Source organism: Dreissena polymorpha, chromosome 1 (genome assembly GCF_020536995.1).
Source record: "Dreissena polymorpha isolate Duluth1 chromosome 1, UMN_Dpol_1.0, whole genome shotgun sequence".
Classification (NCBI taxonomy): Eukaryota; Metazoa; Mollusca; class Bivalvia; order Myida; family Dreissenidae; genus Dreissena; species Dreissena polymorpha.
The window spans coordinates 40,781,364-40,853,452 of NC_068355.1; the positions used below are offsets into that span (position 1 = coordinate 40,781,364).

Genomic DNA, 72,089 nt, shown 5'->3' on the forward strand with positions numbered 1-72,089 from the left:
TTAATTGCTGATGTAAATGTTTTACGTTAAATGAGGTTAGTAGATTATTTACTACAGTTGTTATCACTACAAAAGTGATTAACTAAAAGCCTTTTATTTAAGACTTGTGACTTTATGGTAATAGGTAACTGGCCGTAAATAATAGACTACCGGTCTGCTACAAGATATTTTCTCTTGCTAATGTTTATAAAGATTTATGTTTTCGGCATAGCTGTTTAACGTCACTTTTGACCTTAGATGACCTTCGTTCATGATAGGTCCCAAATGAATAAATCCGAATTGTGCATTGGCTAATGATACGAAAATCACCGTAAACATTGGATGTATACCATTTGAACTGAAATATGAATATATTGTAAACTACATGTAAATTACACTAAATTAAACACTGTCTTGATACAAAACATCCTCTAAACATTGCATCGAAACGTTTCTCCTTAGTTAACGAAGCAGTGCAGCATTGATCACATGTCTCTACAATTAAAAGAAGCTATTGTTTACATGCCGTAGCGGTCACACTAAACACTACAAAAACAGGCTAGATTGCACTTAACTGGTATGCAGTTGTTTACCACTATCGACAAAGCAGGGGTTTGGGGGCGGTAGCCGCTGATACTACGGAAATATATAGGTGTTGGAAATATTGCTGTCTTTGATTTATTCTAATCCATATTTGCGTTTATTAGTGTAAATATGGTTCTTTGTTATTTGTTTTGTTCATTTTTTATATAAAGTTCTGTCTTTCTGCAAAACAATCATATCACTATGATGCTTGCAATATTGAGTCTTTTATGTTTACATTCTACTAACATCTTTACACATTATAACACATTATCTTTTATTTCATTCCAACATTCTGTTCATAGTATTTCAGTGGCGAATATGTTTTCTTTTCCTATTGAAACTAATGTATTACTCATTCAATTATGAAAACCTAGTCATTACAATACTTATTGACAATAAAACATACAATTTGACCACTTCTTGTTCTTTATTTCTTATTTGTTAATACAGTAAAATATTTTATCTTATTATCACTCACTACCTTCATTAAATACATGGTCGCTTCATTCCATCTCCTTTCACTGGTCGCAAACATTACAACATCAACGCCGTATATCTTTTTAAAGATATTTCTTGTCTATACTTACTACAATTACTGTAAGTTCTCAGTATGATTGGCCGTTTACAAATATCCTATATTAGCAGTAGTGTCACAGTTTGACTCTTGATTTTTTGACACTAAGGATTTGAGTAATGGTAAAAGTAATGAAGAATTGTAAACAAAACAAAACAATCATGTCAATGCTTTAAGTTATGCAACTGACCAGTTATTAATATATACGTGCAAATGATAAACCTAAACTAGTTCTGTCGGCAAGCCTCACCGTTATATAATTCTAAGCCTTGCCTGATAAATTACAAAAAGATCAGGCAGTTACCTGATATTCTCTATATTCAGAAAGCCAAGGAATTAGCCTATTTGATTGAATGTTCTGTTAGGCAAACGTTATATTTTACGTTCCTTTTTATCGAACACATACTGCCGACGTTAAAGGATTCTTTAATTTGTCATTTTCTATTTTTATATGTTCTGTCGAGGTTTTTGATGAGAGTGTTCGTGTTTTTAGTAATAACAGAAACCTTTTAACTTCGTGTTTATTTTGCTAATGCTCGAACAGTCTCCTTTGTTGGCTCATAAAAATGTTTTGTAGACAGGTTTCATGTAATAATAAAGTTCAAAGAAGCACTTAAACGTTGTGTGTTGCCTAAATCAATACAGCGGCAGTCTTAAAAGGGATTATACCATGTTACATCATGAGATCAACACAGCAAAATTAGTAAATAGTATACCATGCATCAGAGATCTGTCGTTGTTTCCCGTTGTTTGTTTGGTCTTAATATTTGACGTATTACTGGTTGGCGGTGCTAAGTATGTGCTGAGGGTACGGTAGACGATTGGTGCTTTTAAATTCAAAGAGAGGGCGGTGCTAAGTATGTGCTGAGGGTACGGTAGAAGATTGGTGCTTTTAAATTCAAAGAGAGGGCGGTGCTAAGTATGTGCTGAGGGTACGGTAGAAGATTGGTGCTTTTAAATTCAAAGAGAGGGCGGTGCTAAGTGTGTGCTGAGGGTACGGTAGAAGATTGGTGCTTTTAAATTCAAAGAGAGGGCGGTGCTAAGTATGTGCTGAGGGTACGGTAAAAGATTGGTGCTTTTAAATTCAAAGAGAGGACTGTTCATGACAACAATATATACAAAATAGAGACAGGCTTATCATCTGTATTAGGTTAGGTGTGTATCTTTTAATTGGCTTATTGCGTTTACTAGTTCGTTCATTAAAACATATTTGTTTGATAAACGTTAGCTTAGTGATGTTTTACGTTAAGGAAATATAAGTTATAATGTTGTATCGTTATAGCGTTGTTCTTCTGAAGTGCCATCGTACCTTTGAAATTCGATTGGTGAACCGACACACCTTGTCGGAAAATGCGCCATTTACACGATCACTACAGCATAGGTCACATTTCAGCTTGCTTATATGAAAAATATTTTCTCTGCTGGCATGTTTTTCAAGACATGACATTTGAACTATGGTCTATACAATCATTTGTCACCAATATAGGTCGACACAAATTCAATGAAATTGTTGGACGCATTGGACATTCGTTCCATTGTTACATACATCCTGTATATGACGGCTATGCTTTTCGAACCCATTTATGTGATGCATGTGCCGATTTCTTCTAGTTTTGCTTTACGCAGATGTATTGAATGATTATTTATCTTTTAACACTTTTATTATTATGCTTTATTTCCATCGTAGAAAAAAAATAATCTTAGTCTGCTTGTCCTACCCCCCTTCTTGTTTTTCAGTTTTTGTCAGATCGATAGCATATTCTGTAGGTTAACTGTCGTTTCAAATATCGCGGCGTCTTATAACATGTAATTACCTGTAATGCGAGGAATTATTCCAGCCCCGCTTATCAGACTACTTTGGCAGAAACATTATGAAGCGTTTGTTCTATCATTTGCAAAAACAAGGTTGGAGAATAATTGATTTCCATTTCTGTATGATAACGTTTCCAAAGAAAACTCATTTGTTTGCTTTCACATGTTTGTTTAGTATCGTTTGTTTGTAAACTTCATGTCGTAATATTTCGGAGTTGAAACTCAAAATACGCAGTAACGTTCCACCGTTTAAGCTCGTACACTTACCTTTTCGATCTTTTAACTTCAAAACATAGACTTTAAATGTGTAAAATTCACTACGTAATGTTGAAAGTTGTAATGCTATGATCCATGTTTAAAGCATATATGCGTTTTCATGTGTGCTTACTCAGTGTTCAGGGTCAACGGGGTTTACACATGGGCTGGACAGAATGAGAACACCGTTAAGAACTCTGTTTGCAAATATCTAAAGTTATTGCAATATGTTTGCGAATATTTTTAGTGCATAAAAGATTGTTCTTACAGTTTGAGCCGACATCTTAAGAGTTTAGAATTTATTATTGAATATGTACGCCTGTAATCGGTGCCGAATTTTCACGTTGCCTGCAGCATAACCGTGTATATGTATGGCTGCAAGCATAAAATCTTTGGCCAAGTGCACAGGCAAATTAAAGTAAGTAATTCTGATGTTTTTCACATTGCCGTAAGCCGCATAAAAAACTGTATTGTATGCACTAGTTGAAATTCTTAAGACGAATTGTTTTAAAAAGTTATTTGAAAAAAAGCACCACTTACCGATGTGTTTACATTTATTAACATCCATTTGTGAACCCCTTGATCCTGCACCCTTTTATTAAGGGATTTGTATTTTGAAATTTGCCCACTGCTGTTAAACATTTAATTGGAGGTTGAAACCATGCACTGTACAACTTTACTGAACAAGTATACTTCTCTCTATTGCTTAAAACGTTTACGATAACGATGGTTTGTTACCAAGGATTTACGAATCATAGCAATTCATGGATATTATCATATTTACAACTACTGTTTTTTCATAACAGTGTCAAGTGAGTGAGAAATAGAAACACTAAAGATTAAGATAAAAAACACATATGTCAAGAAAACGCTCTAAAATTTTTTTTAAAGACTAAAGTAAATTGTAGCATATGTGAGACTACATTTCAAACACAATTTAGCATTGGTTTGAAGTTAGAGCAATACTTGTAATATTCAATGGAAACATCCCGTATATCCATTTATACATTGTCAAATATTTAAGAAATATGTACTTTTGTTAAGTATTCATTCCTTAAAGAAGTTCGGCACTAATTATATTTTAATGAGATTTATTGCATGGTTTATTAAGCTGATATGAGCACAACGTAGTTCATCGACATGAAGCGTGCATCATTCGTTCTCCACATTTGCGTTCTTAACACGCTTGAGGCAACATTTATTTTACTACATCTTCATGGACCATGGTCAAAACATTTGTGCCAATGATATCTCGGCCGAGTTCGAAACTGGGTTCGGTGAGGTAAAAAGAACTAGCTCACGTGGTCAATTTTAAGGAAAGCTTGTTAGCAATCTCGAAGTCACATTTATAGTCTAATCATTATGAGATTTTGCCACATACATGTGTTCTTACGATAACTAGGGTGAGTTTGAAAATGGTGCAGTTTTCAATTTACGGCAATAATGAAGTCTTAACACAACAGAAGTCAAATTATTGTTCAATCTTCATGGAACTTGATCTGAACTTTTGTTTTCATGATATCTCGACCGCTTTCGAAACGGTTCCAGTCCGTTGATTCACAAGGCCGCCAGTGAGCGAGGCAGTTTTCTTTATATTGCTGTAAAAAAATATTTACACTCTATTGGCATCAGTTAATGTCAAATTTTCATTAAACTTCAGTTTTAGGTAAAACACATGTCAATCTGTCAATTTAAAAAAAAAGCTTTTTAGTGCAAACTTCTTGAAACTTGGTGACAACATTTTTACCAATGATATTACAGTTAAGTTTGAAAATGGTCCCTGATTGAAGCAGCTTTCTTAATATGTCTATGATCAAACTGTTAACACTTTCAAAGTGACATGTTTCGTCTAATATTTGTGAAACTTGGTAAGAACATTTACTTGATATTGGGGCCGCATTAAAAAATGCTTGAAAATGGCTATAAAAATATCGCGAAACCTTGTTAACACTATGCAAGTCACAGTTTGGTCCAATCTTCATATAACTTGCTCAGAACTTGTGTTAATATATCAGCCGAGTACAAAAATGTATGTTGAAAAACAATGACCGTCATATACGGATTTCTTAAAGAGCTCTATTTAACTTGGTCTAAACATTCCCCAAATGATATCTCGGTCGAATTCGAAACTGAGTCATGTGCGATTTAAGAGTCACTAGATGAAATGAAAGACAAAGCTTGAAAACCCCATAGAAATCTAATTAAAATCTGTGTGAAACTTTGTTAGAACATTTATTCTAGTGATATCTTTGCCGAGTTCGAAAATGGCGGAAAACTATTAAAGAAAATTACCACAAGGGGCGGAAAGTTGTCTTTATATGGTTGTAGTGAAAGCTTGGTAACACGTAAAAAATCACATTTAGTTCAGTATTCATCAAACTTGCTTTGAAGATTTGTTCAAAGATATAATGGCCGAGTTAAAAAAGGCTCCATTCTGTTGCCAAACCTAGCCGCAATACACGTTTCCTTATATAGCTTAATTGAAACCTTGTGAACTCTCATGAAGTCGCGTTTCTTGCCCAGTCTTAATGCATCCAACTCAAAAGGTTTGCTCTAATAACATTCAACGGAGTTCGAAAATAGTTCAGGTCTGTTGAAAAATATTGATGCCTTTGGCTGTTTTACTTTACCTTGTACATTTGGCTTCATTGCGCCTTTTTAACTTAGGTTGAAGTCACTTCTTTTTTAAAATGATTACGATAATAGTGTAATGTTGAAGCTGTTTTTGATAAACAACAAGAACCGTTTCATTTGAATATGATTTGACCTTTCATCCAATATACGTGGTCAGGTCAGAAGCTGTAATTGGAATCTATCCATTTGTTATATTAATACTCCACAAGTTACTTTTATATTTCTGAAATCCGCCTTCTTCGATTAGTTTTTTTTTAGGAATCGGGTGAACGCATTAGGATCCATGGTCCACTTGTGTCATATATGCGATTGCAATAAGTTACTATACATTATGGTATTTTTCAGGATCAGGGATTGGTCCAGACGGTTAAGCTACACCTTCAATCAGCTGAACAACAATCTGACATCGTTTGAAGAACTAAGAAAGGTATTCATTATGTTTGTTTCTGGAAATTAAATTTTCTTAATTTACATCCCTTGAAACATGCATGTGCCAGAAGACAAAATTGTACCTTGTCAGAGTAATATGCAAACTGTTTATATTCGATTGCGAGTGTAATTATAGTTTCCACTTTCAAATCGACAACACATTTAATATGTTTTACTTATATCATGAATGGCCAGCAACTACATTCACAGAATATACGTGAACATTTTATTCCATTTATTTGTAGAAACAGTCTTTTCAAAGCCATATTGCATATTAATAAAATTGGAATCAACAATTAGTTCATACAATTAATGCATAACAGGTAAAGTGTACTTGACCTTATATAGTTGCACGACAGTTTTCAAAATGTATTTGCACAGAATTAAATGAACAACAAAATGGACATTTTTCATGTCGGATAAAATTATGTGCTCATCATTAACTAGTCAACACGATAGAATTTTACAGTAAATATTTCTTTATATACTATTAGATATTTACAAGTAATACTCATACTTGATGTCGTTAGAAATCACAATCTTGCGATCATTTTCACTTTGGCATCCACTGAAGTGTACAGGCAGGCTGTTTGTAATTTTGCGTTAATTTGAGTATGTGCCCATCATAAGCATTGCATGTTATGTGAAATTTATAATGCTTTTAAACGATTAGTAATGGTAAAGTATATCGCTCTTTGAACCCTTATTCCTGTAACCGCACCTGAGTTTTAATACACTATTACAAGAGCGTGATACTTATATTATATACTACAATTTTACAATTTTTTGTTATAAACATTTTATGTATATAACACACAATATTATAATAGAAAAAATGTGTGAACAATTCTTTCTAAGGCGATGTCCCGTTATGTTAAATAATGTTGTGTATGAATCGTCCTGTATTTATAGTCTGATATCCATTAGATCAGTTGCAATTAAACATAAGTGGTAATACGAATCCTGATACGGTTTTAGGAGTTCCATTTTTCCTGTGCTTGTGTCCCTTGAAACGTGGTCTACAAAAACAACCTGTATCCGATCCGTCATATGACATCGTGCCAACAACCCTTTCTATTACACGCCACTTTGATATCAATATCCGCCATATGCCATCGTGCCAACAACCCCTCCTATTACACGCCACTTTGATATCAATCGTGCAAACAACCCCTCCTATTACACGCCACTTTGATATCAATCGTGCCAACAACTCCTCCAATTACACGCCACTTTGATCAACAAACCCTCCTATTGCACGCCACTTTGATCAACAACCCCTCCTATTACACGCCACTTTGATATCAATTGTGCCAACAACCCCTCCTATTACACGCCACTTTGATATCAATCGTGCTTTCTCCCAGACGTCCTTTCTAAGGCGACGCCTGGATTAAAATTAATTGCATCCAGAAACGGCAATAAATATCCCGTGTCACTATTCTATCATGGTTGACCACTTTGACAAGGGGCGCTTCCGGTAATAGATGGAAACGATCGCTCTTCCGCTGCCATCTCGTTATACGCCAATCACCATGACTTTAAAATTGCCACGTGCGCGTCACTATTAATTTGATGGCTTCCCATATCGGGTTGTCTTCTGATTGTATTTATAAATTAATTTGTCATAAACCGCGGTATCACATTTGATTGATGGAAATGGTGTGTGTTTGAGTGTAATAGATGTCGTAAGTATTTATTGTTTCTTGTTTTGATGGATATTTCGATGTTTTACATAGTTTATGTTTAAAAAAATCAGTCCTATCATAGCGGTCAATTTTTCAGACTCGCTCTTTTTTCTGTTATATAATAGCTGGTTAACCGGTTCTAAGAGCACACACTTATGTAGCTGACAGTTGCGATAATTAAATCTAATGTTGGAGGGAGAATGGCCTTTACCAAATACCCGCTCAAGTTATATGTTCCTTCCGGTGATCGAACCCCGGTTAGAAGCATCCGCTCACAAACGCATCCCTGCGCATTCACACGCACACAAACACACCGGTATTTTTTTCTTTTTTTAAATACCGATATATACTTACCACATTAAAAAACCGCGAGAGTTGTGTTTATTTCGAATTCTCAGAATTTGATAGAAGTATTCAAAAGCAACTCGCACGCGCGAGATTTGACATTTTCATTTAACATTTTGAAAAAATTTCATGTTAATATATCTTTTTTATATATGGTTTTAAGATACACACGGCAGTTTTCAATCTTACAGAGGACATAAATGTTAACATAAAACTCCGCTAGTCCTTTGAGCGGTTCGAGCCCAGTTGGCTTGGTCTGTACAGCGCAAAATTTCCTTACTGACAACAGTATCATGCAGCAGGATGCAATAAAGGAATGGGGAAACATTACTCAAGACGCCATTTGCATGAAAACTAAGTCAATTCGCAGCAGATATCTGGTACTTGTAAATGTTGGAATTGAAATCAGCTGTTTGTGTGTCGAAACCATATTTGTTAAATGCATACAAGTTTATGAATTGTGATGATCGTTTTGTCAATGAGTTGAATGAACAAGTTATAACTTGTGCAACAATTGCTTTTTTTTCCCATAATTATTTACAATTTCGGGAAATTAAATTGAAATAGCCAGTGCATTTTTTAGTGTGAAGTAAAATAGATCGATATAAAACACAGCTTGGGATGGAACACGAGTCTACGATTTCAAACTTCACTTAGATATATTATTGTTATTTGCCGAGCACTTGTTAGGATCAGTAAGTCTTAAAACCTCGGGCGAATCACGTTTTGATGACACGTTATTTCCGAAGACGTCTGCAGAGAGGACAATATTCTTCCTATTTAAGTGAGTAGAAGAAAATCATATTGTGGAAACGATGCTTCAACTTACGCAAACTTACCGCAATTTCGAAGAGATGAACGTTTGCTTATTTTTTTCACATAACTGTCATTGATTTATCCATTCGAGGAGAAATGCTTAAAATACTATAATCAGAATTTTCCTAAATGCATCCAGTAACGACCCTTATTGCTTCTGTAAGAATGTTGCATTGCCTGTGAATTTAACGGTGAAGTATTGATCATAAGACGACACACTTTCGTAACCCACGTCTCAACCGTTTGGTATTCGTTTCCTTATTATGATTGATAGCTTGTGGACTGGCGTCTTCCTGAAAACACCCACGCATTTAATTTTATCCTAAATAATTAACTTGAGACAAACTTATCTAAATTTCATACTGAATTAACCAAATCTTTCGAGTCATTACACGTGATTGCGCTGTAAAGACCTTACAGGAAAGAATCTCATCCGGACAGTATTTACTTACCGTAACCAGAACATCAGACGCAGATTGACACTTTGATTGAAATATAATGGGCAGAAAATGAAAGGCGACATCTGTGTTATTAGAGAAAACGGCATTTTTCGTATCCTTTGTATAGTTAAGTTATATGCCATATGTACATTTACCCGATGACTTAATTCTACTCAAAGTGAAGGCTCGTGTCTTTTCCTTCACATGTCGCCTACGACTGTTACATCTAACTGTCAGTCATCATGGCATCTAGTAATCGCTTCCTCTGCGATTACAACTGTTACTTGATCGTCTCTACATCTGTAGAAGTTCTGTTCATCACAAGTAATATTTCGTTGTTAATTCAGAATATCAGAATATCTTCAGCCTTTGCACGGTTTATATTAATTGAACCCGACGGCAGTGATATAACTGTTTATTTCAGAATACATGTATATAGTATATGGTGTGTTTTTTCATACATCCACATAACCACAAAGTCCATTATTTAGCTATTAATTTGATATAAGTCTCAAGCGTTAAAGGTTGCATTAAGGCGTCCGCTTGAGAAGTGGTTTTCATTATACACCAGCTTTTTTTTCAAGCATGTTTTATTGATACGTTGTCCTAGGTGGTAATGAAGAGGTCATAGACCGGACGGACTTCTATGTCGGGAAGGAAAGAGCAAACGGAATGTTGTTGATTAAAAAAGGCAGAGTCATCACAAAAGAGAATCTGTATTATGTGTATCTACTTCACGGTATTTTATAATCAATAGCCTTTTTCAAACAACAATATTGTGTATTTTTTCTTTTTTCGATGCCCTTTATTTACCTATGAGGACAATATATAATAATCATTTATGCACACATATATATATCATGTCATTGTACGCCTGCAAAATATTATTTTTTGTTATGATATTTTTTATTTAACCTTGAATGTTAACTATTGTGTTAACCCAAACATTATATGGTTATTTCCTAACATATTAAAGTAAAGTGTCACATGAGAACTTTTGTCCAATCACATTCGTTCTTTGCCATTTGTGTCGGTATTTTAATAAGGAGTTTCTGCATTATTCATCTATGATAATACAACAAACCTTGTCTTTATTATCCTAGTGTTCTAACCTATTTTCGTGAACGCACCGGACTTATTGAAATATTTATTCAACACATTAAGTTTTACTGTTTGATAGGTTAGCAGATGATTGTGTGAATTTTACAAACCAGCGTGTTTGCGAGTCATTGCCATAAACCAGTGGTTTTAAGATTTTCTGGGTAAATCTGGTCGTTTTTTAGCTATTCTAATTTTTATAAAAACTTAGAATAAGAAGTACATTAATCAATTGACCGTATTAACCTTCAGAGAACAAAAACACTCAAACGATTTTTGCCCGCTTGATGAACTGGTTTACTTTATATTACACTGATTATTATCCTTAGCAATGTCTGCAACTGAAGCCGCCCCATGACATTTAAAAATGAATAATACATGTTTGTGCATACGAAACAAAATTGCTGTTTTTTGTTAATTTAACTGAATGTTTGCATAATAAAAATACATTTTATCTCGATTAAAATACGAATATTGCTCATTAATGCCTGTTTTTCATTTACACATTGATTTAATGTTTTCTGATTTCTGGCATAATTGATGCAATTTAAATTACGAGAAGTGAATGGCATTGCTTTAAACGAGTACGTCGCTCAAAACTCGTAAACAGTTTGTTAAATGATTATTAAAAATATAAATTAATTTTATTCTAAGGATGTTTAGTATGTTTGTCGTATTGTAAATACAACGATGTATTCAAAGCCGCATGACATTAAGTGATGTTCACGTCGTCGTTTTCGTCATCATCGTTATGCATACTTCCATCGTCGTCATGATCACTTACTTAACCCATTTTTGCCTAGCGTCTAGAAAAAAGGCCTTGGCAAACAGCGTAGACCCAGATGAGACGCTGCATGATGCGGCGTCTCATCTGGGTCTGCGCTGTTTGCTTAAAGGAATTTCTGTAAAAATAGTATAAATATAGAAATAAATATACTAGACATCCCTAATTTTGGAAATAAATTGATCCAATTTAGAAGGATGGGAGAGTCCACTATGCATCAATGGGTTAATTACCAACATTAGATATGTTGCTCAGTAGAGCCATGTGTTTCTTGCAGAAGTACACGTCTTACTCCAGTGTGTATGACGAGAAGGGCAGTAAGATCATCGAAGACATTGCGCTTGAAATGGAGAAATTGCTTATAGCCAAGGTGGAGGCTGTCAACGTACGTATGAACATTGACGATGTCGGCTTTAGATGTTGAGTAAATTGGGCCTTGTTTGACGTTTATTCTTAAGACCATATTTTGACTCAACTTTTAGGGTTTCATCAATGACTGAGAAAAGTGTGAACATCATGCTCAAGTTAATGTTCACATATTTTTGAGTTTTCAGTGTCAACGCCGGATTTAAGGAAAAATATTTGCAATTTGTTATACCCGATTTAAACACGAAAACGTAATTATCTGAAAACTATGCCAAAGTATATATTCTATTATTAACATAAACGGTTTCAAGATGTATAAATATTTGTATTGCTCGTCATTACTTAGTGTGAAGATCTCTTATTCCAGATGTAAAGTCTGTATCTTCCTCCCAAACCCCTTAAATCAGGACATCTGCGGTCTCAAAGTGTTGTTACATCTAATTACATGGTTATTTTAAAGAGGCCTTTTCACGCTTTGGTAAATTGACAAAATTGAAAAACAAATTGTTTCAGATTCGCAAATTTTTCTTGAAGTTATGATATTTGTGAGGAAACAGTTATACTGAACATTTACCTTGCTTTAAAATATCCATTATGTGCATCTTTTGACGATTTAAAAACCTGAAAATTATCAAGCGTTGCAACGCGAAACGATTGATTAATTTGGAGAATTCTGTTGTTGTCTTTGTATTTTTTAATATTACGAGGATTGCATATATGAGGTAAACAATACACTGAAAATGTTATAAGAGCGGATGGTCTAGTGCATAGAGCGTTAGACTTTTGCTCCATGGCTCCAGCTGGGGTCAGTGGTTCGAGTCCCGTTGGGGGTTACTTTGTTTAAATTCTTTAATTGTATTCTTGTGTTTTTTTTACTGGAGATTTTTAAACCCAATGTTTACATTTATCCATATAAAACATTTAATGATAAACTTCAAAACATGCCAAAATCTGTGAAAATCACTGCAGTTACGTTAACTTATGTAAGCCAATATGAAAGAAACATTTTGAACTACAAAAAGCTTAATTGTACAAGGCAATTGTCTGTGCGATACAAATATAATTTAGTTTCTTATTCAAATACAGGACTATGCCCTTATCTATTAAAATAATGTTACTTTGCTCTAACAAATAGTAGTCATTACACATGGTACATATTTTTACATACCCCCTTTTTGAAGTTAAGGGGTATAATGAAATCACAACGTACATCACTTGCCTTCCAAAGTGCGCCTGTCTACGTACAAGATTGCTCGCAATATTTTTATGATCTCATGATAATTGGTCGTGTTTGGCAAAGTTTAAATTATCGTTCATTTAAATTGGTATTGGTAAACTCCTTTTTTAGCTTTAACCAATTTATGCCCAGCGTCTAGAAAAAAGGCCTTTGCAAACAGCGTAGACCCAGATGAGACGCAACATCATGCGGCCTCTCATCTGGGTCTGCGATGTTTGCTAAGAGAATTTCTGGAAGAAATATTCTAAATATAGAAATAAATATATTAGACATCCCCAATTTTGGAAACAAATTGATCCAATTTAGAATAAAGAGAGTCCACTAGGCATAAATGGGTTAAATTTATTTTACATGATAATTAGTATCCGCTACATTATACGTCACCATCGGGTATTCAAACTTGTGACGAGCGTTAGTATCCCGAAGCCCTAGTCTCCTATGCGTTTAGCTTTTCTTTGGTCCTTTTTTGTTTGCCAGATGAATAAGCATTAGCTTATCCATTAACAAATATTACAATTATATGTTTGAATCGTTTAATAATTATTAGTCGCTAATACTTTTTACATTTCATTCTCTTTATTTGCATCATTTTTGCCAATAACTTTCTTTGATCTTGTTTTTTTTTCAGGACCTTGTGAAAACGGCGGAAACAATCTACGAAAATTACACTTTTGATCGGAACATTGATGTGAGTATACTTTTGGGTGATTTATTTTATGTAATATAATGATATGACAGCGACAAAAGTTGTATTACTAGTATTTATTGTACATTTCATGCACAGTGATTTTTAATTGTAACGTACTATTTATAAAAACTAAAATGGACTTTTACCTAAAAAGTTCATAAGTAGAAACTAAGTTTCATACCATAGAAAGGGATTTCGAATGGCAAGGCGAAACAAATCTTAAATGTTCTCATTCGTTGAACGCCTGTACTACTTTGTATTCGATAACATGTCTTTCTTTAGATTGTCCGCACTTGTAACCTGACGTTAGTCACGTAATAGTGGTCAGTTACCTTGACGCTCTTCATATCACATCGGTGAATAACCTACACACTTTTCTAGGGCTAGCTTGATCGATATAAGCGGTTTGCTTTGGCGGTTGGCTTAGTACACTTACTAATGACATGAAGAGAGAAACGCTCTTCTAAATCAGCGATGGTGAAATGGACGTACAAATAGTTTCTTGGCCATTTTGCTATGGGATTCGAGTTCAATATCGACAGTACAGAACTGAATGGCGCGAAGTAGCAGAGCTCAGCTCTCTCGAAGATGTAATCCGAAACGTTATTGAGCATCACGACTATTATCGACCCCCGCCAATTGTCGGTATTGCTACATAACCTAAAATGATATAATATTCCTTCTAGACTGACACTTCAAATGCGAAGAACGTCAAATTGAATTGGCAAAGATCATGAAATCCGTAGACATAGCTAATTTTCTTGTTCTACATCTACTACGACTTGTAGTGTAACGCAAAATCAGATGCATAGCCACAGGTTATTTAAGAAATCAGTTTCAATGTAACTTTGTCTGTCAAACACAACGATTTGAAACCGTTTTCTAAAACAATACAAAATTATTTCAATTCTTACTTTATCATACTAATATTTTTACTATTGTAATTGTCTTTACCTATGCAGGGGTCTAGTTCTGGATTAAGCGTTCCGTTATTAATTAGCAAGTAAACAGCGATACTTGTATTCTTTATCTACTGGGAGATCAGCCCAATAAAATATAATAAAAGATTTTTGTACAATACAGATGAGCTTACTTTTTGCAGGTACATTAACCCTATCTTTTTTCAACACTTACCTTGAATTCCAATGAACAGATCCCATACCTAAATGCGAAGAACTTGCTAAGTAGCAACGACCTTGAAGTTATTGCGGAAAGCGGGAACCCGAACGTGGCGGAGATGGCGCGCGAGTCGAGGTCACTCACTTTAACCCCTGATCCCAGGTTGGCCAACACGCCCGTGAGCCATGAGTTCAGTACCGTTCAGGTTCCCACCAACGTGTACGACAGATGTAAGCTGTTGCTTAAATCTAGTTATGTGAAAAGAAACTCTCCTGGGGCCAAATATTTCACCTTTTCTAATTGTTCTGAAGATCTACATTCGTTTATAAAGTAAAATGCGTTGGATATCAAATATGCAGAGTCCCCATGTTAAAACTAAGTTCGTATTTTTGAAGCAGCATGTTCATTGTTTCGTTTCACTTTTTTTTTCAAACTAGTCCATAAACTCATTAAACTCAAACTAGTCCATAAACTCACTAGACAATTATCAATGAACATTGAATGTAATTGTCGTCAGTTATTTTCAGTACCCAAAATTTTGAACGGCGTTTACTGGACCCAGATTCTGGACGATATGTTCAAAGAGAACACGAAAAAGCACCCGACGATTAAGTGGCAATACTTTTGCAGCTCAGACGGCTTCTTTCGTGTTTTCCCAGGTATCGTTGAAGTATACAAATTTAATATGCAACCTTCTATTAAATGGCAAATTTGTTTTTTGTATTTTCTCATTTATAACAGTACAGTTACAGGATTATAATATTGCATTTGCGTTTTATTGAATAGTTTCGGGAATGTTTGTGTAGTTTTATATCGATTTTAGTGTATAATTGGTAATTTAGCATGTCCTTCTATGAAAGTTGGAGCCGTTCCCTTGCTTTCTGTCAAGGGTGATTTATGTGCTCGTTCTTCTTAGCCCGATTTTATTGAATATAAAGGACAATGTCATTTATTATTTCGACGACTTCATGTGCATGTTTTGTACAAAGGCCATGCTTTTATATATCCCAGTCACAGCAGTAGCGATTTAAAACTGTGTATTTCGTTGCGTCATATGGTGAGTATGGTCTGTGCACAGTTCTTTCTGAATCAATTCTACCAAAATCCTTTTCAAAAATTCATTCGTGTGTATGTACATATCACAAACAATAATTCTTTCTAGCATTCAGGTTTGTATGTGTATTCTAGCTCTTATCGTTTAAACATGGCAAAGACTCAGTACATGCTTTTTTGGTAAAATTATTTAAAAATACGAATTCGCATATTCTAATTTTCTAATTACTATTAATACAGAATTTTAAAATTAAAAGTTATGTATAAACGAATGCTTAACTATTTGTGTTTCCTGCTGGTATGATGACGGCACCAGCAAAGCTGTAAATTTATATTCATATGATGATGGCTTGCTTTGATGGTGCAGTGTTTAATTTACACATTAGTTCGTCGCAATTATGAACACGGTTTTATATCCCAGACATAAAAATGTTAAAGTGACCGTAAGGAATTTAGAATCAACACGTATAAGACCTCAAGCGATGTTTATTCAGGTAACACTTACACTGTTACAATAAGCAGTTAGAATTCACTAAGATCATACAAAGCAGCAATTCAGTTTGCATGTCTAAAACTATTTTTTGTAAATGTGTTCGCTGCCCTGAGACAAATTCTTTAAGACTTAAAGACTTAAAATGTCCAAATGACAACGATTAACTACTTCTCGATTACAAAGCAAGAGTATACATATTTAGATTCGTTTAACCATGTTGTATTGAAGTCTTCAGAATAAAAATGACTAAGCAAGAACAATGAATTTGGATCGATGTTGCCCATAACGAAACAGTTTTGTGTAAATTCGTTACAATATCCTTACTCTACCGTGATATATATGATTTCCGGGCCTTAAATAACGAAAAGACATCGGGGAATTAGTCAAAGATCTTATTGGCTGTCGAGTTCCAAGCTAGCATGTGTTTAAGAGTTAATCTCTTTGCATGTCTGTACACCACCCTGGTATCTGACATTACCATTCGTAAAATACATGGTAGTAAATATATATTCGGCGAGAGCGTAGCTCGATATTCAATTTACGGATCCTGTATCATACCGCATTAGAAAGAAAGGTTAGGAAGAAGCCATGTGACAAATAATACCACGAAAGCTTACATTTGTAGGCTTAAAATGGCCAACGAACAATGCGGAACTGGGTATCGACACGTTTGACTGTCGGGTTCGGAGCTGGTACCTCATGGCGGCCACTTGTCCTAAGAACGTCATCATATTGCTCGATGTCAGCGGCAGCATGCAAGGGCAGCTGATGCAAATCGCAAAGAGTACCGTGAAGCATATTCTAAACACACTCGATGACGACGATTACTTTAATTTGATCTTGGTAGGTGTTAAATCTAAGACAAAACACCCTATTCATAACAAAATTGTTCTTTTTTCATATGTAGTGCTTTTGATGAATAACAGTGCAGTAATGTGCATTGAAGAGAGTCTGGGTAAACATAAGTAGTGCGGGGTGTTTGATTGTCATTTGCCTTTAAGTTTTCCAACAAGATGTGATATATAGAGGTCATGGAGGCGCGATCTATAGACCGCAGTCTTTCCTTTCTACCTTAGTTTTCAAACACGGTGCGATACATTGACGGATGTTTCAATCAAACCATGATGCGGGCAAACATAATGAACAAGGAAGCAGTGCTCGACCTCGTCGAGGAGCACAAGGAGACGAAGGAGAAGGCAAACTTCGGCCTTGCGTTTGAAGAGGCGTTTCTACTACTGAAACATGTATTTGTTTGTTGTATTTAGCTTAACCTATGTTTGAATATGAGTTTCGTTTCGTTTTGAAAACAAGCGTTTGAAAACGGGGTCCTATATCCTTGTCTTGACAGTGTATAACCTTTGCAGAATCATCGAAAAATGCTTGCATGTTTGACAATTAAAATAGTTGCAGTAAAAACCATATTTTAAACATTCTGAATGTTATTTGAAACCATGTAAGTATTGGGACCGTGTATAGCGTTTATTCAAGTTTATGCAAGAGTATTTTTCAATGTTTGAATAATGATAGGCTTTAAAGAGTACTATTTAATGTGTGAGAATTCTCTAATGCTGTGTGTCTTCGTTATAGATGCAGCCTCTGCCACATGTCGAAATTCTATTTGCAATCATACTTTGAATGCTCAATGTTGTTTCCACTATGTTATTTCTTAATGTTATTTCTTACGCTTGAACATGAGTAGGACTAGAGTTAAAATTCACCAGAATTTTAGAATATTCTTTAGAATATTTAAATATAATGTAGCTCTAGATTGTCTTTCTTGATTTGTTTCACTAATTAAATATAATAGGTGTATCGTTGAATAATCTTGTTAATATTCATATGTGATGTATTTCGAATTTAAGGATTCAACTTGCTAAAATAATTATATTCCTGTATGATGTTTCGACTTCGGGGGATTAACGGTCAAATTAGGCCGCTATACAAGTAAAAATTTCTATATATATACTTGTGCATATTTTTACATCATGGAAAGCGTCATAAAATGCTAAAAATAAAACATGGCGTTCGAGTTAAATATTATCAAAACACGTTTGTATCACTTTCACAGATTTTACACGATATTCATTATTTAAATATCGTCTACATTCGTGAAAAACTTGAAAAATTGACCGAGATAATTCTACCGGCTAAAAACTTAACTCAAGAAAGAAAATCATCAATACTATAATTTGTATATTGTTGTGTTTTTTCTGTATCATTGATCCAAATGCAGCATATATACATCTTTTATGTTGACATGAAATGGCATTGTTTTTTTTATTGATTTAAGTTCTGTAGTTGATGTTATAATATTTCTAATTCACAGCTTTTATAGTTTCTTCTAACATTTGATTTAATTATTAATAAAATTATTATATGTAATCCGCATTATATTTACCTGTCAAAAGCATGTGCATATTGACAATAAAATCAAGTATTGATTTGTATGAATGTTCCACATTTAAATAGTATCACGTTGTTGTTGTTTTTAAACAGAGAGAGGAATCCGAACGGGCCTATCCAAATGACCTTTGCAATAAAGCTATCCTACTGATTACCGACGGTGTTCCGGAACATTACTCCAACGTGTTCGAGAAGTACAACTGGCCTTCCAAACCGGTATTTCTTCACTATTACTTTAGATTGACCCATTCCCGGATTGTTAAAGTTGTCGTTTTCATTTGTGTATGCTTTCGCTCATTTATAGTGTGTAGTGCTGGTTGTTGAAAATTGTTCACTTCCCATTAATAGAGGGCATTGTGGTGTAGTAAAATAGTCCTTCTGTTTAGCACAGTCATCGTTTCACTTTGATTATATTTGTCAGTACTTGCATATGACTACATAAACCGTTACTTTTCATTGGGTTTTATTTTTCGCAAATTGTGTGATATTTACTTTTCATTTGCGCGCAGCCATACGTGTTTCTGTGATGGGCACTTGCACAAAACATTTCTGGCAAATGAAAACAATTTATCATATGCCTTGCCAAAATTCATTCACGCAAATTGATAGTGCAATATGGTGTATGTTTCCTTCAGCAAAACACTTTTCCATGATAAACATGAGTGAACCAGTATTATTAATTTGTATCAGAACGGATGGGGAAACTATTGATATTTCTAAGCTATTCATTGAGAAGGATCACAGTTAAAATTGTGGTCATTCAATTAAACCAATGATAATGAAAATGAATAACTTATGTTATACACCCTTGAATGTACTAAGTGTATTTAGCTCACCTGAGCAAGAATAATTCTCAGAATGTTTATCTTGATGATGTTTGCATCTGGATCACTGGAATTAATTAACCTTAATAAATCAATAATTCACAAAAATGCAAATGTTATTTATACTAGTTGCTCTTCTTGCGAATTAATAATTGAACTTTCTGATTCACACCATTTTCAGACGCGTGTGTTTACGTTCCTTCTCGGGCATGAGGTAGGCGATACCAGGGAAGTCCGTTGGATGGCCTGTGCTAACAATGGTAAGAGTTGTAGACAGTTTTCTCTTCGAGTTCAATTGAAAACAAATACTGACATCTCTTTTACGTCATTGTTTCTTTTGGAAAGACGATGTCTTTAGTGTCTTAGTTTTTGTTGATTGATAAGTGCCCAACTTTGGTCCAATAGTTCCTAAATAAGTATTACCTAAATGGTCACAACCAAATATGGCTGTTTTTCTTATCAGCTTAAAGATGAAATATCTATAATTAAACTTAAATCTAGTGACAAAAAAGAAGGAAGTGGGATTTTCAAATTATAATACATATCACACGCCAACACTCGCTTTTCTGCAAATGCGCCTTCCACTTTTGCAAACAAAGAAATTTACCGGGTCTAATTTATTCGTTGATCGCATTTGTATATCCGTTTGCATTCGTGGTCAAGACGAAATTACTAGACATATGAAGCCGATATTTGAGAGCAACTAGGAATATTCATTTGAAGAATGCAGTAAGCTTGTAGTGCTGTGCTTACATAACTTGAATGTCGCAGATTTTATTGATATCTAATGTCATGGATCTTAAATGTCAGAGCGCGGTAATTATTGCAAAAGCAGGTAGCCCCTTTAAAGCAGTTAATCGTATCAAAATTACAAATGTGTGCCTGCTCTCATAGGAACGATACTTTTTTTTCCACAATTTACAATAACCGGTGAAAATGCTTATTAAAGGGGCCTTTTCACGTTTTGGAAAATTGACAAAATTGAAAAAAGTTGTTTCAGATTCGCAAATTTTCGTTTTAGTTATGATATTTGTTAGAAAACAGTAAAACTGAAAATGTAACATGCTCTAAAATAGCCATTACATGTATTTGTTTCCTTTGACGATTTAAAAACCTCAAAATTATACAGCGTTGCAACGCGAAACGATTGAATAATTTGGAGAGTTCTGTTGTTGTCATTATTTTTTAAAGACTACGAAGATTGCTTATATAAAGTATAAAATACATCCATTATTATATCAGCACGGATGGCCGAGTTGTCCACATGTTAGACTTTTACCCCAGCAAGGACTCGAGGGATTAGTGGTTCGAGCCCTGGTGAGGGTTACTTTGTTTAATTTTATTCTTGACTTTTTAGGTTCTATGTTTACATTTATAAGTATAAAGCATTTAATGACAAACTCCAATACATGCCAAAAGGTGTACTGGCAGTACTGGTGTGACGATGCTTTTGAAGAGGATGGATATAAAACATCAATTTAAGTTTATATATATCACCACAATTGTGTATGTTGATACGAACATTTGGGTACGATAAAAAATTTTGGGTACGAAAATTTTGGGTACGAAAAAAAATTTGGTACGGAAAAAAATTGCGTACGAAACATTTTTGGTACGAAACAAAGTTTAGGGGTACGGGGAAGTAGTACCCATGGGTAACTTGACCCATTGAGCGAAACTGGGAGGCGGGTCACATTCTTGTTCATTAAGTATGGCAATACATTCATGATGATTCTCGAAAGTAGGTATGTGCACATAGCCGGACCATGTGAGCTCAATCGTATGAGCACTTGACTATCCGAGTTTGCACACGAACATATGGATAAGTTAACTTATAGCAAAATGACCTTATACATGTATATGCTGAAATCTAACAATCGAACGAAATATCAAACACGGTATGTACACTTAGGTGTTTGTGTAATTTCTGTTAGAATATCGTATTCAAAATGTAAATTTTAAATGATTGTGCCCGCACTTGAGTTTGTTGCCTTGTTTGAATCTATACGCGCCTAGGCTGCACCCAGTGTGTGTTTTTCCAAGGTAATGAGTTACCTCCGCGCTGAGGCTGCATAATGTTGGGACCCGGAGTGTGTCCAGCACTCCTTCCTAATAAGATTATATTGACGACAGTTGGGACGAATTTTGAATGATAGCTGCAATTTCCAGCTATTTGTTTTGTACTGAAATACTTTTTTTATTTTATCTATGGTCAAATGCTGCGTGGGGGGGGATGAGATTATCCGGAAAAAAACACCGGTCCGAAATGGTGACCACAAAACATACAAAATATAACGTTGCGCCGGGAGCGGTAATCGAACCGGTGTCGTTAAGGTGAAAAAGCGAACGTCCTTACCACTGCGCTATCGGGACGGACATTTACGCAAAAAAATGTTGTTTTATCTATATATATCATAGCAGTTCAGCGTTTTCAATTTGCAGGTTCGAAATCGTTCGCATTCTTTAGTTTTGTGATCACGTAAAAAGTTAATTTTACATGTTTGTATTCGCAATTTATTTACTAAATCGAGAACAAATATCAAACAAAATAGAGAAAATATATAGTTGTTTCATTGGTCCATACAAATAAAATGGATGTAAAATTACTAATTTGAAATTAACGTTCTGATACACTTATTGAATCTGTTTCCCCAGGATATGCTGTTCTATGAATATTTACCTTTATCAACACGAACGACAACTCTACTAGGAGAATGTTATCAATAAAAATCAACGAGCAATCTCCTACGCAGTGGCGAATGCCAAGGGAAGTAACTGAAAAATCGAGTTATCTCAATCGGACTGGCTCGGTCTTTTACATAGGTCGCCATTGTGAAGATTTTTTTTACTGGTTATCAAACCTTGGACGCTGCTGTTCCAGCATCGTCAAAAAGGCCCCTTTAATGGAGCAACGGCCAAAGCGTACTGAATTTGATTGTATCGCTCAAGGTCCTGCCAATCTGTGTAGCCAGTCGTGCGAAAGAAATGAAAAGCCTCACTTAAGGTTTGCAGTGGCGATACTGATAAACAGTGCACGAGAAATAACACGAATATACAATGTGGTTGAACGGTCCAGGCTGTTCGAAAGACGCATAAATTTAGTTTACTGATGATCACCACTCGAGTCAGACTCAGTTGCCGATGATGTATTGAAAGTACAGAAGCCTTAAAAAAATCAACAATATTGGCGAATGGCCAATACACACAACACAACGTTACATCGCTTCAGTCTGAGTGTCAATGTTGAGTTAAACGTACTTTCAGCTTTCGTTGTAATTAAGTGTAACTGATTGCCATAAATATTTTTTTTTTACGTGCGTCCATCTCACTCTTTATTTTTTTAATGCATACAACGACATTATGTATTACATTTTTAATTAATCACACTTGCTTTTAGGTTATTACTCGCACATACATTCTCTGGCTGACGTACAAGAAAATGTACAGGTGAGTACTGGTGACCCATTCATGCCTAGTGGACTCTATCATCCTTCAAATTGGATCTATTTATTTTCAAAATTAGTGATGTCTAGAATATTTATTTCTATATTAAGATTTTTTTACAGAAATTCCTTTGAGCAAACAGCGAAGACCCTGATGAGACGCCTCATGCGGCGTCTCATCTGGGTCTACGCTGTTTGCCAATGCTTTTTTGTAGACGCTAGACAAACGTGGGTTAATTGTAATTGATGTGATATTGATTTTTGTCTTATTTATATGTATTTGAATTGAAATTGTGACATAACATACTGTATATGAAAATGATTATCGTTCAATATCTAAAGATTATGTCGACAGAATTTGGGGAAACACGCAAACCGGTCAGTATCGCAGTGCAACATTGAAATATATACGTCAACGTATTACAATATAATTGATCCATTTATGCTGAGTGGCTCTATTTACTATAACGCTACATTGCATTAAATGAATTGTATCATCCTTAGGCATAACCATATTTAAATTGCGACGTACACCGTATGTTTGATAAGCTTTTTTTGCATAACACTATATTTCATAGCTCACAGTATGTTTGTGTGTTATTTGTCTACCTTAGGATGAGCATATATTAAAACGAATATATTTATAGTTCATGTGAACAAGTTTGTAGGAAAACCGTTCTCCCGGTTGCAAAACTTACTTTTGGTACTTAGACGGACTACAGAGCTCTAATACACTTCAAATTCTTGCACTAAGCTCATTGGCTCCTTGGTTGTCTAGCTGCGATATGTTGAAAATTTTTATCGAAGTGGCAGATTGAGATTTAGATTCTCAGTTGCGATTTGTTATCGTGGACACTTTGACAGAGTCGCACAATATATATTCAATGTCTTAGTCGACGCATTTTTTATGAAATCGTTTCGACTTTGTATATAAGACGTCAAATATGTCGGAAGTTACTGATCAAACTGTTTAATGTTTCTAAACTATATTAAAACTCTCAGTCAGTTATAACGTAACGATACTGTTGCATGATATTACTAACCGTTTTACAACATAACGTCTATTGAAGTTCTGTCGGTCTGTAAGCATTTGTCCGCCTTGTTGCAGAACTACATTAAAGTGCTCAGTCGACCGATGGTGATCAACCGCTTCCACAATCTGGTCTTCTCCTCGCTCTACCAGGACCACATGTCTCATCTGAACAAAGATACGGTATTTATGCAGACTTTCAGGTCATCAATCTGATAAAACGAACCGCATTCTGGGAAAACGTGGCCTAATGCATGACGTAGATTTCGTCCTAGATTAGCCTTTGAAGTACGCACAGCCTAATCTGGGACGACACTTTGCGCAGATGCATTAGGTACCGTTTTCCCAGAGCGAGCCTCAAATGTGAAATCTTAAGATCGTACTGGTGTTGTGAATATGGGGCGATGGTGTCCGCCTAGCGGCCGTGATGTCCCGGGATCTATCCATAGGGAGAAATTTCAAGATCTCAACGTCACTAAGTACCGATTTTTCATTTGAAACGATGACAAAACAAAACATGTACATGAAAAATATTTAATGGGCCTACGTTGATTTGCCTATGTGTCGAAATGCTTATACAACGCACACGAAATATGGCGTTTCATCATTTTGTTTACCGAGACAAAAGTCAAATTAACGCTATTTCGGTTGTGAATAATTTGTCAGTATGTTTCATGCTAAATTAAAAAGATTCGATTCCAGCTGTGTAATTAGTTAACACGTTTATCGTTCAAAAAGCTGGAATTTGTCACAGGTTTTAAGAGAAGTATTGTAAATCGGATATAAGAAAATGGGACTGTTTCTGCATATAGGTCCAGCAACTTCTATGTCCTTTTCAATCTACCAAGTACCAATTTTCTGTTGTAAATGTAACTAACATCACAAAAGGAATTCGTCTCTTATCATCCACAGAGAGTTTATAAAATAACTTGTTCCAGGGTCTCCAGTTTATGACATCGGTTGCAATTCCAGTGTTTGACACAAAGAACGAAACGGTTTGTTCCTTGTAGTATTTTAACCTGCATTTCGTTATATATGCATGTTTTGTTCAGGTAAAATCTGACAAGCACTGTTTATAACAGTTGTAAATTAACGGTTTGTTTTGTCGAAGAAAATTAAACATTTTATTTCATATAACATATACAGCGTATGGATGGTTTTGATATACTTTTACGGTTTTATGTTGTATTTGCTAGCGTATGACATTGTTTTTGAATGTGCGAATGTATACTTGCTCAAAACCGAAATGCCATTCGGTTTATGAGGAGACGTCATTTATCTTTGAAATCAACTCATTTATTCATTCGATTTCTGTATACGCTTTAATTAAAGAGGAGCTGTAGTAGACACATGCTCACAGAATTTCAATTGTGTCTGTTTCAAAATTTAAATGTATTTACTAATGAATGTAGATGTATTAGGAGACTGACCTTTGGCGTTTTCCTAGGATTGCAGTACAAATTGGATTATTTTAAAAATTAGTCTTCAAAATCGTATCTATTGTAGAAAAATTTCTAAATTTAATTATTTTGACAATAATGTTGGAAATAGAACATCATACAAGACTAGTGTTTTTGCCTGAATCTAAATCTTGTAGTTTACATGTTACAATTATTATGGCCAGAGAAAGGCATTCGTCGTTTAATACAATGTGTGTTTGAAATGTTACGGCATACTGCTTTTGTTGGACCAATTTTTTTATGATCGCATATATTGAAAATAAATTGCGTAATTATTACAGCAAGAGAGAAAATCAGTTAAATAGTTTTTTTTATCGCATTACGACAGCATAGTGCTGTTATAAGACATATATTTGTGGAGGCACTTAATGGAGTTTATTTGAATTGTTATTATAGCATGGAGAGGGCAACCTTCTAGGTGTCATGGGTACAGACATTCCAGTGTCATCATTTAAAGATCTTGCCCCTTCTTCAAAGGTGAGAACTACATGTTAGGTGTTTTATAATACGGTGTGTTTTTCTGACGTATCTGTATTTAAACATGTCATGTCATAAACAACACTAGCAAATTCTGTTTCTGGTGTTTATTTTTATGTGTTAGCTTTTCAAATCGTAGTTTGGAAGAAGAACCTTTTTGCACGAAACTCATTCTCACCGACTAAGGTAAAAATGAACTTGTTCACAGTTTTACCAAATGAAATCTTCCAAAAAACTCTTAGATTCAACTAGGAATGTAAGCGTAATTTTAAATCACCTCAAAGTTCTTTAAGTCAAATTTTCTATCATGCAGGCCATTTTGAACTGTTCATGATAATTACTGAGGCATGAAAATTTACATGCGTTAAGTGATCAGGCTTTGTCTACCTATATATATTTCCTACATAGTTTTAGCAGTTTATATTATCAGGGACTAACATTAAATTAACATCAAACATTAAGTTTATATTAAACAACCTAAAAAACACTCCTTTGGTAGAAAAATACAACATATATCGGTTCGTTTACGGCATATCGTCATTCGAAAAGGATACAATTATAATGGGGTTTAACGCTTTTTATTGAACTTACTTACACATAGTTTTAATGACGCTGGCAATATCTGAAGCCGGAGTGCTCCCGATGGTAGCGAATTACCGTTTGCTCCTAAAGTTCCAGGGTTCGATATCCCGTTTCAGGCAGTTTGTTTATAAAAAAAAATATTGCTAGTTTTATCATTTTTTATTCATTTACCATTCAATATATTTTAAAAAGTAAAAACACATGTCTTTTTTTCAAAAATACGATAGTCAATAAAAATCAAAGTACTGACAGTAATGGTGTGACGATGCTTTTGAAGAGGATCGATATAAAAGCATCTATTTAAGTTTATCTACATCACCACAATTGTGTATGTGGGTACGAAAATTTTGTGTAGAAAAAAAAATGGGTACGAAAATGTTGGGTTCAAAAATTATGCCAGAAAAAATTGGGTACGAAAAAAGATTTGGTTACGAAAAAAAATGGGTAGGAAAAAAATGGGTACGAAATTTTTTTGGGGGTACGAGCAAAAAAGTTCGTACGAAAAAAGATTGGGTACGAAAACAATGGGTACCAAAAAAATGTAGCGTACGAAAAAAATAATTGGGGGTACGGGGAATTAGTACCCGTGGGGAACTTGATCCATTCAGCGAAACTGGGAGGCGGTTTACATTTTCGATCAAATATAACAAGAAATATCTTTAAAAAGATATTCGACGTGCATTTTCTGTACCGCTTTTCTTAAAAAAACGTTCTGATACAGCAAAACGTTTGTGGGTTATAACATTACGTTTCAGCTTATAAATTCAAAACTTGACATGCTCTTTAATTTCACCATGCTCTTTAATTTCACATGTATATCATACCAAACTTTATATTTCGTTGTTTCCTTTCCTAAGTTAATGATGCTATATGTACGGACGTTATTTCACATGCCCATGTGCATGAACATATATTTTTCTCTTTTGATTATTGTTTTTTTTCTCTAATTCCAAAAGCTTAGGCATGTTTGTTCGTTAAGTACGGCAATTATTTCATGATGATTCCCGAAAGTAGGTATGAGCACATAGTCGTAATAGCACTTGAATACGTGAGTTCGCCTATGAACACATGGTACGGTTAACTAAATCTCCGCGATATGACCTAATATGTGTTTAAAATAGCAAACAATATCCAACAAACGAATGAACTATCAAACATAGTATGTGCACTGATGTGGCTCTGTAATTTCTGTTTATAAAGTTTATTAAATATGCAAATGAGAAAGCACGCAAAAGAGCGAGTTTCACAATAATTATGCGGCTATTATGCTGTTTATATACCATAGTCGCTACAACGTTTACAACTGGCAGGTTCGAAATAATTCGTTTTCTTTACACTCATGATCGCGTTGAAAATTAATTATACGCGTTTTAATTCGCAATATATTTACTGAATCACGACAAATGTCAAATACAATACAGAAAATGCATAGTTGTTTCATTGATCTATAAACATATAATGGATTGAATATAACTGATTTAAATTTAACGTTTTCAAACTATTATTAAATCTTTCTCCCAGAATATGATGTCCTATTTATAGCTGATCTTCAGGTCAGAATACACTAAATAGTTTCCCTATATAATTCAATTTGAAAGCGACAACTTTAGGCCAAAATAAATGCAACATTTTGCACATAGAGACCCCCATAACCATACCTTTTTTAAATGCCATTTTAAGCGGAATCGATTTATGCAATAAACAAGATATGTCATTTTCAATGCAAGAAAGAACTTGACACAAATCAAAATCGACTGTTTTTGCAACTTTTTTCCGGCCGTTTCTTAGTGGAATGTAACATTTTTCAATGCGATGGTTTACTATAGTCTTCAAGTTTATCATATTTCAGGGATTCAGTATTGAACACCTATTCATGCCCTACCATTATCTCCGAATAATAACACCCGAATAATAGATAAAAGTGTTAAACATGTCTTCCTGTCAACTATGGTATCTTTTTAGAGAGTACAGCGAGTGAAACGGTTAATTAGTGTACTGTAACCTTCATATACCTTTATCATTATCAATGATAAACAGCGAGGTATGCCGATTAGCAAAATCGAGCTATCTCAATCGGACTAGCTCGGTCTTTTACATAGGTCGCCACTGTGAAAAATTTTGTGTTGGTATGATAACTTAGACGAGCTGCTTCGCAGCATCGTCAAAAAGTCCTTATTAAGCTCATGTAAAACGTTCTTATTATGTCTCGAAATAAAACGCGCATCATGATGGTCGCGGTATGTAAATGCATTTTTTGCTTTCTTTGAAATGTCTTTTTAAAGTAATTTACAAGTATTTACTTGTGTTTTATGACATTAAAAAACAGTTGAAGTGCTTATTTTAACTACTATTTAATAAAAGTAGTCTTACATATATCATATATATTATCTATACAAATGTTTGATGTGTGAGGCGAGCAACGTGGGAGGTTCGTTTACGTCATCGAGATGATTTCTAATTCGAGAACTCCAATATCGCTAATTTGCCTATCTACTGACGTCCACTAACAACTTATAATTTCCTTTGCACTTCATTTCCTGTTAATTGATAAATGTCAGATGTTCTTGCCATCTTAAGGTGACCTTAAGTCATGATTTCGTCCGCAAATTTACGTAAGAATATAACTCATTGGGATAGTTGCGTATTGTTCATTAGTCTTGATCTGCATTATCCAAATAAAGGAACTAATTTCTTTATCAGAGTTTGAAGTTTGTGTGTAATCGTTGGTTCTGTTTTTCTAAGAATTATGATTTCCGTGACAGAAATCAAACGAAATAAACTGCTATTTTTCAACACGATTTGAGGCAATTATATGTTGTATTTGCTTGTAATCATAAATGACAAAATCGATTAGCTCGTGAAAAACACAGCTCGTTATTTCAGCCTCGTGAGAATGCAGTAGGGGAATTGAATGTTATAAAATGGAGAGGTTTACTATAAACGTTTTATAACGTAAGCGTTTTTATTTTATTGTGTGTTGTGCAATTTATAGGTATGATATCCACCGTGTTATTGGGAGGTTAATAGCGACCCCTTATAGGGAGCGATCTTTCCTATAGGTTCTTCGCATTCGAATATGCCTCAATCACTCTATGGGTGTGGATGAAATCGAGCTTAAATATATAATTTTAATTGTAAACAAATCGTTTTGGCATAATTGCTCATTGGCAAAACTTTGTTGCGGCCCATATATTTCTTGAAATCGGTGTGTATAACGCATGCGCTCAATTTTTAATCCTTTGCATGCTGGGAAATTTGTCGTCTGCTATAATTGTGTCTGCTGAATTTTTAAAATTAGCATTTTCTTCGATTTTTTTCAAAGAATACTATCAGAATAGCAAATAGTTTGGATCCTTTCAAAACTGTTTGCAAATGTGTCACAATTCGGCTCCAGCACTGAAAGAGTTAAGAAACGCCATCTTCGTACATCATCATTGTTATATTTTTATTCTTCAGAGGCAGTCAGCGGTATAATTACTTCTATTCATGTTATTGTCGCTGGTTCGTTTCCTCGTCTCACAGTATGTGTATGGATTCCTTGCCATGCATAAAAGACCTCACGCCATCATATTTTTTTATTTTATTTTGTATGCTTGTGCAATTAAAAAAAACTGTTCGCCGAGACTATATTTAGCTGTTTCAATTAGAATACATGTATACATGTATACATGTACTGTTGTAACTTGCTGAATGTCTAAAATTGCATGCTTCACGTTGCAGTTGGGGGCGAATGGCTTTGCGTTCATGATCAACGAGAACGGCTACGTGCTGCTTCATCCCGATTTTAAGCCTTCCTGGAAGACTTCCAAGCTGGTGAGTTCAGAGTGAAATCTAACTCTTAAGTTAATCGAGGAACTAACGTTTATTCTACATAGGCATGGAACAATTTGCAATAATATGGTAGAGTATTGAAATGTGGCTCTTAAATATTGTATTGCAATACGCTTTTAAGACATGATGGTAGATTGAGGCATATATCATTTTATAGAATCTTGTTAAAACATACACACACACATCGCCAGTATTGGGATTTAATTTTAAATGACCTAAAATATCATTGCCAAATATTAATGTAGAAATATAAACATTTATTTCCTTTCAATATGGTTTATTTAATTTCCCCATGTATTGCACTTCTGTATTCGCAAAATTGTTGCAGTCCTAATTAAATAGAATTAAGCCTCGCTCTGGAAACAAATCCGGGTTTTATACATGTGCACAGGCTAATCATGGACGAAACTTTCCGCCTAAATAGGACACTTCCTTAAAACAAACAATACAACAATAGCGTGGAATGTGTCGTTCCTAATAAGCGTGTGCGTACTGCACAGGCTAATATGTTACGACACTTTACGCATATGCATAAACCCCGTTTTCCCAAAGTGAGGCTGAAATATTAAGCTGATAAAGTAATTGGAATCTCACCAGAGCCGTGTCTACGAGAGACAAAAACTGCGAGCGTGAGGCCGCTCTTCATTTTTTGATAAAACAAATTATGAAACAAACAAAAAACGAAACAAAAACTCACACTAGCAAATCACAAGCATACTTTGCAACATGAACCGCTTACATTTATACATGCGTTTTTCCTTTCCAGTAACCTGATTATATATTCCTTCACAGAAACGCGCGGAGACTTCTGTATATTGAAGCTTTTCTTTTAGATAATCCCCAATTTATTGAAATTTCTAATCCTGATCCTCAATATATCGCGGTATTTCCTTGAGAAAAGCCTCTGCATATGGCAATGTAGTAACGCAAAGACTATTAAAGTATGTCACTTTAATCCAGTACACTATGCATACGATCATGCACTAGTTGAACATATAATATATAAGAGACGCGTTCTGAGAAAACTGGGTTTAATGCATGTGCGTAAAGTGTCGTCCCTGATTAGCCTGTGCAGTTCGCAAGGCTAATCAGGGACGACACTTTCCACCTTTACTGGATTATCGTGTAGAAGAGACTTCCGTTAAACGGAAAATACCATAAAAGCGGAAAGTGTTGTCCCTGATTAGCCTGTGCGGACTGCACAGGCTAATCTGGGATGACACTTTACGCACATGCATTAAGCCCAGTTTTCTCAGAACAATGCTCATATTTTGTTGATGGTTATCAACATTACCAAGTGTGCATTTTGAATTATACTAGACGACTCCAAGGCGGCTGGCAAGTATATGTTGTGTTTCATTGCTTTTTCTCCAGGCATAGTTGTTCATATCCATCATGTGATGCTTCAGTAAAATAAAAAGACACATCATTTATTCATATACATCATTTAAGGTAGAAGTGATGACTTTATATACATTAATGTTTGACTGACAAGCATACATCTTGACGTTTAATTCATGCATTTATCAATTTTTCTGTACCCACACAACATGCATCTTTACTTGTTACATGTATTCCGATAAATTGAACGAATCGTGTATTGTTTAACAACAAACATTTTGATTGGTATTCATAAATACCTTCATTCATGTATGATTTCACAGCCAAAATCAAAGCGGGTTATTCATGCGTATACAAATCAGTGTTTTTCCGCACAACATAAAGCTTTAATTGTTACATGCATTATTTTATGTAAAACAAATCATGTATTATTTCCAACCAAAAATCTTCATCAGTTTAACATGGATTAATTCGACAGTATCTCGTTTATTGCTACACAGCAAAAACACCAATACAAACATTTATGCGTGTTTTACCTCTCAACACAAATCTTGAATTGTTATAACTATATTTGTTGATAAACATTATTTTTTGTATTGCTTTGCAACTAAAATTCACTTTCCGACGTTTTTTTTCCTTTAGTTTCATATATTTTATATACGTGTTGATGTTTCTGTATTGTTTTAACTTATGTATGTACCAATATAGATAGTAAAGGTAGCGAATTTCATATCATCCGGACTTTGGGCATTTCTGGCATGTTTGAGCGTTTTATACTGTTTATCAGAACGCGATACTGTGTAATTTGTTTCCAATAACTCGCCTTACAAGTAAGGAAGAAAGGTCGTCTAAACGTGATTTCGTTTAATTTGTTGCGAATTTCAATTTAGTAAGAATATATAATGACTAGCAGAGATCTTCAAAATCTCTGTTTAACATTAAATAATCTTATCGAATATAGCAAGTTATTTCCTTAATTTAACAACAACATAAACGACAACTCAATCTGGAATTTCCACCACAAAGAGTTAAAGATCGGCTTAAAAGATTAAGACCTGTCGGGTAATTGGAAACAAACTTGTTTATGGTTATTGTATTGTTTGGTCATATGTGATAAAATACACGTGTTTGCTATATGATTAAGTATTTTGTTGCATACACTCCATTACAGCATCATTACAAGAATTCGATCGTATTGAAAACAAGCCCAGCTCATATCCGGAACTTGATAAACCTTTTTCATTAGAAGAAATTAAAAAAGGGATAAAGCGTCTTAATTCTAACAAAGCGGCCTCACATGACAATATTATTTACGAATATTTCAAAGAAACAATCGATTTTATAGCCAGACCTTTAGAAATATTATTTAACTACATTTTAGATACTAAACTATTCCCAAAAAGCTGGTCGACCGGAGTGATTTTACCAATTTATAAACGCGGAAATGTTTCCGACCCTAACAATTACAGGGGCATCACGCTGATAAGCTGCTTTGCTAAACTGTTCACTGGAATAATAAATGAACGTTTAAAATCTTGGGCAGAATCATATGATATCATAACGGATGCACAATTTGGTTTTAAACCGAATTGTAGCACAGCCGACGCAATTTTTATTCTCAATGCCTTAATCGAAAAACAGCTGCATAATAAACATAAACTCTTTTGTTGCTATATCGATTACCGGAAAGCATATGACGTCATAAATAGGGGGCAGCTCTGGTACAAAATGATTCGATCAGGAGTTGATGGCAAGCTAATGGCTATTATTCGTTCGATGTACAATGAGGTGAAACTACAAGTTAAACACATGAGTTCCCTTTCTGACTTATTTAGTAGCAACGTTGGACTATTGCAAGGGGAAATAACATCGCCGATCATGTTCTCACTTTTTGTGAATGATATAGAATTCAGTCTTCAAAACGGTTTAAACGCTGGTATAACACTTGATCAATTATCGGTTTATCTACTCCTATTTGCGGACGATGCAGTTATTTTCTCCGAAACCAAAGAAGGCTTACAGCAATCTTTAGACAACCTAGAAATTTATTGTAATAAGTGGAACTTAAGTGTAAATATTGATAAAACAAAGATAATGGTTTTTCGAAAGGGTGGTGTCTTGAACAAAAATTATAAATGGACATTCAAAGGCAATGAAATTGAAATAGTTAGTAACTTTAACTATTTAGGTATCGTCTTATCTAGTGGCGGATCATACATACCAGCCACAAACACCTTGTATGGTAAAGCGTCAAGAGCAATGAATAGATTGTTTTCTATAACAAAAGAGATGGTAGTCCCAATAAATATCATGTTCAAGTTATTCGATTCATATGTTGCGTCAATTTTGAATTATAATTGTGAAGTATGGGGGTTTATAACTGCCGATAATATTGAACGTGTTCACAGAAAATTCTGTAAAAGATTATTAAATGTAAAGATGTCAACTAATTCATTGTCATTGTATGCGGAAGTCGGTCGTTTCCCTCTAATCATTGGACGCTATTTAAGAATTGTTAAATATTTTCTAAAACTATATCAAACAAAACAAAGTAACTGTATTTTACACACTGTTATAAATATGCAAAGATCGGAAATTGTTCAAAGAAATAATACAGTGAATTGGTCATCAAAAGTTCGCGATATACTTAACCATTCAGGATTTGGAGATGTATGGTTATTCCCAGAATCTATTAATATCGACAAATTCATCCCTTTATTAAAAATAAGATTGCGAGATCAATATGTAGCTGAATGGAGGACTAACATTGATTCGTCAACATCGTTATATATGTATAAAGAATTGAAACCTACATTCGAAAGGTCATCGTATTTAGATTTAATTGAAAACAAAAAATATAGAAGGATTATTGCCAAAATGCGTCTCTCATCTCATAAATTGTTAATTGAAACAGGCAGACATCATAATATTGACAGGAACGAAAGAATATGCCCCTTGTGTAGCTGTAACGATATCGAAGATGAGTACCATTTCATACTAATATGTCCGTTATACCTAGAAGAAAGAATCAAATATATCCCAGAATTCTATTACAAGCGACCTAGTATGTTCAAATTTATTAAACTCCTTAATAGTAGTAAGAAAACGACACTTAGAAAGTTAGCCATCTATTGTATATCATGTTTCAAAAAAAGAGATAACACTTTGTTTATTATCACATGATTGTTAAGAAGAACTATAGCTTATACTAACAATTGAGTGTACTTTGCTAGGTACATGTTGTTTGTTAACCATGGATGTATCAAATGTGGTTATGTTTTTATATGTATTCCATGTCACATTATAACTTGCAATTAGAGCACTCTCACTCTCCAGTGATGAGTGATTTATGAATTGATGAATGTAATTTATACAATGTTATTATTTATATTCATCACGCATGTCTGTAACATTATCATGTATTTGTATATGACGATAAGCTTGTTATGCTTAAGTCAAAATAAAAATTCTGTTCTGTTCTGTTCTGTTATCATATTCTCCGTTACAGCTTGCGTGTTTTCGAGAACAATAGTTTCTATTCATACAAAAACTCATTATAAAATACTGTATATTTTATATACCAAGAATACTCGTATAAATAATCCATATCATGCATGGTTTTCTCCTGAAACATCAACTCAATGGACTGCACCAATTATATGTTTTACACTCAAATCCACATATAAAGCATTATTTATCGCAGTCTATTAACGGATTTGTTCGAAAATTGGAATGCAAACATAATATATCAAATTTTAATATTTCTAAGAAATTCCACTGGAATAGATCCACGATTTCATTAGTTTTTATTAATTTTGAAGAAACAACGTCATAAAGACACATTATAAAGATATTTATGTTTAGTGAAAATCTGTACACAGCTATTCTTAAGCGAACATGAATTTACTAAGTTTGTGCGTTCCTGATTGCTCAGTGTCATCTAGCAACTCATCAAAATGTGATTACAGACTGAAATGTGATGAAACTTTATGGAACTCATAATATCAGCTGAATGCCATTGCAAATAATTGTCGACTCACGAATAAGGGTCCATGCAAGTTCCCGTTGTCTACACATTGTTGAGGGTGGTTGTTGGACGCCCATTTTAATATCGTCAACTAAATGTTTTATACATACATATATGTGATGTGATACTTTTGTAATACATGTGTTGCACGTGAGTAGAGAATGCATGGCCGTTTTTTCATCGGCCGGTCTACAGTTGTTGTTTTTTTGCACACAGACGCTTTTTAATCAAACTTAAGATCTAAATTGATTTTGGATCAAATTATTGTAGGAAAAGATCAATATTCACAGGTCCGTAGCCAGGGTTTTGAAAAGGGGGATGTGAATTTTCCTATCAGCGATTGTTATTAAGCAACGAAGTGGCAAAGGGGGTAGGTGCGGGAGGATGTGTCCCCCTCCTGCAATAGGGCGGGGGGGGGGGGGGTTGGAGGTCATCCCCCCCAGAAAATTTTGAAAATGAAACGTAAACAAATGGTGACTTTATCTGTATTTAGAGACTGAAGTTATAGAGCATATTTATGATATAACATACATGTATTCCCCAACTACCGTTTTTCAATAACCACCCGTTTTGATCAGTCACGGAAAAACATTATTCTATATGGTGTTTAATCCGATACAAACTTTGTTTACACATGAAACAACAAATTAATATTTTATATAATGTAAAATCAACAATAAGAACGGTATAAAATATTATTATTTATTGGAATCAAATATTATCTTTAAGACACACAAAGCAATTCATTGGCAGAAAAAAACACAATATTAATTTGTTTTAAAATTGTTTGAAACTAGTAAATTCAAAAGGGAATAAAAGGAAAGAAAAATGTCCGCTAACTAGTACCCATCCGACTTCTACTCAAGTCTTGAACAAAATTAATAAACACTCCTTTCTTTCAGTAACACACAATACTTTTTCATTATTTGAACTGCTTTTGGGTTATTTCTATTATGAATAAGGTCTGCTGTATGACTTTGCCGATAATTTATTTATTTTAACGATCTTTGAGAAAATGTCTTATTATTTCAAACATATAAACATAACATGTAATATTTAAACAAACAATAAATAAACATGTTAAATACTTAATAAACTCAGATGTATATTGTGGTGAAATTATCTATGAAAAAAAGATTGACATCGGTGTCTGCATACTTTGTGTTTATGGCAAAACTTCTGTCTGTTGATTTCAACAATTCTACGGTTAAAATTGTAAATAAAAATCACGCGCTATGCTGGACATGACTTCATCGAGAAATTAATTTATATGGTGACCTGTCAGTAGCCTATTGAATTCAACATTAAAATAACGCTTAAACACGAAGACACACTGGATTCCGGGAAATGATAAATAACCGTTTTTGCGTCGAATAAAGTTGGGTGCAACTTTTAGTACAATTTGTTTTACTCGTAAAAAAATGTACGGACCCAACGCACCGCCCTGGCTACGGGTATGATTCAAATGAAAAATAACTTTAACACTCAGAAAAAAAAGCAACACATCCACACGCGGACCAGAAGTGTCACCAGAGCGTCATCGATGAATGATTTATAAACCAGCTTTATAGAAACTGTTTTCGAAAAAACTGTATGCAAAAACTCAAGTAGATACTTTAAAATTGTAAAAGTGTTTCGTTATAAAAGCCTTTGAGTGAATAGTTTTATAGTTAACAGTTAATAGTTGTATAGTAAACAGTTTATAGTTTTAAAGTTAACCCTTAAAACAAAGATGAATAAATCAAAGGTGTTTATTTGTGTTACACTTAAAAGAGGGATGAATCAATCACATTGTTTTACAGTGAATTATAAAACAATGGTTGAACTAATGACAGTATTTTATTATGAACCCTAAAACGTTAAACAAGAATTGCATCAATTGTATTGTTTTATACCGGTAGGAAACCTTTGTGCGTCCAGCCAATAATATTTTATTGTTAAGTAAAAAATAAAAGGTTGAAACTGGGTTTGATTAACTTCAACGGATTTCAATAGCCACAAAAAATCTCTTGTTTCATCCCTCAAATTTAACAGAAATAAAAGTTGCAATGTTTGGAATCTTATATCTTTTTTAGAAGGCGAACACGATGAACCCATTCTACAGAAACATAGACCTAACGGACGTATTTAATCCGGACAACAAGGACCAATTTAAAGATGTACACACTCTTTGACACACTCTCTGTTGGGTCATATTGTTAACAATTCATATGAGCCGCGCTCTGGGAAAATGGGGCTTAATGCATGCGTGTAAAGTAACGTCATAGATTAGCCTCTGTAGTCCGCACAGTCTAATCAGGGACGTCACTTTCTCCTTTAATTGTATTAATCGTTTAAAGGAAGTGTCTTCTTGTCGAAAATCCGTATTAGGCGAAAAGTGTTGTCCCTGATTAGCCCATGCATCTGGGACGACGCTTTACACACATGCATTTCACCCTGTTTTTTTTGCAGAGCAATTCTTATAATTATTTCATCCAGATTTTAAGAATATGATATAATTCTTCAAAAAGTATACATTTAAGAAATACTTTTTTAACATTCCTTGTTGTTAAATAACTCAGTCTTTAAGTAGATATTGGTATCAATTAAATCACGAGTGCGAAGAACAAAAGATTTAAAAAAACTCGCATTCGAAGACTAAACCTTGAGTAATAGACCAATGAATTATCATGAAAATTTATTATTTATATCCTAGCGCGATCTTGTTTTCTAAGGCTTATAAGCAGACCATATTGGGATTGCACACTTTTTTTTATTAAAGTAAATAATTAAAACTTAAAAAAAACTTAATGTCGTTGCCATGTTTCTGGTTATTTTATTCTTTTTTTTACGCAGATAATCGATGAAATGTTGTCGTCGACAACGGCAATGGGAAGCTTCGAAAATATAAACTTATGGAGCCATACTGACAATATGGTAACTCATTATAAAACTGTATTTAATACGTATATACGTATGATACGTGTGAATACATTATTTTTATGATTTTGTGTCTCTTAAAGATTACATATGCCTTAATAAGATACTTAATTTAATCATAAATTATTTAAGCTTTACTTTATTTGGATTTGTAACTACGACATGCATGATTTTAAAGGGAACATGACTTATGCAAGGTAAAGGGTCGAATCAAGTATTTTATAAATATGAATAAGTAATATGTTTTGTTTAACTGAGTATAAATACCAAATATTTAATAACACTTAACTGTATTAAGATTTGAAACGACGACATGAATAATTGTAAAGGGAACATGAACTACGCAAGGGTAAGTGTAGTATATAAATAGAGAATCTTATATCTCTGTAGAAGTAATATTAATGTTTTGTATGACAGAGGCTTTCTCTGATGTTTACTTTTCATATTTTAGAAAAGAATGGTTAAAAGAAGTTATCAGATCCACTACAAGAGGGTACTGGGAGCGAATTTCAGGTATTTTCATATTATTTGCAGTGTTGGTTTTATTTCGAAACTAACATAAACACTTACATTTGCACGAAGTCACCTTCTTACATAATGTTATGAAGGAATAGAATAGTTATATATTCAGAGAAAGCTTACAAAGAATCAAGCAAACATAGAATTTCACAAAATGCACTTTAATTGAAATGTATTGTTTAATTCTTATTATATAATTAATTGTGGACAACAGGCGATATACGGATACTCGTGATTAGCAAATAACCTTTAAGTTCACCATTAAAAAATATCCAAAGTAAGTAGTTTAAGTTTGCAAGCAAATACGTACCAAAATCACGACTAGATAACACACAAACCAAAAATTAACAAGTAGGAATAACATACCCGGCGTGCGTTCATCCTATTTCAGTATTGGCATAGCCCTGCCTGCCACCAGCCTGGTGAATGTGACAGTGGGTGGATTTTTGCCGAGCAGAATAATTGGTATATGTTATGTTATGAAATGATAACAATTATTGTATACGTAATTAGCTAAAACGTACCTCATACTTGCGTAGATTGATAGTCTCTTCGCTCTGACTTAGAATTTAAAATTAAAGTTAACATATTAAGCAACATATCTATGTTACAATCAAAATCTATCCGTTTGATATACAAAATATGTATATTGTTTTAAAGTTTTTAGTATTGATTGCATGTTGTTCATTACAACTTTGTTAATGTTTAAAGTAAATGTCTTTTTACTAGATATCAAGTATAATGCGTACAAATTTGTTATTTTTATAGAAGATTTAGAGAAATGCTTCGAAGAACCTGATGTAGAAATCGCCCCATGGTAAGGCCATGAACACGTTTACGATGATACCAATATTAGTCTTATTGCCATATCTTCCCTGATTTTGTCAAACTGTTTTTATACAAAAGGCATTAACACTTTATTTATTTTTTATTTCTATTTTATTTTGGTTGAGGTTTAAATGATAAATACTTGTTTTGTAGTCGTAGTTACCATAATATAGTGCCAAATTATCAAAATATCGCGTGCAGAGGTCAAGCATACTGTAATGGAATGATTTATGAACTGGTTTGTAGACATGCTGGCCATGCACGTCACGTAAATGGTAATGAGAAAAGCATGTTGAAGTTTAAACAAATTTTTGATTTTATCGCGAATATACCGTACATAACACACGCCATGCTGTTATAAAATTGTCAGGGAACTAATTGCATTGGAAAGGCAATGTTCTTCTTAATTTTTCATTTTATAAATACTCTAGGAATGATAAAACACGAAAAAAATATTAGGAAAGATAATCTGGTAATTATCCGCTAGTATTTTCTATTTTCAGGTTCTATACTTAAGTTGGCTATTAAATATATGAACGATGAAATTACAGAAACATAAGGCCGGATAAAAAATCTTATTACCGGTAACATTCTTTAAGTGAAAGAAAGTGACCTTATGTCTTTAAAAACACAACACAAAGATTCAGCAGAAAAATAAATCAAGCTAGTGTCACCGCCTTTGACCTGTAAATTTAAATATTGTCATTTTCGGAGAAACATAATATAGCAGTTGCACTGTCCGTCTGCGAGTCTTTCCTACTCTGTGCAACTTCCTGTCTCAGCCACAACTTTGTCATCTTTTGATAGATTTGTAAATTATTTTAAAGTTGTGTTTTTTTATAAATGGCTCACATTTCTTTCATCATAAGACGACGTGTCGCGTGTAACACCGGTTTCCCTTCCTCAAAGGTCAATAAATACCGTAATCAAAGGTCAAAGTCACATGTAGAGGCCAAATATTTATTTTCTTCCGGATATGACCTTGCACGGACTTAAGCTATGCCATTCACCGTGTATTTTTAACCACAAATACCCATTATTAGAAGACGACGTGTCGAGTGACTTCTTACCTTGAAGGTCAAGGTCACACGTAGGGGTACATAATTTAAAAAAAAAATCAAATATGGCAATAACATAGCTTGAACTCCCCTAAATAACTTCGTAAATATGTACACAACCCTAACATGACGTGTCACGTGTAACACCCGTGTCCCGACCACACAGGACAGGGCCACGCTTAGAGGTCAAACGTCACATTTAACCATAAAACAGCTTCTCTTTATATAAGTATAGTTTTTAGACAAAAGTGGAATGTGGGGGCATCCGTTCCCTTAGGACACTTTGTCGTGTTAATTTCTTTCTGTGTTTTTTTTTCCAGGCGATATTGCCGCGATCTGGATGCATCTTTACAAGGCAAAGAACTTAAAACTGCGCTTTTAGAGGAATGGAGAAAGAATAATACATTATGTATGCGAACAGATTTATGGTTATTTTTATTTAGTTATGTACATGTGTATATGTTAACCCTAACGCAAATTCAGTAGAAATCCTTCGTAAACGATTTACTATCATACTGTTTACATTTCCATGTTTTATGTTCATGAGTCATATACATCCACACATTTTGAAGCTCAATATATTTTGAACTGTGAATATATCATGTCCATTTAAGTTAACGTTTTGATAGTCTGATGCTTTCGTTTTCGTTTGAGATATTCCTGTAGATGGACCAAGACAAGTGTTATTGATTGCTTCAAGTTTCACTCTATCTTAATCTAACTGAGGAAACTTTATATAAAAAAACTTTTTCTTGATTGATGTTACAGCAGCACTTGATTTCTCTTGTTATTTCATGAAGGTAAGAAAGAGCTGTTCACGAACCTTGTACATGATTGTTACCACATCAACAACATCTCTAAAAGATGGGGCCACTTTGGGGACGCCGTAGAAAAACGGTGAGTAAAACTTATAATAGGAAATTACAGCATATTTTTTCTTTATTAATAAGTATGAACTTATTTTATGCCATTTGATTTTTTCTTGTAGTAGTTTCTTGATTTGAATATGTGTTTATATTATAACAGTTAATCTCAATTCATGTTAAAAATCAATTAAAGCGACAACTATTAGTCTTTTTAAAAAATGAGGAAGCTCAGTAAATTGAATTTATTTAATTCATATTGAGGTTTGTTCTGATACTTCTGTTTTATCGTATAGCAATGTTACCACGGTTCAGTCAGACGCTTTAGAACCTGATAAACTTAATTTAACAAGGTAAAAATATTTTCTTCGCAAGCCGCCATGTCTTCTTTATAGCTATTTGTCTCCGTATACATGTGGACGTCGTTTTGTATTCGTACAGTGTACATACTATTGTCTGTGACTATTTCCCACATTTGACCGTTGTCATTGACAATTTTTTCAATATTGTTACATCTTTTAAGTAGCATATTATGTTTAAAAAAATATTATTTATATGTCCACATATTACCTGCTATTTATAGTCTTAGGTTTTGGTGTTAAAATTTACGTAACATGATACGGATGGCGCTAATGAAAAGCAAAAACATATCCATACGTTATTCAAAACATCTTAGGCAATCTTATAAATACTATATAAATAACACGTTATGATATTGTTGACTATGAGTACATTAACACTAATACATCTAAATGTTAAGTATGGGCTTTGGTAAATTTATAAGTAAAGTCCTCGTCGCTATATTGTGCTGGGACTTACTACTTTAAGCATTGTCTGTAAACTAGCACGTTTCTTAGTTAGTTGGTCTTGCATTCTGTATTTAAGATAAAAAAAAACATGTTTGTGCGATTTTCTTATCTTTTAAGTAATTCATTAGAGATGTACCTATATATTTATATATATATATATATATATATATCCTTTTCATTAAAAACCTTGCATTGTTGTCGAATTTATAAAAGGCATAAAACAACTAAAAAAACTTTCATGTGCGGGGTAATTGCGGGGACGAAAACGATGTAAGCCCACTCTTAAAATTTGCAGAGGTTCGATTGAAAAAAAAACATTTCTAGTTAATTAACAGTCAAGCTTAACTTTATGTAGTATTTAAGTTTACTGGCTCTTAACTTTGAGCAATTTATTTCGTGTTTTTTTTCATACACAAATAAATGACACCAATATACCTTCTGCACCTGAGCGTATAAACATGTTGGCATTTAATCTTAAGACGACAGCAAATCCAAAATTCAAAATTATTGTTTTCAATTTTGGGCGATGTAGTGCTTGCTTAGAATAATTGCTTGTGTGTATGTGTTTAATCTTTTCGCTTACCATAACCCAGTGTTATGTTATGTTTAATTACTGAATTACGAGTATTTTGATCATAGTTTCTTCTTGCCTACTTTCCTCTCGTCAAAGCATTGCTGGTGGAAGAACTAAAAAACTGCAAAACAACAATTTAAGATTATATGATTTATATTACTTACTAACTGAAGTAAATATTTGTTTAGAGCTGAAGTTAACGATTTTTTGTTGTTGCAGTTTTGGTGTAAAGCTTCTTTTCTTCGCTACAAGGAATGGATTAACGAAATACCGCTCGTCATCTACAGATGCAACGTAAGTTTTGCCTTATATAATATGTTTCGTTGATGAAACTAATAGCTGAGCGTTTTGACACTGTTGTTTTAAACACTAGCAATTAGTAACCATTTAGTTATTTTCTTCGTTTTTTATGCCATTAAGCTTTTCTCAAATAGATATAAAGTCAGTAAGATTGTCTTGGCTTGGCGGTTCGATATTACTTTCTAGCATCATATTTCATTATTTTCTTGTCAGTAACAGCATGCTTATACAAATAAAGCCTTATATCTCTTTTGATATTAGGAAAAGGTTATTAAATCTAATTTAATATCTGTTTTCCAAGAAACGTGCGCACCATTAATAATAACGTTTATGAGATTCATGCAAAATTTCAAAAGCGTCGCAGTAATTGAACTTTTACCGACGACGCGGAAAAAACCGGGCTAATGACTGCCTTATGATTGTGTTGTTGTCCATGTTCTCAGCGGTTTTATAACGAACAACACGGACACGTTGGATGCCGTCTATTACCGACGGGCGATGGAAGGCGTCGAGATGTTGGAGGGGCAGCCGCGTTACAGATACACGTACTCTGTGTTATTAAACAGGGGTATATGACAGTTTATACATTTCTCGAATCCTTTAAAAGGCCTCTTATTCAACTGTGTAATATAGTTTCAATATTTTTTCGCGAAATTCCTGAAAAACTGCATTTCGTGAAGTCCCTTAGTGAAACATTCAGTTCACGAAAATTCTGAATCGTTTAAGAATTTCGTGAAAATCATGGTTTCACAGATTTACTGTAACGATACATCACAGTTATTCATGTTTGTAAATTTATACAACAAGAAAATGCGTATGCGATGCAGTGTTGATGTGTAAACATGTAAATATGAGGTACAGAGAGTATTTTTTATCCAACCAATACAGTTTTAGATGCTGTTTTTGAGTACATACATACTGATAATGACCCAAGCAATATTCTATGTCTTCTTAGCTGGAGTTATGTAAATATGCCTCACGTTAAGGACATACATAAAATTGTCCAAGTTTCGCTGTTGTAAGATACGCCCCACGCCTGGTGTTTGACAACGCTGAAACATGTTGTAAGCGACCCGTTTAAATCTAACTAACACACACAAATTATCTTCAAAGTTGGCATACGAGAGAAGATGTATATACAATTGGTTATGGGGATGACCATGAGATTGAAAAGCTAGCTAACAGCTTTTATGCATCATAATGACCCCTTTGTACTTAAATATATCCGGTTTAGCTCTGCGTGCTAGATGAAATTTAGGTTTAAATTGCAATCTAAAAGATAATATCTCTGTTACTACTTCAGATTTTCAACTGAAACTTCACAAATGTCTTGGAAACATCATGGGAGATCACTGACCAAGGCCCATAACTCTTTATTGCAATTTAGCAAGAATAAATCTCGTGTCCATATATATTGCTTGCGATTTAGCAGGATTATGGCCCTTTGTTACATAGAAAAATCAGGTTAATGTTTTCTCGCAACACAAAGGCTAATCTTACGATCTGACACATTCTTACATTCGATAGACACTTTTTTGCCTGATCTGTTTCCTCTATTTTGCATCATAAATCGTCTTGAAAAAAGCTCTCTTTTTTCAATTTAACAAACTGTCTGTGTTTTGAATTTGAAAATGGTCACTTTATAAATATAATGAGTAGTCAAAAAGAAAAAAATTCTAACCTGATAACATCGGTACTTTCATGGTAATGATACTTTCTACATGGCATGTTATCTTTTTAGTCAAAATCAAATTATTTATATTCACACCGCACGTGTTCAGCGTTCAGCAACGTTTCCACAATGGTAACGATAGTGGCGCCTGTCGCCCGGGCGGAAAACAACATGCGTAGTAGACTCAGCGTCGCCGGCGTGGTCGGCATGCAGATGAAGTACGAGGCTCTGAGTTCCAGATTCTTGCAAGAGACGTCATATGGGCCAGTGAACTGCGCAACTAATGTACGTTTTAATAACAATAGACGCTACCCGCATCTTTACACCTTTAGAAAACTCCGATCCAATATGTAGCTGCAAACAACGCTTACCTCCATGTTTGTACCACTTGTATAGTGATATTTCTTACTATGGCGTTTTTGATGTACTTTAAATATTTGACCCGTCTTCTAAATAGGGAGAAAGTTGTTTTTTAAGCTTCGATTCACGCATAGTTTATATATTTTAAAAATACAAAAGCATTGAAAAAATCGTATTGAAAAAATATGTATGTTGTTTTGTACTTAACAGCAAAAAATGCATAATCAGTTATTGTTGTAAAACTATCGAATTTTAAATGAGGCTGGACTGGCTACGGTTTTTCGATGTAAAATGGGAATTTCATGCGGTAAGAAGAACGTCGCTGTGGTGTAATTGATATGGCGTCTTCCTAGCGACCGGGAGGTCACAGTTAAATCCCTACATTGAGAGCTTTCTTTCGATCTGCCGAAATGCACCAGACACTGGTTCAATGCATAAGGCGCGTCGAGAGCGTTTTAATAAAACAAATTGTGGCTGGGAACGCGATTTTGACTATTCCGGCGCTGACGCCGTTATAAAATATAAAGCTTCGGTGCAATCGATCTTAAATAAATAGATTTAAGCTTAAGAATTGCTAAAGTCTTGAATTGCGTTGGGTCGTAACGTTGTATACATCGTTAAACTGTAGTGCTACTAACAAAATTACAGAAAAATATGCTTGATTTTTAGTGATACTGCTATTTTAAGAAAATAAAAGGTATATTGATAATCTTTGCGAGTGCTGGAGGTTGTAAATTTGTCAAAACGTTTTCATACATAAAGTGGTTCTAGTGTTCTTTTTCGCTGTTGGACTGCCATGGTTACATCACGCATATAAACTATTTACTTTTCTCTGCATTAGTTTTATTGATAAAAACCAAGCAAACATATTTGTTCATGTTAATAAACGTACAGCTATTCAATTTAGTTATTATTCGTTTCAGTGTGCGCTACCGTAACAAGATGAATATTAGCGCATTTAACCCAGTAATGCCTAATGGACTCTCCCATCCTTCTAATTTGGATCAATTTATTTCCAAAATTAGTGATGTCTAGTATATTTATAAATATATTTAGACTATTTCTTACAGAATTTCCTTCAAGCATACAGCGCAGACCCAGATGAGACGCCGCATCATCTGTGTCTACGCTGTTTGCCAAGGCCTTTTTTTCTAGACGCTAGACATAAATGGGTTAACCTTCAAGTTCTCTAGCATGCGTTACTTTCTGCTAGAGGGGGGGGGGGGAGGGTAAATTGATACTCGGTCGACAACCAGTAATACAATATACATACAAGTAAATCTTTACAGTTCGCTGTTTAGCATACATTATTTTTTCTACAGGGGTTTAAATGTTACTTGGTGGACAACCAGGGCTACATAGTGGCCTCCAAGACGCCTAAGGACCAGGTTGGGAAGTTCTTCGGTGACGTAGAGAATAGCGTGATGTTGCAGCTCCTCATTAATGGTGTTTTCTACGGGTAAGAATAGGATAGCAGTTATTAGCTAATTTCACGATTTTTTTTAATCAATTCATTCTCATGTTGATATTCTATGTTCCATTGTTCCTGTTTTTATAATTGTGTTCACGATTAAGTATAATTTTATATATCATGTATACTTAAACACATCAAGAAACGCACGGTTAAATGCTGATTTGAATTTACCGAGGTCAATACCGTGTACGACCACTATTTGTATTTGCATCGAGTAAACATGATACCGTACATTTTAACCCATTTATGCCTCGAGTCTAGAAAAAAGGCCTTGACAAACAGCGTAGACCCAGATGAGACGCCGCATGATGCGGCGTCTCTTCAGGGTCTGCGCTGTTTGCGTAAAGGAATTTCAGTAAGAAATATTCTAAATATAAATATGCTAGACATCCCTAATTTTGGAAATAAATTGATCCAATTTAAAAGGATGGAAGAGTCCACTAGGCATAAATGGGTTAAAGAAGGGTCATGACGACTGGCCTTAAAACAACATTTATGTAGACGTTTGCATTCACATCGCGCTCGAGCATTACGAGTGTAGTTTTATGATAACATGTTTGTTACTCTGTAATATTGAAATCAGCACTGTGTGTGTCAAACCCGCATTTGTTTAAATGAAAACTTGATAAATTGACTAGAAACTTTGTCAACAGGCTCAATAAACATGTGATAACGTGTGTACGAGTTGCTTTGTTCATACCTCTTTTAAATTCTGAGGAATCGAAATATAAACATAACCCTCGCATTTTTGACCGTGCAGAACATATAAACATAGTGAAACATCAGATGATCTAGCTGGGGAGAATTCTTATTATAGTGAGGTATTTAACTTGCGGCAAGTGTTACACATTGCCGAAAAGAACAAACCAGATAGTCGAGTATAGCTATTAAATACTATATCGATAGGTGAATACAAGAACATAAACCTGCAGTTTATAAATAACGGTGCTTATAAATATCATCACTTTAATGAATCAAATGCCCAAACCTTTAACACTAATAGGATCTCGTAAAACCTCTCTGGAAATGTACACATCAATAAACGCATTGACACTGGATAATTAAAAATAATACTTAAAACTTTGATACAATTAATATGTTATGATGAACCAAATACCTGCTTGCTATATTCGCAGCCACGAGTTCACGGATTACCAGGCGCTGTGCGATATTAAAGAATCCCAGACAGAGTCAAACGCCGCCAGCATGTTGCTCAATGTAAGAATATCAGTAAACAACTCGAAGGGACTACTGTTTTGTGCCTTTTAATACTGGTTGCCTTGTGGTTGAAGAATACTATGTCTCTAAAGTTGAAACGATTTCGTCCTTGTTTATCCACACCATTTTTGCTCACAATAGAAATGCACGTAGTTGTTAATTTATAAGGCATATGAAAAAAACGAAAAAAGGCGAAATTATTATTTCTTCAGTACATTGTATATAAGTTTAAAAAAATACACATCCTCCTTTTGTTTTGAATTGGCCTTATAAATACCTGGTATTTTGACATTGCATCAGTTTTACTAATAATGGCAATCAGATAACGTGTGTTTAGAGATACAGGCAAAAGGCCATAATTGTGGTGCTCGAAGCAAAGGCATTAATCAATCGTCTTACAAATCAAAGCTGGACATGAATTAAAAATATGTATGGCCGATGTTGAATGGTTGGGATGATAACTCGTTTAACAAAATGTATCCAATGTGACATGAGTGTTTCCAGTTTGTTTCTTTGAGACGGTTCCATCAAACGAATCCGTTTTTTGCAGCTAAATGTGCCAACTCATCCACAACTATTATTTCATCTAAAATCACAAATATTACCACTTGTGCTTATGAAAATTACAAACCAGATGTATTTGAAACGATTTTATATTAGAGCAGACTGAAGAAAAATCAATATGACTTAAATTTGTGAAAGCGTAATTCGTGTATCAGTTTTCCAAATAAATGGGTTTGACTAAACTTGCCTGTACGTTAAATAAATATATATATGTGGTGTGCGGGACATTTTTAATACTCTTCAATATTTGTCGTTTGTATTAATGAATTCTTTTTCTTTCTTTCAGCCAATAAAATCCTTAATTAGAGGAATCGTTCTATTGTTCACGGAATTCGTTATGTAAGTATGAACATTAAATTGATTGGTGTCTAACAGTGTGTTCACCTCATAAAATTTCACAACGCGGTATTTCATTTGCACATCTTGAAATGGGGTTATTTGAATTTGCATCTTTTACTTTCTCAATAAAACTAACATACGACACACAGCCAATACCCAAATTATGCGTGAAACATACGACCACAGATTAATAAATGTATGTAAAAAAAACCTTAGGCAACTAGTAAAATTCTTACAGAACATTTTAAAAGCACACGTGGTTAAGTACTCTAATGTTTGAATGACAATCCAATTATAAGTTTTAAAATATTCGTTCTTGAGAATACAGCATTCCCATTATTAGTTTAAATGTTTATCAGCTTTATTAAATCTTGACATTTTTACATCAGACACAACAGGGTCACATTTCGGCCTCGAAATAGCAACTGAAGCCATGTTCGCCCATTATTTCCGGTCATCAAGTAATGTCTTGAGTCTTGTCGTTTCAGAATGATCTCGGAGTTTAGCCTAAGTTCAATCATCAACAACATACGTGGTGGTAAGTATGATTACCACTAGATGATAGCAAGTTGGATTAACACTAAAATGTTTTCAGTCAATTTTAAAAATAGGAAAAAAAAGGACTTATAGACCTAGTATATGAATTTTTATAAGGCCCTCGAGCTTGCGGATCTATTTTTTTATTATGCCCCCACTCCCCACTCCCCTCTCCCCTTTCCCCCCTCCCCCCCCCCCCCCCCACCTTCGAAGAAGAGGGTTATATCGTTTTGCTGGATGTCGGTCTGTCGGTAGACCAGTTCGTTTCCGATCAATGACTCGTCAACGAATTGACCGATTGGCTTGATACTTCACATGAATATTTGCCTTGTCCAGTTTATGACCCCTATCGTCATTGGGGTCACTAGGTCAAAGTTCAAGGTCACTGTCACAATAAGCGTGAAAATCGTTTCTGATCAATAAATCATCAATGAATTGACCGATTGGCTTGACACTTCACATGTGCATTGGCCTTGGACAGTAGATGACCTCTAATGAAATTGGGGACACCTGTTCAAAGGTCAAGGTCACTGTCACAATAAGTGTGAAAATCGTTTCCGATAAATAACTCATCAACGAATTGACCGATTGGCTTGATACTTAATATTTTCATTGGCCATGGACAGTAGATGATTCCAAGTGAAATTTGGGTTACTAGGGCCAAGATCAAGGACACGGTCACAATAAGTGTGAACATCGTTTCCGATCGATAACTCGTCAAAACATTGAACGATTGGATTGATACTTCCCATTTGCATTGGACTTGGACAGTAGATGATCCCTTTTCAAAGGGGTCATCTAGGGGTCACTAGTAAAAAAACCTGTTTGTGGGGCATATGACTCCGACCGGACCGAGGAACTCTTGAAATAATGAGTCTACTGGTATTAAATATTAGATATTACATTGTTTAATTAGCACAATATTGCACATGTATTTTTGAAGCGCATTTCTTAAATGCAAATCCGTTTTATGATAGTGTATGATAATTTGCGATACTCATCTAGCCTCGTCAAGTAAGATTTAATTTTAACTAATCACGTTCTAAACAATTACCTCCGTTGTGTTTCAGATGACAGTCTAGAGTACGATCACCACGACCTCAACCACAACTGTTCATCGTTCAGAGAGGAATATGATCAAAGCGAAAAGAGCCTATCTGAGCAACTTGCCTACAATCAGCAGGTTAGATTGATTTAGTTCAATATATAAATCGAAACTACTGACGTGTTAAATTGCAAGCTCTTTTCAATTCAATACACGATACTTAAACACAGATACAGGTAATCAAAACATAATATAGTGATATTCACAAATATATCAATTGTAGTCAGACGAATGGTTTTATACGCCATATTAAACAAATCACTCACGTCAATAATTGGTGTGTTTACTCTATTCTGTACAATACAATGTATCTCCAGTCGACAAGACTATATCAAAAATGATTCGCTGCATCTGATTATATGTATTATCAAAATGAGTCGTGTTTTTTTGCAATTCAATTCATTGTGATTTTGTATTAATCATATTCAATCGACTTAAGACCCAAAAAAACTCATGTTGTTATTTTTCGTTCTTAAATCTTATCTTCGAAAATTGACTTACCGATGCGTTCTTTAATTGATATTTTGTAATGCAATATTCGTTACAGGTCCTGATGTTGTGTGCGAATAGCAACAGCAGGGGCAAGGTGGTTTCTCAAAAACCGTGCCACAAGACGTTCATGCTGTATAGGGCCAACTTGTCAATGGTCACCCTCCCGTTTTTGGGCAATATATCCGGCTGTAAATATACGGAAGCAGGGTAAGCTCGATCCTGAACTATATGTTCTCATAGAGCGTGTGAGGTATGCACGTTAGTTAGGTAGTTCATGTTAGCCTCGCTGGACTTTGTGACAACACATATGTATATTAGTTATGCATTTTATATGAACCTATTTTTGGTATTTTATAGTCTGTTAAAATCGTTTCCCATGGGGTGCGGAAATGAAGTGTTCCACATTAAATGTCATAGCAAAATTTATTTTAAAATGTTTGTGTGAAACCACAAAGCAGACACTCTTGATATTCGGTATGCGATATCATTATGTGGCCCTATGCAAATATTATTCAAATCTTAGGCCTTGGGTCAAAATAGCCTTGCCCAATATCAAGTGAGCAATATTTCGCCATCTTTTGTGAGAAGTGTAATACAGGTGAGCGATCTTTGCCATAGTGTTTTGGAATGTTTATGAGAAAAAGAGTTTGAGCTGATTGTCTTCTTGTTTAATTTATATTCAATAATCCTTATCTCGATAACCATTATTTTTAATAATTGCCATTTTTAGAGATTGCCACTCTCCGGATGTCCCCGATGTCGACGATATCGACAGAAGATGTCCTCGAATCCAGAAAGATAAGTTGAACATATCTTATATTTATCGCGTATGAGGCAAAGCAGGACAAATGTGTTTGCTTTTTATGTATTTCGGACTGTTGGTAAACCTCGTTCATTTTCTGTTATTAGTTCAGCAGTTCCATCCGTTCGTGATGATGTCACTTGGAATTGTAAAAAAAATCCCGTTTCCATTAGTCGTTTTTTTATTCTGGAATTCCCTTCGCCCAGCGGAAAAACATGTGTAGGGAATGACCATGAGACTTTTTCTTAGGCCTTTCAACCCCTACCTCAGATTTATGTTGTCAGTAACGTTCAGTTAATGTTCCGTTAGTGATTTTTCAACCCGCTTTTTAACAACGATGTTAGTTAGTTTACTAAAAGCTGTTATATCATTTAAATACTTTTGAATATGTAGAACAAAAAAAATCGTTTTGTTACGTGGCGATTTCGTATTTATGCTCACTCAGCTTTAAGGAAAACTTTACTTTGATAGCAGATTTTTTAAATGGGAATTAATGCGAATAAATGCTTGCGAAGCCATTTCCGTGTTCACGCCTTAAGACGTCCGCCGTGATCCATGATGCTTACTAAGACATTGCTCAACGCGTCAACCCCCGTGTTCACAGTGCCTGGTGGCGTACTTCATGATTGTTACGCTTGATTTGATGTAAATTGAGTCGCGTTCTGAGAAAAATGGGCAAAATGCATGTGCGTAAAGTGTCGTCCCAGATTAGCCTGTGCAGTCCACACAGGCTTATCAGGGACGACACTTTCCGCCTAAATTGGATTTTTGCTAAGAAGAGACTTAATTTAAACGAAAAATGTCACAAAAGCGGAAAGTGTCGTCCCTGAGTAGCCTGTGCGGACCCAGTTTTCTCAGAACACGACTCAATTGATGCTTACATGGCCTTTCTCGGGTTCACTTTCCCTTCCTCCATGACGCTTGATTGAATGTCGCTATGCTTCTGCACGTACTTCACGCTCCGTTCTTAAACATCGTTCAGCAGAACGTATTCTTTGCTATGCGTACATGGTCATTCCCGTGTTCACTCTGCAGGATGTTTTATTCAATGTCGCAAAAGTGGTGAACGTACTTCACGCTCCTTCTTTTGAAATTGTTCAGTAGAACGTTTATTTTACTCTACTAACGTGGTCGTTCCTGTGTTCACATTGCCTCAAGGCGTATGCAGTGTCACACATCGAGGAGACTAACTTGCTCCTCATCACCGTGGACGGCAACTGCACAAAGTGTGAGGACAGCGAGGAACCAGACGCTCTTTTTCAAATGGAGCACGCGGAACTTAAATATATCCTTTTGAGTTTGTCGTACCGTTTAGCGTTAATTGAAAGACAGTGTTTTATCCACTTTCAAACGAGTTTGTTTTCATTCTTGTTTCTAACAAAAATTGGACAAAGGTTTATACTGGGTTAACGTTTATCTTTCAAGTAATAAAAATAAATAAATAAATAATAATAATAATAATGATAATAATAATAATAATAATAATAATAATAATAATAATAATAATAATAATAATAATAATAATAATAATAATATAATAATAATAATAATAATAATAATAATGAAAGTAATCAGATAAATAATAACAATAATAATGATCGTACTTGTTAATAGTACACAATAGTGTCTCAATTTAGGTTACAATATACTAAATCGTTTCCTTATTTAATTCAATGTGAAAGCGACATCTTTAAGCGAAAATAAATGCAGCATTTTGCACATAGAGACCCCCATAACCATTCCTTTTCTTAAAGTCCATTCTTAACGGAGTCGATTTGTGCAATAAAATAGATATGTCATGCACGAACCAAGAAAGAACTTGTCAAAAGTCAAAATCGACTGTTTTTGTAACTTTTTTTCCGGCCGTTTTTTAGTGGAATGTAACCTTTTTCAGTGCAATGTGTTACTATAGTCTGTAAGTTTATCATATTTAAGGGATTTAGTAGTGAGCACCTATTCGCGCCCTACTACTTTCTCCAAAGATAAAGCTATAACAATAGTTAAAAGTGTACAACATGCCTTCGAATCAACTATGATATTTTTTTAGAGAGGACAGCCCTACATGAAACGGTCCTACATGAAACGGTTATTTAGTATCCTACATGAAACGGTTATTTAGTATACTGTAACCTTTATTCAGATCGCATTATTCCCACTTCATCAATGAATTGCATTGTCGTTTAGAATTATCCAAATTTGTATACAAAATATCATAAAGAAAGGATCTGACAAGAGTTGTCATTTCATTCCATTTTTGTTAAGCGAGTTAAGGCATTGTGTAAGCGATCTTACTTTGGCGAGCATACTAACACAATCTCCAGAGCTAGTTTAATAAATCATGGAATGAAATGATGACGAGTTTAAGATTTTTTTTATAACATCCTTTCAAATAAACAGATAAACTTCATAATAAAACATGAAAGCTTTTTTACATTTCATGACGTTTCAACGTCATTTCAGCAATATACGATTGGTCAAACAACCAAAAGGTAGCCGATTACAACGCTATAAAAGCTATATAACACACGTTTAAGAACAAATGATTACTCTAAATGATTATATAACATGAAACAAGATTTAGCATGTAATACATTGCCATTGTTGTTGTTTGATTTTTCAAAGTATTATCACCCAGCGTTGATGTTCCTTAACTCCTCGTTACATGAAGGTGAGAGCATGTGCAGGTTAAGGAAAATGAGGGAAAATGAGGCTGTAAACCACGAGTGCTACGACAGTAGTCCACAGGTAAATTGTCAGTGTTGTTATATAAGCCTTGTTCTGAGAAAACTGGGCATAATACATGTGCGTAAAGTGTCGTCCGAGATTAGCCCCTGCAGTCAGCATAGGCTAATCAGGGACGACACTTTCCGCTTAAACATGATTTTCGGTAAAGAGGGACTTCCTTTAAACTAAAAATACCATAACAGCTGAAAGTGTCGTCCCTGATTAGCCTGTGCGGAATGCACAGGCTAATCTGGGACGACACTTTACGCACATGCATTATGCGCAGTTTTCTCGGAACGCGACTCTTATTTACACAATACTTAAACATATGCGATATACTTTTCTTCCATAAATACAATTGCGAACATAATCTGAAACATTTAAAGAATATATTTTGAGAAATTCGGTGGCTGCAATTTCTTGGACAAACCAATCGCATCAGGGTTTTATTTTTCAAAATGACGTCGTTACAGTCAAAGGGCGTTACATCAGTCAATAACATTTAGAATGTATCCAAATGTGTATTTTATTTGAATACATATTGTCGTAAGAATTTGATTAAGAAAGTCGTTTGTCGTTGTCATTTCATATCGTATGACCCATGTTATGCAAAAAAGGATCTTTTGACAAATGCGGCTAGCGTCCAATTTAGCCTTCACTGTCCGTTATTATCCGGCTCGTTTGTAAACACGTCATGGAAATTCGTTATTTAAAACGCCAAAGGCTCGCTGTTTTTGTTTAATAAAATAAGCAATGACAAGTTTTCGAAGTCATCTTTGTGTATAAAACGTGCTCGAACTCAACCGAAAATGGAAAAGCGCGAATCATTTGAAAACCGTATAATCTATGCTGATAGAGAATCCGGTAAAACTTAACGAGTTATATATTATTTAAAACAAAACGTTCTCAGTTTTAATCTGCCTAGTTATATTTTACTGTTTAAATTCAATATAATTGTGTGTGTTTTTGCCAATTTGTCATTTCAGGAAGAGACCGACCTGTGCTCGCTTTCCAGTCAACTGTCCTCGCCAAGCGTGTTGCTGATAAGCCTCGCAGTTCTTTACGCCGACTATTTGTAGCTGTAGCGGAGCGTGCGAGTCCTTGTGTTCTGTGATTGAAACATTTATCAAGAGAAGATTTTATGGCGAGAATTTGAAGTCTAAAGATATATATATATATGTTACTGTATAAATTGTTTGTTGTTCCTAACAAAAACGTTTGCTCAGTATATAACACACGTTTGTTGTTACGTTTATACTGCCTTAATAATTAGTCGAAAATATAGTCTATAGTGAGTATGGTCTTCTAAAAATATATGGTATGTACCGTTTTCATTTTTATATGTTATTTACTATTTTTCCATGTGTTTAAAAGGATTTGACAGCTGTTATATTTTAAGTGTAATTCTATGCTGAGTTTTGCTTCAAACGTTTTCATTTACGTTGAACTGCACCCCAAATCAAAACCCATATTATATATGTCAAGTGTTTATTTGTTGTTGATTTTTCTTGCAGGTTTCCTTCTTATTTATTATTCTTAATAAATATGTTTTACTGAATTATACATGAATAGGCTATGGTTCTTATTTTGGTCTTGATAAATTACAGTTTCGCACAATGATTTTCACAGTGTTGGTACAGGCTCCTATGGACTGCTGCGGTAAAATGCCTTTAAATCGCAATCGTTTATGCAATGAGTGTGGCCCAATCAAAATTGCCTTTATTAAGCAATTCATTAGAAAGTTGACACGCTAGTTTTACTTAGATACATCTAGATTAGATGCATACGTGTATATAAGCATTGATCTTTCCGTTATCGTCAAATAGTAAACGATTGTTTATAAACACATATTTATTTAAGCCCAGAAGATGTATCATCTGATCTATTTTGTGTAACGCATGTTAAAATAATATATAATATTTTCAAATTAATTTTATATTTTGTATTGTATTGTAATTATTAACTTAATAATGAGTATGTTGCCGATATATCTGAATATATAATATAATGAATCATTTAAAAACAGGTCTTACTCCGTGAAACACTAGTTCAGTGTTGATTGCTTCACTCGAGGAATTTACCAAATATGAGGATAATGTTATCATACTTGCATTAAGTTTTATGTTTGATTCATGGACAAAGTTTAAGATTCAGGGGAAGCATCACATTAAGCATTCGAGATTTGTCTAAAATTGTGTAAAATTTAATATGTTTTTATGTTGTTAAATGAAATGTTAATATTCTCATTTTGTAAATAATATATTTTTTATAATTTTTTTTCTTGTTCAAATTGTGTTGATGTTATGTTTGAAATATGTTGTGAATAGAAATTAAACTGGCTGACTAAGTGATTTTGTTTCATCGAACTGGTTCTGTTTAAGATGATTGCCAACGATTTACATTTTTAAATGTCATTTTATCTTTTAGATGTGTACATATTATTCACCATATTGCTATCCCAGTTTAGCTACCTATATATTAATTATATTCTGTACAAAAACAACTTAAATGCTCAACTCGAAAACATGTTGTCTAAAAGTTCATTTTTCACTCTGCACGTATGATTTATGTGACCAGAGGTTTAACATAATTCACATATACGAAAAGAAGGTATGGAAAGCTTACGTAACTGGTTTAGGAGCCTATTAACAAACTGTATAATTGATATTGTGTTTCAAAAATTTTATTAACGAACATATTACGCCATATACGTAACAGCGGTATGAGTAGAGAAAGGACGATTTTTCGACACTGGACTCGATTGTATTTAATTATTACATGATTCTTTATATATTGATTTTCGACCTATCATTACTTTAATTATGAATCAATCTATTAACAGTTATGTCAAGTTTAAACTTATAATCCAGACAAGTCATTTGTTTCCTCTCATATCGCTCAAAAAAATGGGAAGGTAGTTCGGGCTATTTTATTTTTTTCTCCAACTTTTTTACGAATGCCAATTTGATAAGAATAAAATAAAATGAAGCGAAAAATATCAAATATCAGATATGAACTGTTCTTGCAATTCTCGTTTCATTTGTGTGTATGAAGAAATTTATCTAATTTTATATAAAGTTCATTATTATAAATTAATAACAAAAAAGTATTTGTTTTTATGAAAAAATTAGTATTTACTCCGTATGTAATTGATTAAGTAATATTTAGTATTTATAAATGTTATTTAAGTTACTTAAACATTTCTTTACTTGTACTCTTTCATTGCGAAATCGTTCCGGCGCGAAATATAATATTTGTATAATGGAATGCAATCTTTAAACGCTATATTATACAGTTTTAATACTTTCACATGTTCATGTGCACATCTATGTTCTATTACATGTGTATATATTGTAAATTTGTGTATAGATATGAGTTCATGTTTTACCCACTTGGTCGACAACCCGACTGTTAAAGTACAGAGCGAAAATGTATTTGTTTACAAATAACATCACGTTAGACTCAGTTATATTTACAAAAATCGAGTTATATGTAAATGTAAATAACAGAATCGTTTTCATAGGAAAAAATAGCATTAATGGGATCTTGATACACATAACTCTTTCGTCAAACATGCTTGTTTGTGTGAGTTTTGTGTGTGTGTTTTATTATTATACATGTATCAATAGATTTATTGAACGTGTCTGAACAATGTTCCGTGTGTAATGCGCGTATTGAAAGCTGCTCACTTGGCATGTATTTGTTAATCGTGCTTGTTTTCTCAAAACTTATTTATACGACGAATCACAATGTGTCTATATCATGTATGTTATAAATAATAAATTTATGCACACATGTACTTTGAACTATTTTTCCACTTGTAGGAACGTTATTTTTAGTTGTTCGCTTTCGAACCACTAAGGTAAAGAGCAAGTTTTGCAAGCCACTTTTGATGATGACCCAAAACCTGATTACTGCCTGCATACGCGCCAGGAAATAATTCGCGGCGTTGTTTCAGATCTTGAACTACAATCATCTACAAATTAAAACATGATATGAATATCGTGTTAAATGAAATAATATTGAAATGATCGTATTAATAAAAAGTAAAAAAAAAACAACAACAATGTTTTAGCTATACGTTTTGCGGAAGAGTAAATTTATGAATGATTAAAATATTACACTAGGTGCTACGTCATTCAAGTGGTATTTTTGCGCAGCACAGTTCATTCCAAATGTGAGGCTATTAATAGATCAGGGAAAATAAAATGACTGCTATCGAGATTGCAATATACTATCATGCGTCTCTTGCGTAACCACGTTGAAAGCGCTAGACTGATTTCTTGTAGTACAGCGGGGACGGGGGATGAGGTGGATCTGAAATGGCTGGGAAATCAGTAGCAGGACTTCTAAATGAACTTTGAAATTCACACATACACGTGCGCAGATGAGGCTATAAGATACCAACCTTAATAAAGGCCGATTATTTATCAGATGAACGGAAGAAAAACGGATAAATTAAGCAAAAAATCTTTTGTTAAAGAAAAACGTTTCATTTTAATATTCATATGAACACCATTTCAATATTGGTTTATAATTATAATAAAAAAGCAGTTAATTGGGAAAATCCGTGACAATCGGAAAAAAATCTATCAACTTTCGTTCACACCCAATAGAAAAAAAAACTGTTTGGGTTGATCATTTTCGGTATTATTATGTGTAAAATATTTTTAAATAATAAATTGCATTTAAACTAAATCGTCCGGGCAAGACACAATAGGCTATCGTTACACGTTGATAACACAGTATTGCTTTCAAGATGAGAAACAAAAACTACCGAAAAATATAGTGTCACGATAAGACGGAAATCGTTTCATTTTCTAACCACAAATGTTTGCCGTACTCTTCAGTCGGTATGGAAGTCGTTCTTGAAAACCTGAAATGCTACCGAAATTTGCCAGTTCTCTATAAAAACACAGTTTGACATTTTCCTTTCGAAAAGTTCTAGGCTCAGATGTTCCATATATAAGAAACAATGATATTTTTATAGATCCGCGTCATGCGAAAATGGGTCTTATGTCATATGCGGCTAGTCTAACTATGGTCCAGCCTGCGGATCTCGCAGTAGGTCAACAGATACATAATGGTACCACGAAACCTTGCGCAAATGCGCAGACAGGGCTTTAGCTACGCTAGCCAACGCGCCATGAGACTTATTTTCGCATGACGCGGCAAGAAAAGTATGAATTGAATGTGTCGAAAAAAACTTCATGTGGAAAAAACTGCATGCTAATAAAAAATATTTGAATACCATATATTTCGATGGTGAAAAAATGAACTCATAATAAGCAAATTGAGCACACACATGAAGTGACCTCCCGTATTACAATTTTAATGGTGAGCAACTGAATCCTTATGGCTAGTAAGTTGTGAACACAACAACCTTTAAAGAATCTACACGGTAGCAGTTTAATTTCAGTGCATGTATATTTCTCTTTTTTATAGCCATTCGTTAATATTTGCTAATTAAAGTCCCTACGAACGCATCTAAAAAACTTCTTTTTATGAGAGTTCGAAATAGTTGCTGTCGTCTATCAAGTTCTAGGCATGTAAAGCGTGCGTGTTGCAACATACCAGGTGCTGTAACTAAGTATCGACGTGCAATTCATAAAATTAAGTTTTTTAAGATGAAATATTGAAATCAGAATTTATGCACACGATGAGAAAATATTGACCCATTTAAACTCTAGAAAACATACATTAATTTACGAATTTAACATTGAAGTTGATGGTACGTCCATAAAAATATTGGTGACGTGTGGAGTAGAGGAGGTACGCGTTAATATCAGTACATGAAAATGAAGAAAATAAAATGGAAATACATTCAATGAAGCATTTAATTTCAGGCTAAACTATTTAATATTTTCTAATGTGATTTGGTCGAGAATTTAATACAATGCTCGTTGATACCAATACATTTATTATTAGAATTATTGTGTAGTTCATTCTTTGTTAAACTCGCAGACTTTTCCTTAGCGACAACTTAGATATACGTTGAATATCTTTTTTTATCTTTGTAATCATAAGTAGCGTTTGTGTGAATCCTGTATATAATTATGAGATTGTAAATCATGGCATTTTCCTCATTTTTTTTCAAAATTTCACCACTGTAGACAATTAAAAGTAAATTGCATTAGTGTTCAAAAGTCGAACTCCATTTTCTGTTACTGTAAGTAATATTTAATACGTTCAAATAGCGAACATCTTCAGTGCCTTCAGCGCTTTGATTATTATTATTTTAGTGTTGCTCCGGTGCAGCTTTGTGGTCAAGAAGTCGTAAATAGTACAAAAAATATTATAGATCATATAAACATATGTTCGGTTTCACTTTTATTATTCTAAAAAAAAAATATGAAAATTTGGGAAAGCTGAGTCGTTTCCTGCCTTTCATAAATTGCCACTGAATTGAACAAAACATTACTAAGTCGGCTAGTACACCGCACCTACTTAATGAGGAAATAAAGTTGGTCAATTAATGTTTACGCATGAAGAATCTTTACGATATTCGTATAAGTAATATTGACGGTTTTTTGCTTGCTATATACAAACTTTTTCGGATAAAACGAATATATTTTAGAAACTGCGTTTGATTGTTTGAAATAAATGCACGCTTTGTACGAGATTTTATCCCATTTATGCCTAGCGTCTAGAAACAAAAGGCCTTGGCAAACAGCGTAGACCCATATGAGACGCCGCATTATGCGGCGTCTCATCTGGGTCTGCGCTGTTTTCTTAAAGGAATTTCTGTAAGACATATTTTAAATATAGAAATAAATATACTATACAGCCCTAATTTTGGAAATAAATCGATCCAATTTAGAAGGATGGGAGAGTCTACTAGTAATAAATGGGTTATATTTCTGCATGTCATTCCATAAACAAAGTACACTGAAACACCCCTGGACATGTCAGACTGGTTCTTCAGTGCATTGGTCGAGTCTCGGCTTTTGCAACATTAGCGTGTCATCCCAATATCAACTACACAAAAATATGAGTTGAATGTCAACAATAAAGGCGTTAATGCTTTTAAAGAAGAAGCATGCAAATAATCCGAGTGTTGCATAAAAATGTTCGAAATCAAATCTACGTTTCACTTTCTATTGCAAAGCTAGCATTTTCATAATCCAGAGTGTGTACAATTTGTGACGCATTTACGCTAAGAGTCTCGAACTCGATACTTTCTCCTCCGATTGCGCCCAATTCTTCCTCAGTGTTCGTGATTTCATACGTTGTGTCCCTAGGCAACTCTTCGGGTTGGCTTCTAGATTCAATTTGTTCTGCGAATACTTCTTCTGCATTGATGTCTGTCATTGGATGTTCAGCTGAAATTGAGTGAAAATAACTTACGTCAGACTATGACGTTGTCTCCGGTTTCAGTAAGCATTAAAAACTTCCAGTATTGGTGGCGATCAAAGTATATTTTTATGAAAATAAAAATAGAATAATTTTACACGATCTTGTTATTGTGCATGTGCAAATGCAACTGTGTAATGTTAAAATTAAACTCAGTTTCAGTAATACTGCTAAAATGAATTCGGTAATACCAGTTTGAAGAGAGCAATGACAGTTTCAGGTGACTCGTAAGAACCAAAAATCTTACACTCCAAATAAATTATAGACTTATGATAAAGAAGAAATAATTATTCGCTAACACAACACTAACAAATATTGTTTAAGGTTTGTGAGTAACTTGTACAGAATCAACGCAAAATATTACAGCGTATAAAACAAAAACACTTTTATTAATTACGGTTTTCTAAATCTTGATTTTAAATTAAAGATAATAAGTAATAAGCAACCCTCGAGTTTCACACACGTACGTACCATCAATCGGAAATGGATCCCGGTGTAGCTGCCCCACGTGTTTTAACGGCCGCTTCCGGCAGCAGCAAAAGACGAACATCACAAGGAGCGCGGCCGAGATGACCCCTAGGGATATGACCACCCCCACCACCACCCACATGACCGTCCTCTTGGCATCCGCGGTGAAGTAGGCGGAGTCTGAAATCGATATAGACAGAGTTTAAAATATAAGAAAGCGTATTCTGAAATAAATGTGGGCAGTGTGTGCTATTCATAAAGGCGTAGTCTTTGATTAGTGTCGGTGGAGTCTGAAATAAATGCAGGCGGAGTCTGGCATAAAAGATAGCAAAGTCTGAAATACATATGGATGGAGACTTAAATGAATGAATGAAATATACGTAGGCTGAATCTGATATTTATGTAGACAGAGTCTTAAATATGTGCCGCGTCTGAAATTAATGTTGGTGGAATCTTAACTGTTTGCGAGTCTAAACTTAATTTAAGTTTTCCCTTTAGTATGTTCCGAGTCTGAAATAAATCTAGTCGCAGTCATAAATTGGTGCTGAGTCTTAAATTAATGTAACCAGGGTCTTGCATCTTTGCTGAGTCTGATATTGATGTAGGAGAGGTCTTAAATAAGAGCTCAGTTTGAAATGTGTGTAGTATACGAAATCCTAAATTAGTGAAATAAGTCGAGTATGTATTTCCCTTTCCGAAAAATATTATTTTAACCAATATATAACGCATTTACATACAAGATATAAAAACTTTAAAAAAAACGACAACACAAAAGCGCACAGTTAAGACGGTCAATCAGTCAGCCAAAGACCCAACCAATTTCGACGAACGTATATAAATGTTTGCATTACGGGATATTTACATTACAGCAAAGACTAGTTCGGATGTTCTTCTCTGACGATGAATAGGGGTTGCCATATAATGTCTACAATGATAAATCGTTTTATTTTAATATATATTTTTCAGTTTACAAATGATTTACAAACTGATCCCAATACAAACTTTACAATCGAAACTGAATCAATATCAATGTTATCTTACAGCACAAATAATTTCATGTTATAACACTCGTATGACATTAAAATTCCTAAATATATGGACACATGTTCATGTTTCTGTCTTACAAATAGTTTTTCTTCTGGTACACTCATCTTCATTTTAAAACAAACAGAACAGAACAGAACATATGTTTTATTTTGACTTGCACAATGTACATCGTCAGTATAACAAAAAACAAATCATGATTTAGATTCATGCCACGTTACTCATATAATACATAGTTTTAGTACATACGGTATACAATAAAGTACATTACTTCATATAATATATTATTTCAGCACATACGGTGTGTAGCAAAGTACATACGGTATACCTGGTCTTTACTATAAAAATATAACATTTGAATAGTTTAATCAAATAAATTGTGTTAGTCCAGAATTTGTAAGTTTCATTATTTAAGAGGATGAACTTACATTTAACAATGTGTTTCTTTTATTTAATGCGTATTTAATAAAAATAGAAATTTTAATTAATTTGGTCTTGTTATCAATGCCCAACATTTCCAAAAATTTAAACATCGATGGGCGTTGGTAATAGTACTTTGGTACATATTTTTTGCGAATCTCATCTAAGAATGGACATATAAGCATGAAATGATATTCATCTTCAATATCTTGTGAATTACAAAATAAACAGTAACGCTGATCCCTATCAATTCTATTTCTACCATATCTACCCGTTTGTATTCTTAGGGGGTGGACCGACAGTCTTAGTCTACAAAAGAACATTCTAAGGCTGCTTGGTAGTAAATCTAGGTATGATTCGTAGTTGAAAATGTTTTTAAAGAGGACATAATTAGTAAGAACACGGTTTGTCTGCATGTTCTGGGACCATTCCTGAATGAAATTGTCTATGACACGTTGTTTGAAAATGATGATAAAAGATTTAAAATCGACATTGTCAGCATCTTCGAAGATATAAGAGAAACCATAATTACTCAGCAATAACTTTACATTAGAAACCCAATTTGTAAAACCATTGTTACAATCTTCCTTGGCTTGCTCATAAACCTTTTTAATAATAATATTATCCGTATGTATAATTTTACTCCAATATTTAATAATTTTTAGATACCTAGAAATGAACAGAGGGTACCGACCTAATTCCCCATATACGCCCGCATTAGATGTATAAGTTTTAAGTTTTAAAATACGTTTGCAAAATTTAAGGTGAATTCTCCCTAGTTCTTTTGATTGTTTAAATCCCCATACCTCTGCTGAAATCAAAGAATGTGTTGATAGTATATTGTGAGTACCATGTCAGTCTTACTTTGAACCATTAATTACGTGAATCTTTTGTGATTGTAATAACCCATGTATGCAAACTTTGCCAACTATAAATACTTAAACGGCTTTTCCATTTTGCTTGGCATGTTGGTGGTTCATGGTTGTGTATAAATATCTTATACATACAAGTTCTTATTATAATGTGGAACATTTAAGGTTTAATCTATATCTGGAATGAAAGCAACACAATAGTCATCGTCGTAATATTCTTCAGTTTCAGCGAACATACGTATTTTAAATCGTCAGGGTTATTCACTCAAATTTGACAAAATGTACACAAGGTCTATGATTAAGTTCGAAATCCGGATTTTTAACAAATGCTGCTTGTAGTTTAGGATGTCTTTAACAAATCATATTCCCTTTATATACCGACATAAAATCGGCGCTCCCCAGTAAAAAGGGCCGTTAACAAATAATTGGAGTTCCACAATTTTGGCAGTATTGTATGTTTTAAAAAGATCAATGAAATTGACATATAATTGCAATACATCTTTTCCAAAATGGATTAAATATAATGTTGCAGAAGACTCGATATAATTCCCAAAGTTATCCCGTATTCTCATAGTATCGGCCCTCCTCAAAGTTTCGTGACTCTAGCGAAAAACCATAAAGAAGTGCTGGAAAGTTAATGTTTTTTTCTTTCAAATTTTAGAAATTGTTCTTTATTTTATGGTTATCCGTGACTATTAAGACAATCATTTTCTTGATTCCCGTTGTTCATTTCAAAGAAGCTCATTTTCATCCCAGGATACTGTTATGATTTTTAAATTACGTAACGCACAATTAAGTCTTGCTCATGTAGTTTTTAAAACTAAGTTTGTTTATGGTTTAATAGTAGCTTTCATACTTTAAAATGTTTTATAAGCCGCTTATTTTTTAAATAAAATGCAAAAATATTTTAAAAACTACATGAGCAAGACATACCTGCGATAACTAAATATTAATAGATTATTTAGTTCAACCGATAGAATTGACCTTTTTCAAAATTACACAATAGGAGGACAAGTCCCTTTAAGGTTAACTTATACAATCCAATATGAACAAGTGTGTTTATACTCAAACATAAGCTATACATGTGAAACTCTCATTACCAAAAGTTCGTGCGCAGCTTTTTAGCTAGTCCATTTACACATTCACCTGTGTTTTTGTTAATGCGATTAACGGTAAATTGGGATTTCGCATATTGACACTACTAAAAATAGCAGATAAATAATATATCTCCATTGGAATAAATAGTCGCATGAATGTGCATGAATATGTTGATTAACTTAAATGTTTTCTTTCATAAAGGATATTGATAAACATCGTTCGGATTTTAGTTTCGTTTTGCAGTCATTGAAATGTGTGCACAGTTTTAAAAGCATGTGTAAAAGTGGAAAATATGTGTCTCATGGGGATCGACGATTATAAAAAATGCTACGTTTGCTAAGAAGCATTTCAATACAGGGAACCATGCGATGAAAATATGACGTTTACCACACAAAATGGCTGCCTCTGTAGATACATTTTCAACAAAATGCATTATTCATAAGGTAATATAGTTGCTTTTCAATTTTATTCACAGACTATCTTATGCGCGGAATCAAGATCTTTCTGATCATATATTGAATGTCGCATAGTTTATCTTACTACCAGAACGTCTCAACACCTTTTTGATACCTGAAGATTTCACGGTTGTCAATTGTGTTTTTGGGTATGATTGAATGTCTATACAGCTCAGGGATATTGATGTCCGATTGAAGTGATATTGCTATTGAACTCTGAGTGAATTGTAAAGCTATTGCAATCTGAAGTGATATTGCCATTGTAATATGATTGAAGTGAGACTCCCACTGCAATCTGCTTGCCGTAATATTTCTACTGCAATCTGATTGAAGTGATATTGCTACTGCAATCTGATTGAAGTGATATTGCTACTGCAATCTGATTGAAGTGTTATTGCTACTGCAATCTGATTGAAGTGATATTGCTACTGCAATCTGATTGAAGTGATATTGCTAATGCAATCTGATTGAAGTGATACTGCTACTGCAATACGATTGAAGTGATATTGCTACTGCAATCCGATTGAAGTGATATTGCTACTGCAATGTGATTGAAGTGATATCGCTACTGCAATCTGAATAACGTTATATTGCTACTGCAATCTGATTGAAGTGATATTGCTTCTGCAATCTGATAAATGTGATATTGCTACTGCAATCTGCTTGATGATCAATGTCATGAAATCATATTAATGGTCTTGAATAAATTAACACTATACAGATGACACTTAATTAAAAACATTTCTGCTTCAAGCAAAAAGCAACAAATAACAAAAAATTGTCAATCCATAAGTATGTTTAACTCGTTATAAACCAACATAATTTATTAAGTGAAATCTTCCATTTGGTTTTAGATATCGATATATAATTATCTCTTTATATTTAAATAATAATAAAAAAATTGCTTTTAATGATGATTATTTATAATTGTGATTCCAATCGATAGAAGAAAATATATCACTAATTGCGATTATATCACTTAAAATCAACGTTTCGTGGAATCAACCGAAAGACTGAAATACCCTTCAAAACATTGTGACGTTTTTTTTTCTGAACTTCCAAAGTCCAGGGAAACACTAAATATTAGGAGCGACCTATGGTTCAAAATTGTGTGTATGATATTAAATCAGTTTCAGTATTTCAGTCTTAAATACTTTTCAGTTAAATCGTTATTTTAACGTTATTTCTTGTTGCCGCATATATCGCCTCTTGCATATGCAACCCGCCTTATGCTACCTGTCAATCGCGTCGCTGTTAACTCTTACTTCTTAACTGCAAAACGCCACACCAAAAGTGCTTATGAAACTTAAGGTAGCGCACCCGTAATGGGCACCTATCCAAATCTAATCTAATCTATTATTTTCTTAATCAGCATCATTTCACTGAACTACATGCAAATTTTTAGGTAGTCTTTCCATGCTTTCAATAAAAAATATACTGATTTTTTCAAAACCACCCCACACTCGGCTATTGTCCAGTTTATGTGCACCCTGGGGTATATGAAAGTTCCATAATTCTTCCAGATTTCCAAATATAGCCATGCAGTTGGTGTGTACAGATGCAGTAAAGGTGTTTAAAGTTTAAACAAGATGAAAAAAGTTTTCTTTTACAGACTTTTAATTTTTTATAACTTGTTATCTATGGACGAGCGCCATGAAATATAAGTCGTATCAGGCAAGTAGAAATTAGGTTGGTTAAAAACAAAGTGTCATAAAATTCTAAATAGTATCATTTAAGTAATATTTTGAAGTTAGTTTTTATAGATACACTATATACAGCAAAAATACCAAGAAATAGACAGATTTACCGTTTACTTTCGAAATAAAAATAAAAATGCAACATGCATGGTTCGTATTTTCAGCAGTAAATCAACCAATTTAGCCATAACGTTGTTTTAATTTTTAAAATTGCAACATATTTAACAATAAATATAGCTTATACGCCATATGAAATCAAATTACGTTAGAAAAGAAATAAAACGCGTCGCAAAAAAGTATACGTCGTCGGCAGGATTCGAACCTGCACGAGAATATCCCAACAGATTTCTAGTCTATCGCCTTAACCACTAGGCTACGGCACCTAATATAAGGCTCTTCAACCTTCGAAGAAATCGCGGGAAATCATTAGGGCTGCGCTACCTTAACAAGAAATATTAGCTCTTAGTGAAACAGGGTCTTTTTCTATTGATGATTTATATCGCCATACACTATTTATTGGTTTTATATACCTGTTTAAAAGCTGTGTGCGTTTGATTGTTACACTGTGTTTTGGTGCTATTGTTTACATAATTCATTCGACAATATGGACTTCTCCAGAGAAGAGATACGGTCTTACTCGAGCCTCATGAGAATAAATTGAAATCTTAGTCCCGATATCATTAAACTAAAATAAACCATAGTTATGAAATAATGATAGAAATTGTATTTAATTTATGAAGCAATACCAATACCCAAACAGAAGACTAAGCATTTTAATTTGGGGATAAAAACGTAGTAAAGACATGTAATAAAACAATTATCGTTTGAAGAAGAGCTAGTATTCTGTAAAAAGTTTCATATTTATTTCAGTAAAGCATGTGACGTTAAGCGTTAAACGTATTTTAGTTAAGAATTACACATTTTACGCAGCAGTGTGTAAATAAAATGATAAATACTAAAATGAAAAGGAATACAAAACGCAACTAACAATAACAGTATAAAGTAAATAAAAACACAAATCATGTGTAATATTACCTGAATAATAACAAAAAATAAGAATGAATCTTGTAAGAAAGACAATGACATGTATCTGTCAACTCGAATACAGCTCTATATAAATACCCTGTTGAGAAGTGTGCAATTTCGTTCATAAAATTAAGATAGGATGTATAAACTTTTGTATTGCGGTGAAATGAAATGCAATACCTGTTTAAATGTAATTTCTATCGTTGACTTTGGCAGCCATTTTCCGTGTAATTCGTCATACTTTGATAACGTAATTTCTCAGATACTTTGGAATCGACCATTTGACTATTGCGTTTACATCCGCATGAGTGGAACCAAAATTAAAATTAAATCCGTAATTGCGTAACATTATGCAGTACAAATCTTGCTAAAATATTGCTACAATTATCCCCCTTGAACGACGTCATGATGTCATTAACATTTATGACGTGTCGTTTACTATCATAGCAACCAGCGTCGTCTTGAATGAGTGCAGTCTTGATTACTTTTGCGTGCGTTTTTAAGTAAAATTTGTTAAAGTTTTTATTCATGTTTGCAAATGTTGGGAAATAAATGTTGCAAACCTTCACGTCGTGGTGAACGTCTTCGAGAATATCTGAGGCGTCATTTGCGAAAATGTTGTTTTCGCATGCCGATAGACGAACTGATGAAGATTGCTGTTCAAATCGAGGATATTCAAAACGACGGTAAGCATAAATATTTCGTAAATTCGGTTTCGTATCCAGTACTGTAGGGATAAAAGTAAATTGACAAAGAAAACAATATAGCAGTAAATATATTTCGCATATATATAATAAATGCAAGCTTATGACAACAAACAAACAATATAAGGAACTCATTGTAATACTTGTTACTATGTTTGGATAGTTACAGAAAGGGATATATGAAAAAAAACAAAAACACATGTATTCAAAAATACGAATAATAGTAATAATACTTATAAAACTACTACTACTTCTACGATGATTAACGTTTTTTATAATTGTAATATAATTCTCCTCCTGTTTTTTTTATATTTATTTTATACCAGTGAACGATAAGGTCTCATTGGGTGTATTTGTATTAAAAATAGAAATATGAATAATAATAAACCTTTGGCGAAAACCCGAGCAGTTGGGGTAAATTTGACCTACTTTGGTTCAAAATTAAAATACTTTCCCCTGACAGGTCACAGGGGCAGGTCCGCACATAAGGCTGTCGTAAAGGCGCAGCGAGACCTGTAATTAAACTCTGACATTCACACTCAGTTACACAGTAGTGGCGCAGAGATGTATTAAGTTTTCAATTGTTTTTGTTAACTCATCTGTGAAATGGTTTCGCTCAATCTAATGTTTATACAAGGGATTATAAAATATTGGCGCAAAGGGACACCTCTATATGAGACAAGAGATAGAATGCAGTCAAGCATAAAAAGCATGAGAAACTCATGGAATACAGCCTTAAGAATCTATAAAAGGGCTGAAACTTTCAATTTGTGCAATTACAATTTTAGACTCATTACTGAAAATCTGTCAAAATGTTCATGTGGGAAAAATGTGAGAAACAATTCAAAGCAAGATGGACTTTGAACAGGCACATCAAAGACAGACATGAAATTCATCATATTCATTGTTGTGTACAAGATTGCGATAGAAAATTTCTGAGACGCTACTATTTAGTCAACCATTTAACCTCAAAACATCACTTTTCCAAAACAGAAGCTTGAAGATTGGCTATAAGAGAGCATGTTCAGTCATCTCATAAGTCATTCCGATTAGGATGACATGTACATAATTGACTACAGTGATTCATTATTAGATTTGTTAGGAGAGCAGGATGAGGAGGTGAAATTAGGGTATAGATTTTCACTCATTTTTTAGGTTATTTTACATAAACTTCTTCATTTCTACATTGAAGTACTTCAAATTTATACTGAACATCTCTTATGACAAAACGGTCAATCTCAACTATGCATGGCCCCATTACCAACCCTGGGGCGCCCCTGTGTCAAACATGCGGCGTGGGGATACGCGTCGGCCTCTGCCGCGCCATTTCTAGTTATCACTATTATTATTATAATTATTATTATTATTGTATTTTTGCAGATATTATTGTTATTATTCATTTACACATTTGATTTCAAAATATTTTATAAAGACTTAGATTCTCTCCAAAAGATAGTCGTTTAAAAATAAATGTTCTTTTTAAATGCAGTATATGATGAGGTGTCGAACAATTGTGATCCATCCGTCCCGACTAACACAGAACTGACAGTAGAGGTGAGTTGAATTTGTTATGTAGTTATGCCCCTAAGAATTAATGTTTATATGTTAATAATATCCAAAAATAAAAATACACACTCCAGACTCCAGAAGCTAAAGGAATTGTGTTATTTAAAAATATTTACTTTTTTCATATCATAGGATATTGAGACATAGTTGGGAACAAATATTTTACTAAAAGCCTGTTTTCTGATTATTATTTTTTCACGATGATCATTTAAGGACTTGGAGAACATTGCCTCGTGCAATGGAACTGTTGTAAAGAGCTCTACATCACAGCTGCCCGGCAATTTCAATACAAATCGCGCCCAGATCGGGCCATCTGTGTACCAGAGTTTCACCAACCCCCGTGATGCCCTCGGAGACGGGACCTCAAACTCGCACCGCACCCAGGTGCCTCAGAGAAGAGTGGTAACCACCACGTG

General features: G+C 34.1%; 3 protein-coding genes across 5 annotated transcripts in view; 2 read left to right on the forward strand and 1 right to left on the reverse strand.

The window, feature by feature from the left end:
• The first annotated feature begins 9,799 nt into the window (after window positions 1-9,799).
• On the forward strand, window positions 9,800-52,681 carry LOC127869328 (voltage-dependent calcium channel subunit alpha-2/delta-3-like). The gene is made up of 26 exons (XM_052411852.1): window positions 9,800-9,859; window positions 11,717-11,824; window positions 14,884-15,079; window positions 17,021-17,238; window positions 17,472-17,639; window positions 18,892-19,014; window positions 19,804-19,882; window positions 23,020-23,069; window positions 24,174-24,278; window positions 25,034-25,090; window positions 25,952-26,032; window positions 30,335-30,427; window positions 37,889-37,972; window positions 39,670-39,685; window positions 41,938-42,034; window positions 42,297-42,353; window positions 43,603-43,677; window positions 44,127-44,251; window positions 45,465-45,640; window positions 47,038-47,174; window positions 48,326-48,407; window positions 49,258-49,310; window positions 49,799-49,848; window positions 50,918-51,030; window positions 51,500-51,651; window positions 52,175-52,681. The coding sequence occupies exons 1-26, from the start codon at window positions 9,800-9,802 to the stop codon at window positions 52,275-52,277; spliced, it is 2,658 nt and encodes an 885-aa protein (XP_052267812.1). The 3' UTR covers window positions 52,278-52,681.
• Window positions 52,682-61,697: 9,016 nt separating this feature from the next.
• Window positions 61,698-72,089, reverse strand: part of LOC127869390 (uncharacterized) — an 18,707-nt gene continuing 8,315 nt past the window's right edge. The window contains exons 3-4 of the mRNA XM_052411967.1: window positions 62,795-62,971; window positions 61,698-62,292 (exon numbers count right to left, since the gene is read on the reverse strand). Of these exons, the coding sequence (XP_052267927.1) occupies window positions 62,054-62,292; window positions 62,795-62,971 (416 nt within the window). The 3' untranslated portion in view covers window positions 61,698-62,053. The remainder of the gene's footprint in view (window positions 62,293-62,794; window positions 62,972-72,089) is intronic.
• The window catches only part of LOC127877851 (uncharacterized), a 7,940-nt gene continuing 2,153 nt past the window's right edge, over window positions 66,303-72,089 (forward strand). Inside the window, exons 1-4 of one of the 3 annotated variants that reach the window (XM_052424149.1) lie at window positions 66,303-66,668; window positions 69,666-70,089; window positions 71,597-71,661; window positions 71,887-72,089. The exon at window positions 71,887-72,089 is cut by the window's right edge and continues 113 nt beyond it. In XM_052424149.1, the coding sequence (XP_052280109.1) occupies window positions 69,942-70,089; window positions 71,597-71,661; window positions 71,887-72,089 (416 nt within the window). In that variant the 5' untranslated portion in view covers window positions 66,303-66,668; window positions 69,666-69,941. Of the gene's footprint in view, window positions 66,669-66,813; window positions 66,830-69,665; window positions 70,090-71,596; window positions 71,662-71,886 lie in introns of those variants that run through there. The other 2 variants (XM_052424160.1, XM_052424154.1) reach the window with 2 other exon arrangements.

What these genes read in the sequence shown, in the direction of transcription:
- LOC127869328 (XM_052411852.1), top strand. Translation starts at nt 9,800, where the DNA reads ATGGCATCTAGTAATCGCTTCCTCTGCGATTACAACTGTTACTTGATC. An exon ending in ACAACTGGCCTTCCAAACCG is followed by an intron (nt 19,015 to 19,803) that starts GTATTTCTTCAC and finishes CACCATTTTCAG; the next exon opens with ACGCGTGTGTTTACGTTCCT. An exon ending in TTGACACAAAGAACGAAACG is followed by an intron (nt 25,091 to 25,951) that starts GTTTGTTCCTTG and finishes TTGTTATTATAG; the next exon opens with CATGGAGAGGGCAACCTTCT.